Source organism: Balaenoptera musculus, chromosome 13 (genome assembly GCF_009873245.2).
Source record: "Balaenoptera musculus isolate JJ_BM4_2016_0621 chromosome 13, mBalMus1.pri.v3, whole genome shotgun sequence".
Taxonomy (NCBI): Eukaryota; Metazoa; Chordata; class Mammalia; order Artiodactyla; family Balaenopteridae; genus Balaenoptera; species Balaenoptera musculus.
The window spans coordinates 25,338,107-25,410,195 of record NC_045797.1 but is presented as its reverse complement, the minus strand read 5'-3'; the positions used below and the strand labels follow the sequence as shown (position 1 = coordinate 25,410,195).

General features: G+C 40.3%; 1 long non-coding RNA gene, 1 other non-coding gene and 1 pseudogene across 2 annotated transcripts; all 3 read left to right on the top strand.

Annotated features, from left to right (window-relative positions):
• The first annotated feature begins 20,099 nt into the window (after positions 1-20,099).
• TRNAG-GCC lies at positions 20,100-20,172 on the top strand. Its single transcript has one exon. It is a non-coding gene; the product is annotated as a tRNA-Gly (tRNA).
• A 4,309-nt stretch (positions 20,173-24,481) lies between these two features.
• LOC118905654 lies at positions 24,482-27,273 on the top strand. Its single transcript, XR_005022305.1, has 3 exons — positions 24,482-24,503; positions 25,882-25,957; positions 26,952-27,273. It is a non-coding gene; the product is annotated as an uncharacterized LOC118905654 (long non-coding RNA).
• Positions 27,274-70,561: 43,288 nt separating this feature from the next.
• LOC118906504 lies at positions 70,562-71,579 on the top strand (annotated as a pseudogene).
• Positions 71,580-72,089: the final 510 nt, after the last annotated feature.

Sequence of the window (72,089 nt, the reverse complement as noted above, 5' to 3'; positions counted from 1 at the left end):
GGCAGTCTACCTGAAAAAGAATTCAGAATAATGATAGTAGAGATGATCCAAAATCTTGGAAATAGAATAGACAAAATGCAAGAAACATTTAACAAGGACGTAGAAGAACTAAAGAGGAACCAAGCAACGATGAAAAACACAATAAATGAAATTAAAAATACTCTAGACGGGATCAATAGCAGAATAACTGAGGCAGAAGAACGGATAAGTGACCTGGAAGATAAAATGGTGGAAATAACTACTGCAGAACAGAATAAAGAAAAAAGAATGAAAAGAACTGAGGACAGTCTCAGAGACCTATGGGACAACATTAAACACACCAACATTCGAATTATAGGGGTCCCAGAAGAAGAAGAGAAAAAGAAAGGGACTGAGAAAATATTTGAAGAGATTATAGTTGAAAACTTCCCTAATATGGGAAAGGAAATAGTTAATCAAGTCCTGGAAGCACAGAGAGTCCCATACAGGATAAATCCAAGGAGGAACACGCCAAGACACATATTAATCAAACTATCAAAAATTAAATATAAAGAAAACATATTAAAAGCAGCAAGAGAAAAACAACAAATAACACACAAGGGAATCCCCATAAGGTTAACAGCTGATCTTTCAGCAGAAACTCTGCAAGCCAGAAGGGAGTGGCAGGATATACTTAAAGTGATGAAGGAGAAAAACCTACAACCAAGGTTACTCTACCCAGCAAGGATCTCATTCACATTTGATGGAGAAATTAAAACCTTTACAGACAAGCAAAAGCTGAGAGAGTTCAGCACTACCAAACCAGCTTTACAACAAATGCTAAAGGAACTTCTCTAGGCAAGAAACACAAGAGAAGGAAAACACCTACAATAACAAACCAAAAACATTTAAGAAAATGGGAATAGGAACATACATATCGATAATTACCTTAAATGTAAATGGATTAAATGCTCCCACCAAAAGACACAGAATGGCTGAATGGATACAAAAACAAGACCCTTATATATGCTGTCTACAAGAGACCCACTTCAGACCTAGAGACACATACAGACTGAAAGTGACGGGATAGAAAAAGATATTCCATGCAAATGGAAATCAAAAGAAAGCTGGAGTGGCAATTCTCATATCAAACAAAATAGACTTTAAAATAAAGACTATTACAAGAGATAAAGAAAGACACTATATAATGATCAAGGGATCGATCCAAGAGGAAGGTATAACAATTGTAAATATTTATGCACCCAACATAGGAGCACCTCAATACATAAGGCAAATACTAACAGCCATAAAAGGGGAAATCGACAGCAACACAATCATAGTAGGGGACTTTAACACCCCACTTTCACCAATGGGCAGATTATCCAAAATGAAAATAAATAAATAAACACAAGCTTTAAATGATACATTAAACAAGATGGACTTAATTGACATTTATAGGACATTCCACCCAAAAACAACAGAATACACATTTTTCTCAAGTGCTCATAGAACATCCTCCAGGATAGATCATATCTTGGGTCACAAATCAAGCCTTGGTAAATTTAAGAAAATTGAAATCGTATCAAGTATCTTCTCTGAGCAAAACGCTATGAGACTAGATATCAACTACAGGAAAAGATCTGTAAAAAATACAAACACATGGAGGCTCCACAATACACTACTTAATAACGAAGTGATCACTGAAGAAATCAAAGGGGAAATCAAAAAATAGCTAGAAACAAATGACAATGGAGACACGACGACCCAAAACCTATGAGACGCAGCAAAAGCAGTGCTAAGAGGGAAGTTTATAGCAATACAAGCCTACCTCAAGAAACAGGAAACATCTCGAATAAACAACCTAACCTTGCACCTAAATCAATTAGAGAAAGAAGAACAAAAAAAAAAAAAAACACAAATCTAGCAGAAGGAAAGAAATCATAAAGATCAGATCAGAAATAAATGAAAAAGAAATGAAGGAGACAATAGTGAAGATCAATAAAACTAAAAGCTGGTTCTTTGAGAAGATAAACAAAATTGATAAACCATTAGCCAGACTCATCAAGAGAAAAAGGGAGAAGACTCAAATCAATAGTATTAGAAATGAAAAAGGAGAAGTAACCACTGACACTGCAGAAATACAAACGATCATGAGAGATTACTACAAGCAACTCTATGCCAATAAAATGGACAACCTGGAAGAAATGGACAGATTCTTAGAAATGCACAACCTGTTGAGACTGAACCAGGAAGAAATAGAAAATATGAACAGACCAATCACAAGCACTGAAATTGAAACAGTGATTAAAAATCTTCCAACAAACAAAAGCCCAGGACCAGATGGCTTCACTGGCGAATTCTATCAAACATTTAGAGAAGAGCTAACACCTATCCTTCTCAAACTCTTCCAAAATATAGCACAGGGAGGAATACTCCCCAACTCATTCTACGAGGCCACCATCACCCTGATACCAAAACCAGACAAAGCTGTCACAAAGAAAGAAAACTACAGGCCAATATCACTGATGAACAGAGATGCAAAAATCCTCAACAAAATACTAGCAAACAGAATTCAACAGCACATGAAAAGGATCATACACCATGATCAGGTGGGGTTTATTCCAGGAATGCAAGGATTCTTCAATATACGCAAATCAATCAACGTGATACATCATATTAACAAACTGAAGGAGAAAAACCATATGATCATCTCAATAGTTGCAGAGAAAGCTTTTGACAAAATTCAACACCCATTTATGATAAAAGCCCTGCAGAAAGTAGGCATAGAGGGAAATTTCCTCAACATAATAAAGGCCATATATGACAAACCCACAGCCAACATTGTCCTCAATGGTGAAAAACTGAAACCATTTCCACTAAGATCAGGAACAAGACAAGGTTGCCCATTCTCACCACTATTATTCAACATAGTTTTGGAAGTGTTAGCCACAGCAATCAGAGAAGAAAAAGAAATAAAAGGAATCCAAATCAGAAAAGAAGAAGTAAAGCTGTCACTGTTTGCAGATGACATGATACTCTACATAGAGAATCCTAAAGATGCTACCAGAAAACTACTAGAGCTAATCAATGAATTTGGTAAAGTAGCAGGATACAAAGTTAATGCACAGAAATCTCTTGCATTTCTATACACTAATGATGAAAAATCTGAAAGTGAAATTAAGAAAACACTCCCATTTACCATTGCAACAAAAAGATTAAATATCTAGGAATAAACCTACCTAAGCAGACAAAAGACCTGTATGCAGAAAATTATAGGACACTGATGAAAGAAATTAAAGATGATACAAATAGATGGAGAGATATACCATGTTCTTGGATTGGAAGAATCAACATTGTGAAAATGACTCTACTACCCAAAGCAATCTACAGATTCAATGCAATCCCTATCAAACTACCACTGGCATTTTTCACAGAACTAGAACAAAAAGTTTCACAATTTGTATGGAAACACAAAAGACCCCGAATAGCCAAAGCAATCTTGAGAACGAAAAATGGAGCTGGAGCAATCAGGCTCCCTGACTTCAGATTATATTACAAAGCTACAGTAATCAAGACAGTTTGGTACTGGCACAAAAACAGAAATATAGATCAATGGAACAGGATATAAAGCCCAGAGATAAACCCACACACATATGGTCACCTTATCTTTGATAAAGGAGGCAAGCATATACAGTGTAGAAAAGACAGCCTCTTCAATAAGTGGTGCTGGGAAAATTGGACAGGTACATGTAAAAGTATGAAATTAGAACACTCCCTAACACCATACACAAAAAGAAACTCAAAATGGATTAAAGACCTAAGTGTAAGGCCAGACACTATCAAACTCTTAGAGGAAAACATAGGCAGAACACTCTATGACATAAATTACAGCAAGATCCTTTTTGACCCAGCTCCTAGAGAAATGGAAATAAAAACACAAATAAACAAATGGGACCTAATGAAACTTAAAAGCTTTTGCACAGCAAAGGAAACCATAAATAAGACCAAAAGAGAACCCTCAGAATGGGAGAAAATATTTGCAAATGAAGCAACTGACAAGGGATTAATCTCCAAGATTTACAAGCAGCTCATGCAGCTCAATAACAAAAAACAAACAACCCAATCCAAAAATGGGCAGAAGACCTAAATAAACATTTCTCCAAAGAAGATATACTGATTGCCAACAGACACATGAAAGAATGCTCAACATCATTAATCATTAGAGAAATGCAAATCAAAACTACAATGAGATATCATCTCACACCGGTCAGAATGGCCATCATCAAAAAATCTAAAAACAATAAATGCTGGAGAGGGTGTGGAGAAAAGGGAACCCTTTTGCATTGTTGGTGGGAATGTAAATTGATACAGCCACTATGGAGAACAGTATGAAGGTTCCTTAAAAAACTACAAATAGAACTACCATATGACCCAGCAATCCCTCTACTGGGCATATACCCTGAGAAAACCATAATTCAAAAAGAGTCATGTACCAAAATGTTCATTGCAGCTCTATTTCCAATAGCCAGGACATGGAAGCAACCTAAATGTCCATCATCGGATGAATGGATAAAGAAGATGTGGCACATATATACAATGGAATATTACTCAGCCATAAAAAGAAATGAAATGGAAGTATTTGTAGTGAGGTGGATGGAGTTAGAGTCTGTCATAGAGAGTGAAGTAAGTTCAGAAACAGAAAAAGAAGTACAGTATGCTAACACATATATATGGAATCTAAGGAAAGAAAAAAAAGGTCATGAAGGACCTAGTGGCAAGACGGGAATAAAGACACAGACCTACTAGAGAATGGACTTGAGGATATGGGGAGGGGGAGGGGTGAGATGTGACAGGGTGAGAGAGTGGCATGGACATATATACACTACCAAATGTAAAATTGATAGCTAGTGGGAAGCAGCCGCATAGCACAGGGAGATCAGCTCGGTGCTTTGTGACCACCTAGAGGGGTGGGATAGGGAGGGTGGGAGGGAGGGAAATGCAAGACGGAAGAGATATGGGAACATATGTATATGTATAACTGATTCACTTTGTTATAAAGCAGAAACTAACACACCATTGTAAAGCAACTGTACTCCAATAAAGATGATTAAAAAAAAAAAAGAATATAAGAGGGCATCCTTAATCTCATACAATGCATCTAATAAAAATCTACATCTAACATCAAATTTGATGAAAATATTTTTCAAAGTATCTATAGGAAGAATCAGTTTTTCCTACTTCCAATTCATTACAGACTGACACTTTTTTAAAATACTAATAAAAATTAACAGGTAACAAGTAAAGAAAAATAATAAACTAATTTTAAAAGGTAGTGAAAATAACTAGGAAAATGAAATTGAAAAGACATATAAGCCCAAAATACAAAACACAAGTCTAAGTATCTGATTTCTAGTTCTAAAAAACATCAAATTGCTATAAAAGTTTCTAAACACTTCTTAATTCTTGTACTTATCTCTTGACAGTAACAAGCAATTCATGGCCTGGCACCAATCCACAGACCACACTAGGTAGCAATGTTGAAATAATGTTGAGTTAAATACTAATGGTAAGCAGTTTTTAAACACATTTTCTTTTTAAATTTAGTATTAGTTAATAATGAAGAATATTCGGGGCTTCCCTGGTGGCACAGTGGTTAAGAATCTTACTGCCAATGCAGGGGACACGGGTTCGAGCCCTGGTCTGGGAAGATCCCACATGCCGCAGAGCGGCTGGGCCCGTGAGCCACAACTGCTGAGCCTGCGCATCTGGAGCCTGTGCTCCGCAACAAGAGAGGCCGCGATAGTGAGAGGCCCGCGCACCGCAATGAAGAGCGGCCCCCGCTCGCTGCAACTAGAGAAAGCCCTCGCACAGAAACAAAGACCCACAAATAAAATAAATAAAAAACAAACAAAAAGACACTTCTTTAAAAAAAAAAAGAATATTCGTCCTATCATGCTATTAAAGTATTCTTTTATTTTCATTTTAAATTAATTTGATTAGGAATGAGCACTAAATTTGATCAAACTACATTATAGTATCTTTTTGTCCCTGACTACATCTGATAAAATACTGCAATAAATTTCATCATATTGCAAAAACTTCACATTTCCTACTTGGTAGTGGTAGATTAGACCTTAATCATATTTGCTAGCACAGTCTTTAACATTTTCACTCATAAGATTAATCAGTATTGTAGAATGCTTCTTTTGTTTTCTAACCTTGTTCTATATTTTTTTAACACAAGGAAATTTGATTTTCCTTAAAAATATAAAAGATTTCATCAGTGAATCCATTAGATCCAGAAACCTTTTTGATAGCTGGTACTATCATAACATTCTTGATTTCTTCCTAGCTCTAATCCAACTCTATAAGCTTTGATAGGTTTGTGTTAAGTCTATTTCATTAAGGTTTTTTTTTTTTTTCTTGACTGGATTTACTAGGAATGTATATATTTTGTCTTGAATTTAACAATTCTATTTTCTAACTTAATTATTTCTGTTTTTCTCTTTGCCATGTTTCCTCTACTTGCAGTTTTTCATTATTTATATAAAATTTTTTGTTAAATAATGAATTCATTTGATTTACATTTATTTGTTTAAATAAAAAGATGAGACATTATATTGATGGCAATCAACATGCTTAGATATATAATGTACTGATTTTCATTATTTTGTAGTCGATTACTCTTCTTCCTTAACCAACTCAAATTTTTTTAAGAGAATATATATTTTTTTCATTCCCAAATGACCCACCCATAAAAATATGTTGTACTACAATTTAGAAAGATTTCACAATTTCAACAAGACTTTTTTCTTTAAAGGATTATTTCCAGTATTTAAAATTCACCAACCAAATGCTCTTACAGTAAATTAAAAAAAAAAAGATACACAACTATCCACTACCTAATATCAGTATATAATTAGATACAGAGAAAAATATTGGAGTGAATTTTCTAAAATATTAACACTACTCATCTATGGCTTATGGGATTATAGACCTTTGACATTCCAAAATATATCAATCCCATCTATGTCAGATAAATTAGTCAAATCCTTAACATCGAACATTGCTACTGGAAACATGTTTTCTACATTTTTATTACTTGAAAATAAAAGGAATACGAGAATGATTATTTTAATTTTTTTCTTTTGAGAGCACTCTATTCAATAGGGGATAGTGGGTCAAATGAATGGGTTTTAAAGCAAGGGAATTCCAGTCATCTTGTGACTCTCACTACGGCAAAATCTCGGGTCCCCAACTCATCTCTTAGCCCCTTTGATCAGGGTTTGAGCCTCATTCCATAGGCTCAAGCCTTTCCTCATTCCTTTATTCCTCACTACTGATGAGAGACGTATCCCTGTGTTCTCCTGCCCATCCTTTGACCTCCACAGATCACTTACTTAACTCTAGCTCCTCAACTGCAATAATTTTGTAACCTTATGAAGACAACTATCCTGTCACATTTACACTTTTCATAATTCCTTTCTTACCTGTATTTCCCTCTTTACCACTCTGAGAGTTCATAATCATCCTTATAATCACTACCTTGCAAGCATCTCTTCTTTCTTACCCTTTTCCCCCACTATCCTATTTGCCTGGCAAAATCTCAGATCTGGTTGAACCTTCTGCTTGTCTTAATCCAAGCAGCAGCACACTGCCGAAGAAAGCACACACCTACACTGGTTTTCCTTTAGACTGATGACATTAAACCTCAAGGGCACTCAGCCCTGCCTGGAAATTCTACTCTATTTTCCGGGTAAGTTGATTGGCTAAAAAGATTACTTTATACTTTCTCTCCTCAGAACTACTGAACCCTCCTTCCTCATTTTTCAACTGATGACCTCATTTCCTACTTTAGTAAGTGAAGAACAGGAGATGGACCTTCCTTATCTTCCTAGCACAAGATCTACAACCCCATTACCTAACCCAGATTTTCATCTTGTGACTTAAAAAAAGTCTTACTACCTATCAAAGAGTTTCCCATCCCATTCCATTTTTTTTCAATGATTTCTTTCCTGTATGTGATTCTCCCATTTTCCTTCATGCATTTTCCCTTTCTAATGAGTCATTCCTCTCTCCATGTAAACATGCTCTTATAATTTCCCCTCATAAAATAAAATTTTAAAAAATCTGTTGACCATTCTTTTCTTTCTGCTTATTTTGTTGCTATGATTCTGAGTGTTATACCTTTTTAACCCATATAAAAAGGGCCTCAAATCTCTAAGTATTTTTTGACAGATGTGAAGAGGGATAAAAAATAAACAACAGAATAAATACAAACAAATTTTGAGAGAGAAGTAAAGGTTGGAGATACAAACTTGGGATTTTTAAGTACACAGGCATATTTAAAGCCCTAGATCTAGATGAGAACCAAAACATTCCAACATTTCAAGCAGAAGTTAAAAACTCAAATGTGTATAGGTACAGGGAGGTAAAAGAAATGAGTAAACCTGCCTGATATTAGAGAGTAATGGGACCTGTGGCCAACTATGCACTGCATGCACACTTTAAAGTATTCTGTTTAAAAATTTTTAGAACACTGTGCCCCCCAATTTTTTTTCCTGCAAACCACATTTGAGCCATATGCAGGTCCACAGCTTGCAACCTCTGATTTTAAGGTTTAACAGGGGACGATAAAGCAGCAAAGGAAACTGAGAAAGAATAGTCAGAGGAGTAGAAAGAAAACCAGGAGAAGCCGAGAAAGGAAATAATTTTAAGAAGTTAAGCATTGGTTAAGAATATGAAATGCTATTTATTGCATCTAAGATGAGGACAGAAAAGTGCTTACTGTATTCAGCTACACAAATTTGTTGGTGACACTTGCTTTCACAGAAGTGAGGATAGAACACAAGAAGATCAAGTAGAAGAATAAGTAGATCCTAGCCAGTAGATAAGGCATATATGTCAAAAAGGAAAAAGGAAAAAAAAATACAATGGATATGATTGTCTATACATTAAAAAGTCCTAAAGAATCTACAAAAGAACTATACTAGAACTAGTAAATGAGATTAGCAAGGTCATAGGCTACAAGATCAATACAGAAAGTCAATTATATTCCTATATAATTGTGCTGAACAGTAGGAATTGAAATTTTCTTAACATTTCAGTAAGTCTAATACAAACATGTATTAAGTTTGGTACACTGAAGGCAACAAAACACTGATGAAGAAATTAGCGATCTAAGTAAAACTGTAAGAACTGTTGTGTCTGTGGGTTAGAGAACTCAATATTGTTAAGATGTCAATTCCCTTCAAATTGATTTATAGACTCAAGGCAATTTGAATCAAAATTCCAGCAGACTTTTTAAATAGAAATTGACAAACTGACTCTAAAATTTACATGGAAATTCAAAGAATCTAGCATAAACGAAACCATTTTTAAAAAGAAAAACAAAGTGGGAGAACTCACACTATCTGATTTCAGGACAGTACAGTAATTAAGAGCACAGTATTAACATGATGATACAGATATAAATCAATGGAATAGAGAGTCCAGAAATAGACCCACACAAAGATGCCAAGGGAAAAGGGAGTATTTTCAGCAAATGGTGTTGGAATAACAATTAGATATTCGTATGTAAGAAAATGAAGCTGGACCCCTACTTCACACCATAATCAAAAACCAACTCAAAACAGATTTAGATATAAATGTGAAACTTAAAACTATAAAACTTCAAAAACTCGTTCTCAACTGGGCAAGATTTTGACACCCTCCTCTCCCCCCAACCATGATACATTTGACAATGTTTGGAGATATTTTTGACGTTTACCAACATGTGGCAGTATTACTGATATCTAGTGGAAAGAGGCCAAGGGTGCTGCTAAACATCTTACAATACACAGGACAGTCCTGTAAAATAAAGAATTATCTAGCCCAAATATCAAAAGCACCAAGGCTGAGAAACCCTGTTCTAGAAAAAAATATAGGAGAAAATCTTTGTGATCTAGGATTAGGTCAAAATTTACCAGGTTAGACATAAGAAGTAAAAACCATAAAAAAAAAAAATCAATAAACCAACTTCAACTTCATTAAAATTAAAACTTCTACTCTTCAAAAAACAAATAGGACAATTCAAAGAAAAACCATAGACTGGGAGAAAATATTTGCAAAACACATAAAGGACTTACATCTAGAATATATAAAGAACTCTCAAAACTCAACAAATGGAACAAATTACCCATAAAAAATGGGGAAGAGATTTAAACCAACCCCTTCACTAAAGAAAAAACATGGATGACAAATAAGCACACAAAAAGATGCACATTATAGTTAGGAAAATGCATATTAAAACCACACTGAGACACCACAACATACCTAAAATGATTAAAAATTTTAAAACAAAAACAAAAAAATCCTGACAATACCAAGAGCTGGCAAGGATGCAAAACAACTAGAACACCTATACATTGTGGGGAATGCAAAATAGTACAGGCACTTCGGAAAACACTTTGGCACTTTCTTATAATGTTAAATGTACAGTTACCGTATCAGCCAGCAATCCCATTCCTAGGTATTTACCCAAGAGAAATGAAACCAGCTGTCTACCTAAAAACCTGTACATAAGTGGAATACTACTTAGAAATAAATTTTAAAGAGCTACTGATTTATTCAACAACATGGATGAACCTTAAAAGCATGTGCCAAGTGAAAGAAGCCAGATTCAAAAATCTACACATGGGACTTCCCTGGTGGTGCAGTGGTTAAGAATCCGCCTGCCACTTCAGTGGGCATGGGTTTGAGCTCTGGTCCGGGAATATCCCACATGTCACAGAGCAACAAAGCCCATGCACCACAACTACCGAGCCTGTGCTCTAGAGCCCGTGAGCCACAACTACTGAGCCTGCGTGCCACAACTACTGAAACCCGCACGACTACAGCCCGTGCTCTACAACAAGAGAAGCCACCACAAGCAGAAGCCCGAGCACCGCATAGAAGAGTAGCCCCCACTTGCCACAACTAGAGAAAGCCCGCGTGCAACAACAAAGACCCAATGCAGCCAAAAATAAATAAATTAATTAATTTTTTAAAAATCTACACCCTGCAATTCTGAAAGGCAAAACTATAGAGACAGAAATGAGATTAGCGGTTGCCAGGGACTAAGCATGGGGGCGATGACTGACTACAAAGGGGCACAAGGAAACTTTTTGGGGGTGATGGCAATTAAATGTGTACTAGTTATATAACTGTATGTACTTGTCAAAGCTCATCAAACTGTTCACCTAAAAGAGTTAATTTTGCTGTATTTAAATTATACCCCAATAAACCTGACTTTTTAAAAAATGAGGATAAGATATCAGAAAATAGAGACCAAAAGCTCTTGAAAATTTCACTTAACAGGGAGCAGAAATATCAAATGGGGCAGTAGCTGGAGGGAAGACAGGATGAGACATTTGTACTCAAGTTGCTGGAGCTGATAAGGTTTAGACTGTGACCACGGGGTAAGTAGGGATAGGAGAAGGTTGGGAGGAGTGAAGGAAAAATATCTCTGCACATTAGATCAAAGATCCAAGTGTTTCAGACACTGGATGGGTAATGTAAGCTGAAGTGAAAGAAACTAAAAGAAGACAGTGTAGCAAGAGCTATAGTTTTCAATGAATAAAAAAAAGTTAACTTGGATGACAGCAACAAGGATGAATGAGCAGAATAACCAGAAGGAGAAAAGAGGGGAGAGAATTACGAAGTGGTATAATCCTCCAGTTCTCCTGAGGAACCCAGGCATAAAGGCAGAAATGAAGAGCTGCAGGATCTATCCATGGTTTATATTTTATAAAACAAGGACCGAAAAAAGGGAAGATATCCATTTTTGGACTGTGCTCTACCATAAACATGCCCTCAGAGAATATTAAACTATTTAGGAATATACCTCTGTATTCGTTTCCTAAAGCTGCCATAATGAACTTACACAAAGCAGAGGGCTTAAAACAACAGAAATGTATTCTCTCACAGTTCTGGAGGCTAAAAGTCTGAAATCAAGGTGTTGGCAGGGCCCTGCTCCATCCAAAGCCTCTAGGGGAGGATCCTTCTTACCTCTTCCTCCTTCTCGCAGCCCCAGGCATTTCTTGGCTTATGGCAGCATAACTCCATCTCTGCCTCTGTCTTCACATGGCAGGCCTCTTCCTGTGTGTCCCTCTCTTACAAGGACACCAGTCATATTGGATTAAGGGCCCACCCTAAATCCAATATGATCTCTTCTTAACTTAAATAGTTCTATCTGCCATCACTATATTTCCAAGTAAGGTCACATTCTGAGGTATTGCAGATTGGGACTTCAACACATCATTTTGGGGGACACAATTCAACCCATAACAATCCCCCTTCCATTTAATGATCACAGAGTACCGTGCTTTTTCCGGTCAGGGTTTCTCTTAACCCTTTTCACTTGGCGACAGTAAATCTCCTTCCTCCATACCTTGCATTTAATGGATAATAAATGCAATTTAGGGGAAATTGAAGGTACTAGAAGAAATCTGATACCCAAGTTATTAGATAATCAACCTTAAATATTTAATCATTATGAGTAAGGATGCATTTTTTTCTCCAACAAACATATATGAGGCTTTTTCCTGTCTGCTCACAATTGTTTCCATTTCTTCTAAGTTTATTACTATGTTCTAGGTCAGTGGTTCCCAAAGTGTGGTCCAAAGATCCCTGGGGCTCACTGACACGCTTTCAGGGAAGTTAAGTGGGCCTTCCTTTTCTAACTACATACCTATGTAAGGTCAGATTTTCTTCACATAATTCAACCAAAACAATATATCCCAATGGACTAAATGCAGAAGCAGATCTGAGAATTCAGTTATGATGGTTAACTTTATGTGTCAACTTGGCTGTGCCATAGGGTGTCCAGATATTTGGTTAAACATCTGGGTGTGTCTGTGAGGGTGTGTCTGGATGAGATTAACATCTGTTCCACAGACTTAGTAAAGGAGACTGCCCTTCTTAAGGTGGGCAGGCCTCATCCAACCCATTAAAGGCCTGAATAGAACAAAAGGCTGGGCAAAAGATAATTCGCTCTCTCTGCCTGATGGTCTTCAAGCTGGGACATCAGTTTTCTGCTTCGGACTTGGACCTGAAGTGGAACTTACACCATCAGCTCCCCTGGTCCTCGGACCTCTAGGCTTGGGCTAGAACACACACCATCAGTCAGCTCCTGGTTCTCGGGCCTTCAGTTTCAGACTGGAACTATACTATCAGCTCTCCTGGATCCCCAGGTTACAGATCTTGGGAATTCTCAGCCTCCATAATCACATGAACCAATTCCTTATTTTACATACATATATATATATACCTATTTATGTATGTATATTTCCTATTGGTTCTATTTTTCTGGAGAACCCTGCCTAATACACCAACTGTCTTCTAGTAAGCCTGACATTAAAGAGATATGCAAAACTATAAAACAATGCCACCCTTTCAACTAATTTTTTTTTTGTTTTGGAAAATAGCCATTTTTCATTTTTAAATATATTTTTATGTAAATATGTAATGGGTTTGATATTTTTAAATAAATATTTTTAAAATGTTTTAATTTTTTTGTAAGCTAAATATTGATACAGATAACCCTTATAAACAAAAGCTCTTTAAAATACTTTTGAAGAATGTGAAGGAGTCCTGAGACCAAAAAAAAAAGTAAACTGCTGTTCTACATAATTAAGGCTGCCAAAGATCTATTAGAAAAATGGAATATTAACGTAATTCGCCTCTTTCCATTCTTCATAGGTAAATTAGAATTTCTCATGCTGCTTACCAAAAGATAGTTTGCCAGTTACACAAGACATACCTGATCATCTCCAGAACCCCACTGAGCTGTTTTTTCCAAAGAGACCACAGTAGTATCAGGAATCTGTGTTCCACCATTGTTTTGATATAATGGCTGTTGCCATACATAACAGGTCAATGGAACAACCTGATAATCAAAAGATTTAAATAGAATAATAACACAATCCTTATGATTAAACAATAATAAAGTCTAACATTTAGATTATGTTTCTCCGTTTATAAAGCCCTTTCACAAATATAGTAACATTTGGGCTTCACAACCACTGTCCAAATTATCTTCACTTAAAAATAAAGAAACAGGGATTAAAGGTTACCCAGTAAGGACTCAACATATTCCAACAAACCACAGCAGTTCTTTAACCTCCTATAGTTGTAGCAGTAAAAGAAGCAAGCAGAAACAAGCAAGTTATCTATTTTACAATTTTACTATTTGAGACACCTAAGAAATTAACTCTAATAATAGGAATTAAAATCATCTTATAGCATGGAAAGTGGGGACAAAGTTGGGTCATTTTGTGAAATCAGGAGTTGAAGCAGGGCTCTCTCATCTGTGAAAGAAGGCAATAAAAGCTGTGACTACTGCCCAAGGCTGAAGCAATACACATGGAAAAGATCAGAGGTAATCAAACAAAAGTGACCTCAGTCAAGTCACCTGCTGGTTCAGGGACTGGTTATTGAGATTTTCCCCAATATTCCTGGAGAGTAAGAACCCAAAGCTTCCAATATAAACCTTCCTTATAAAGAAGGAGCCACAAAGGGCAAGTCAGAGACAACCAAAAAAACACCAGGTAGAGAAGGATGCACCAAAAGACAAAACAAAATAACACTCCTGCTAAAAATGAGATTACAAACTATACTTTCAAAAGACTTTAAAATGAGAATATCTCAGACCCTTAAAGAGACTTTTTAAAAAGACACAATGTCCATAAAAAAAGAAGAGGTTATTAAAAGTAAAACAGGCAGTTATGAGTCAAGAAAAGATGAATGCTAACACAACCACAAATGTGAAAGAGCCTCTGAAGGAAACTCAAGGTCATAAGATTTTCTTCCCCCAGAATTAAAAGTTACTACACTAACAAAACATTTTTACAGAGCGCTTACAACAATGTGCTTTTGATCATAGAAAGGCAAGCTTAACTTAAAATCTATTCAATTACTAAAGAGATTTCTTTTTTTTTTAACATCTTTATTGGAGTATAATTGCTTTAAAATGGTGTGTTAGTTTCTGCTTTATAACAAAGTGAATCAGCTATACATATACATATGTTCCCATATCTCTTCCCTCTTGCCTCTCCCTTCCTCCCACCCTCCCTATCCCACCCCTCTAGGTGGTCACAAAGCACCGAGCTGATCTCTCTGTGCTATGCGGCTGCTTCCCACTAGTTATCTATTTTACGTTTGGTAGTGTATATATGTCCATGCCACTCTCTCACTTTGTCACATCTTACCCTTCCCCCTCCCCATATTCTCAAGTCCATTCTCTAGTAGGTCTGTGTCTTTACTCCCGTCTTACCACTAGGTTCTTCATGACCTTTTTTTTTTTTTCCTTAGATTCCATATATATGTGTTAGCATACTGTATTTGTTTTTCTCTTTCTGACTTACTTCACTCTGTATGACACACTCTCACTCCATCCACCTCACTACAAATAACTCAGACTCTTAGAGGAAAACATAGGCAGAACACTGTATGACATAAATCACGGCAAGATCCTTTTTGACTCAGCTACTAGAGAAATGGAAATAAAAGCAAAAATAAACAAATGGGACCTAATGAAACTTAAAAGCTTTTGCACAGCAAAGGAAACCATAAACAAGACCAAAAGACAACCCTCAGAATGGGAGAAAATATTTGCAAATGAAGCAACTGACAAAAGATTAATCTCCAAAATTTACAAGCAGCTCATGCAGCTCAATAACAACAAAAAAAAACAAACAGCCCAATCCAAAAATGGGCAGAAGACCTAAATAGATATCTCTCCAAAGAAGGTATACAGATTGCCAACAAACACATGAAAGAATGCTCAACATCATTAATCATTAGAGAAATGCAAATCAAAACTACAATGAGAAAAAACAAACAAACAAAAAAGAAACTACAATGAGATATCATCTCACACCAGTCAGAATGGCCATGATCAAAAAATCTAGAAACAATAAATGCTGGAGAGGGTGTGGAGAAAAGGGAACACTCTTGCACTGTTGGTGGGAATGTAAATTGGTACAGCCACTATGGAGAACAGTATGGAGGTTCCTTAAAAAACTAAAAATAGAACTACCATATGACCCAGCAATCCCACTACTGGGCATATATCCTGAGAAAACCATAATTCAAAAAGAGTCATGTACCAATATGTTCATTGCAACTCTATTTCCAATAGCCAGGACATGGAAGCAACCTAAGTGTCCATCATCGGATGAATGGATAAAGAAGATGTGGCATATATATACAATGGAATATTACTCAACCATATAAAGAGATTTCTATGGTATCAACTCTTCCAAGAGGTTTTTCTGAAAAGGTAGAACACCATGGGGCACACCCACCTTGCTTCAATGGCATTTTTTAAGGGATAAAGAATAAAAAGCAAAGAAAGGAATTTTGCATATTCATTTTGGCAATTTGAAATCCCTAAATAAATAACAATACAGCCAATGTTTTGGCACAGTTAGTCTTATTTGAGCCCTCGAGGAAAGAATGCCAAAATGAATGTTCAAAATGGCTATTCACTGCAACTAAATAATGCTGGGTGTAGAGCACAGGGTGTTGCCTTTGAAAATAGCCGATTGCCATTAGCTTACAAAAAGAGAGTTTGATTCATTAGGATATTTGTAGAACACTAATGATACAATATTAAGAAACCAGCACTTTGACAACTAACCCAACGTGTGAGAAAAAAGAACTCTGTCTCTCTCTCTCACTTTTATCAGCTAAAAAAAAAACCCCAAAAGTTAAAATTAAATATGAAAAATTCTTATTAAAAAATACATTTCCCAGAACTGACTTTTATTACCTCCTTGATGGTTTATAGACTTCATTAAGGAAATTAATTTCTAATAATTCCCATATGTTTGATCAGTTTTCCCACACTTGCCTCTGGATAGTGGTATAACCCAAATACTTGAAAGAGAATTCTTAAGATGAATTCTTCAAAACTAAGCAGGTGTCATCAGCAACTCTCTGATCTGAGATTAAATGTCTTTTGGTATAAATAAACAGTTTCAGATTCTTTCCTTGAGTCATTTTTTAATATTAAAAGTTAGCAGTCTGGGTCTTCCCTGGTGGCCCAGTGGCTAAGACTCTGCGCTCCCAATGCAGGGGGCCCAGGTTCGATCCCTGGTCGGGGATATAGATCCCGCATGCATGCCACAACTAAAGACCCCACGTGCCACAACGAAAATCCTGTGTGCCACAACTAAGACCCAGTGCAGCCAAAATAAATAAATAAATATTTTTAAAAAATTAATGGTCTTTAGTGGTCTTCCAACTACATGTTGTCCATCAAAGAAACATTTTAGATGTAAGGATACATATCGATTCCAAGTAAAAGGATGAAAAAAGAGATTTCATGCAAATAGTAACCAAAAGAGCACAGGAGTGGCTATATTAATTTCAGACAAAATAGACTTTAAGTCAAAAACCGTTACAAGAGACAAAGAAATACATCACATAATGATAAAAGGGTCAATTCAGGGCTTCCCTGGTGGCACAGTGGTTAAGAATCTGCCTGCCAATGCAGGGGACACAGGTTCGAGCCCTGATCTGGGAAGATCCCACATGCTACGGAGCAACTAAGCCCATGAGCCACAACTACTGAGCCTGCACTCTAGAGCCTACGAGCCACAACTACTGAAGCCCACATACCACAACTACTGAAGCCCACGTGCCTAGAGCCCGTGCTCTGTAACAATAGAAGCAACTGCAATGAGAAACCCGCAACTAGAGAAAACCCACACAAAGCAACGAAGACCCAATGCAGCCATAAATAAACAAATAAATAAATAAATTTTATTTTTAAAAAAAGGGGTCAATTCACCAAGAATATTTATAAGTATTTATGCACCAAACCTCAGAGCTCCTAAATTAATGAGGCAGATGTTGAAAGAACTGAAGGGAGAAATACACAGCAACATAATAATATTAAGAGGCTTCAACACCCACTTTCAATAATGAACAGAACAACCATACAGAAGAATAAAGAAATTCAGAAATTGAACAACACTATAGACCAATCAGACATAACCGATATATATACAGAACACTCCACCCAACAACAGCACAACACATTTTCTCAAGTACACATGCAACATTCTTCAGGATAGAACACATGTCTAGCCACAAAGCAAGTCTAAATAAATTCAAGAAGACTGAAACCATAATACACAGTATCTTTTCCAATCACAATGGAATGAAACTAGAAACAAATAGCACAAGAAAAACTGAAAACTTTACAATATGTGGAAATTAAACACTACACTCTTACAAAACCAATGGGTCAAACAAGAAGTCACAAAGGAAATTAGAAAATACCTGGACACAAATGAAAACACAAAATGCCAAAAAACTTATGGACGCAGCGAAAGAAGTACTAAGAAGGAAGTTTATAGCCGTAAATGCATATATTAAAAAAGGCAAGATCTCAAGTAAACAATCTAACTTTTACCTCAAGGAACTAAAAGAAGAACTAAACCTAAAGCAGGCAGAAGGAAGGAAATAATAAAGATTAGAGCACAGATAAATGAAATAGTCAGCAGGAAAAAAAAATCATGAAACTAAAAGTGTTTTTTTCAGAAGATCAACAAAATTGACAACCTCTTAGCCAGACTAACTAAGGAGCCAGACTGACTAAAAAGAAGACTCAAATAATAAAATCAGAAATGAAAGAGGGACTATCACAACCAATGCCACAGAAATAAGGATTATAAGAGAATAAATACTATGAACAACTGTATACCAACAAATTGGATAGCCAAGAAGACAAACATAAATTCTGAGAAAGACACAACCTACCAAGACTGAATCATGAAAAAATAGAAAATCTGAACAAACATATAACTAGCAAGGAGATTCAATCAGTAATCAAAAACCTGCCAACACAGAAAAGCCAAGGACCAGATGGCTTTGATCATCCTCAACAAAATACTAGCACACAGAATTCACAACACATTAAAAGAAGTATGTATACACCATGATCAAGTGGGATTTAACCATGGAATGTAAGGATGATTCAACACATAAAAATCTACCAATATAATACTTCACATTAACAGAATGAAGGACAAAACCACACGATTATCTTGACTGATACAGAAAAAGCAGCTGACAATACTCAACACTCTTTCATGAAAAAGCACTCAACAAATCAGGAATGGAAAGAAACTAATCAATATAATAAAGGCCATTTATGAGGGCCCACAACTAACTCACACCACACTCAACAGTGTAAAACTGAAAGCTTTTCCTCTAAGACCAGGAACAAGGCAAGAATGCCCACTCTTGCCAATTCTCTTCAACACATTATTGGAAGTCCCAGCTAGAGCAAAGAGACCCCAGGAAAAAACTCTCACATACATGGTCAAATGATTTTCAGCAAAGGTATCAAGACCATTCAATGGGAAAAGGATAGTCTTTTCAACAAATGTTGCTCGAAAAACTGGATATCCACATGTGAAAGAAGGAAGTTACACTCTCACCTAGCAACATATACAAAACTCAACTCTAAATGGACCAAAGATTTAAATGTTAAGACCTAAAACTATAAAACTCTTAGAAGAAAACTCAGAGCAAAAGTTGCACAACAGTAGATTTGGCAATGATTTCCTGGATATGATACCAAAGGCACAAGCAACAAAAGAAACAACAGACAAACTGGACTTCATGAAAATTTTAAAATTCTGTATATCAGAAGACACCATCAACAGAGTAAAAAGGAAACCTGCTGTATAGCACAGGGAACTCTACTCAATGCTCTGTGGTGACCTAACTGGGAAGGAAATCCAAAAAAGAGGGGATATATGTATACATATAGCTGATTCACTTCACCGTACAGCAGAAACTAACACAACATTGTAAAGCAACTACACCCCAATTAAAAAAACAGAAGTGTAAAGAGGCAACCCACAGAATGGGGGAAAATATTTGCAAATCACATATCTGATATGGGATTAATATCCATAATATATAAAGAACCCAAACGCGAAAACAAAAACAGAACAAAACACCCAATTAGCCAATTATCAAATGGGCAAAGAACTTGCAGAGCCGTTTCTCCAAACATATATGAATGGCCAATAAGCACATGAAAAGATGCTCAACATCACTAATCATTAGAAAAATGTAAATCAGAACTACAATGAGGGACTTCCCTGGTGGTCCAGTGGTTAAGACTCTGTGCTGCCAATGCAGGGGGCCCAGGTTCAATCCCTGCTGAGGGAACTAGATCCCACATGCCTCAACTAAGAGTTCACAAGCCACAAATAAAGGATCCTGCATGCTGCAACTAAGACCCAGTGTAGCCAAATAAATAAATAAATATTTTAAAAATAAATTAATAAAATAAAATAGATAACCAACAAGGACCTACTGTAGAAACAATTAAAAAAAAAACTACAATGAGACATCACCTCACACTCATCAGGATGGCTGCTATCAAAAACAAAAAAAAAAAGAGAGAGAATATAAAAAATGGTGAAGATGTGGAGAAACTGAGACCCTTGTGTCGTGTTGGTGGGAATATACAATGGTGCAACCATTGTGGAAAACAAGAGGGAGTTACATTTCTCTTCCTCTTTCTATTTTTTTTTTTTTATTATAGGCATTGTTTCTAGGATAAGCCTTGATCTTGCATTCTTCCCCTCATGGATGTTACTTCCTGTCAACTTCCAGCAGCAGGAGTCTTCTTTTCAGTGCTTGATGCTTCACAAAATAGACTCAGCCCATTGGAAGCAAATACCAGAGAGCTAGGAGACAGAGCTGGTTGCAAACCTTTCCTTTTCCAGCCTTTGGATGCAATTCTTTTGCCCATAATTTGCTACCTCTAGTTCCTTGGGCCACACAGGTATCCTGTCATCCAGCTCTTTTTATATGTGAGAGACATTCTGCATACTGTCCCTTTTTCTTTGCACAGAAGTATATACAGTGTGGCAGTTACTGTAATCTCCTCCCCCTTGCAAACAGCCACTCTAGAATCTTGGACCTCTAGGGTTCTCTGTCTTGCATGCTTGGGTGCAAGGCCAAGCAAAATGAAGGGGAGAATAATTAGAGAAAGAAGAGGACATTCGTGGAGAATTGGGAGCAGGTAAGGTGAAAGGGCACAGGAGAAAAGAGATTCATGTAGATTTTTTGGTTTCTGTGGGAAACAAGTTGACACACTTGGGCCTCATTTTGTATTACCAGAACAGACAGTTATACATTTAGATATATTTAAGTAGCTAGATAGTGCAGCAACTGCCATGAATTCTGTACACTAAAGAGAACAGTCTTACATATATTTTTCATTTTGTTTTATGTCATATTACCTTAATTATAGCATTCACTGGTATGCTTGTAGAATACAGATGTTTTAAAATGCTCTGGTTTTGTCTACATGGTTATTTCCTTGTCCTATTTGTAAGGAATCCAACATTGTAAGACATATTGCATGTTTTTCTCTTGACGATTGTTTACCTTGAAGCATCATGAATTAACTTGAGCTGTTGGATTTTGTGGAGAAACTTTAAAAAGGGTCTGTGAAAAAGGCATTGTGGTGAGTCGCATTATGCACCCAAGCGTAAGGAGCAGATATCTGCCATCAGCCCAACTTGGCCTGGATTGCCTCTGTTTTAGTTCCCCTGGTTAGTGCTTTTCTCCCTAACCACTCTTGTGACTGCGATAATGTGAGTAAGGGCTGAGTTGCTAATGATTTATATGTGAGGTAAGCTGGTTTGAGGGAGGAAATCTATGGACCTAGTCATTTTCCTTGGTGGTAAGGTTTCAGGGGTGCAAAGACTGATCTTCCTGGGGACTTTTCCAGTACCAGGAAGATATCGCCTAGATGGGACCTCCAAAGACACACATTTAATTTTTAGGCCTGTTTCTCCTATCATGAGATATGAGTTTTTTCACTAATGGGGATGATGCTTAGCTGAGAAGAAATTGTGAAAGGTAGTGTAGTATAGAGGTGTGGCTTAAGCTTTTAAGTTTCCTTCAAGGTTTTTCCCCTAAGCTTCATACTTCAGACGGCCTACTTACATGATACTAGTATGTGATGTGAGGCTAACAACTTCCTAAATACCTGCAAGCCAGATCAGTGTCTCTTTTCTCTGTATTTCCATGGAAATCAAGGGACCCATAGCTACTGCAGGTTAGGGTGGGTGGTGTGAGATTGGGGGAAGTGTGGTAAGACAAATTTTGGCATCAGTAAAATGTTTACGTATTAAAATATTCAGTTCCAACATTCAATTCTATTTAGGCAAACCCTTAGTTAGGCTTTTCCTGGTTCCGAGCCTATGTAACTTATTTTCTCTCCCTAGTTCCAGCCATTTAACTTCAGCTTGCAGGCTCAGTATCATCTTAACCTCTAGAAGTATCTTACATGTAGGAGGAAGAAACTAAAGAGCTCTATTTCAACACTTAGGAACACCAAGCCCTACCCTGACCTCAACCTTTATTCTTATAGTTAGGGTATTGTCTTGTCCCGTATACCCACTTCCTGCATTTTGAACCCATCAGGTTAACTGAGACATGTCTTGCTGTAACATACCCAGTTCCTCTACCCCTGAGGCTCTCCTTAATTCTTCCCATTGTCACATTTTGATTTAATTCAATACTGGAATCCCTGAAACCCTTGCATGGTACCTGAGGCCCTATCAGATACTGGTAGATTTTGTTAGTGTCAAATGCTTAGCTATCTGATTCTCCAAATATCCCTTGCTCCTATATTTTCCATCCCAGCATACTACATACCCATTAAGGCATTGTTTTAGCTCATGTTGGACCCACTCCCATCCAGAGGCCTACTCTTTGCTAGTTGCCATACTTTCTGGAAACCCTGTTATGGCCAGGTCTGGATTTTTTTGTGTTCCCACCCAAAGCCTGTATCTTTTAGCCAGCTGGAACTATAAGACCAACATAGATTTTCTACTTTCTGGTAGATTTATGTCACCATTTGTACACTGTCATGTCTATAGATATTTGTATCATTTGTACTTTTTGGCCATTCCATGCCTATTGGATATTTTTCATAAATTGCAAAAGAGTATTTTATGATTTAGCACCAAATTGAATGTGCCTAATTTAAGTTTGTAAACTATGTTGTGCTAACTTGTACCTTTTCTTTATCCAAATAGTGATTTACTAATATTGTCCCATTTTTAATTATGTGGAAGTTTTCAGAATTGTAAATAAATGCTTGTGGATTTAAACTTGGTTAGACTATGACTGTCCCAGATACATTAAAGCTAGTGATCTTTTTACTCATTCATTCATTCAAAAATTCTGACCTTCCTGACTCAGTTTACCCAGCTCAAATGGTTGTGAAGATTACTAACAGTGTATATGTATGTAAGCTACTTTCAGAAATTAGAAACTAAAAAGTAAAACTAACAAAAAACATTTGTTAGTATAAATAACAATGGAATTTAGTATGCTATTATACCCTCAGACCTACTGTAGGACATGCTGTTCTTTGCTGTCCACTTGTGGCAGGATTCATAGTTTTTCTAACAGATACAGATCCCTATGCCTGATACTGTGAGGAAATGTTATACTTGAGCTCCACTCTTATCTCTCTCAGGCATTTTTTGGTATTGTCTAAAATGTAAATACATACAGTCAAGCTCCAGCATGATACCAGGCACATAATAGAAACCCAATAAATGTGTCACTGTGAGTGGAGGATAAGTTGATAGAATATTTGTGAAGGTTGATTAGGCAGATTAGATTGATTGAAAATCTTTCAATATTTTAAGTTTGCATCTCTTTCATTCCAGAAATTCTGTGTCTAGAAATTTATATATAGCTCTATACGTGTATAAAGAGGTTCACATTGCAGCCTATCTGTAACACAGGACAAAAACAAAAAACAAACAAAAAACCCCCAAATTGAAAACAACTAAAAGTGCATCAATATTGGACTGGTCATGTAAATTATGTAATGTTACGCAGCTATTAAAGAGCATAGAATGGATGTACACAAAAATTGACTGGGAAAATCACTATCCAAGACAGATTGTAGACTATGTATATAGTATGCTGCTCTTCTATAAAATACAGGATATCCATTAGGTACAAATACTTCCATACAAGATACAGTAAGTGTGAATGTAAGCACTTGGGAAATATCTGAAAGAACCACACAAGAAACTGGGAGAGTGGGACAACTTTCCGTGTCCTGTACTATTGGAATCCTGAAGGTTACACCCACGAACTAATGGACCTCTGCTAGCCGCCTTCGGCTAAGGAGGGAATTGCAGGCATGAGAGTCCTCCTTACTAATCAAGCGTCTGAGTCGGCCGGCGTGATGACGTCATGTGGACGGGTGGTGGCGCATGCGCAGTAAAAGGAGGTCCGCGAGCTGCGTGGGCTCGTGCCTAGGCGCCTGTGGTTCGGGGCCTTGTGCTGGCACCGGGGGCGCCGGGTTGGCGACTTTGGCACTCTTGGCGTTGGGTGGGCGGCAGGTTGGGGGTCACATGAGCCAGTGGCAGCATGGCCGCAGGCGCTGGGGTCAGGGTCGCGGCTTTTCCAGACGTTCGTCGGCCAAGAGGGGGCGGAAAGCACAACCCGGAAAGGTAATACACCTTGGCCCCTGGGCCTGGGCTTCGTCTCTTGTGCTGTCTCCTGTCCCTGTTGCCCCCGCGCGCTGGCCGGTCCGCGCTGTGCCAGGGGGTATTGGTCATCTCGCGGCTCAGTTCACAGTAGCTGAAAGGGACAGTGTGTGATGTTCAGATTTCTCCCCATCGTTTTCAAAGGGAAGCTCTGGCCATTGCTCCTCGGGTAGCATGCAGAGGGAGTGCTTTTTAAGATGCGACTGTCAGTGTTGGGGACACTCCTTAATTACCAAAATGGAATCCCCTTCAATTCCTCAAGCTGTGTTGTTTTGGCACAGAAAATGTGAGTAATAGGAACTGGAACTAAGTTTGAGTGAAAAAACGCACCGGTCCCGCTGAATTTTCCATCGAAACAGTTGATTTGTGTTGTCTCTAGGAATTCTAAAGGGCATACTGTTGCTTCCTAACCGGTGTCATTTGAGAGATCTACCTCTGTACGTTCAAATGATTAATTTTGAGACTTTGCTCATGTGTGCAGTAAACCCTTTAATTCCCTAAGACCTTCCTTTCCTCCATCTCATACCCTATTAAGCCCGCTTCAGTTTATCTCCAGAATTTATTTGGAATCTGTCAGCTCTTCCTCAACATCCTAATCCTGAACTTGCCTGTCTGTTGCGATTAGGTCCTAACTAGTGTCCATGTATCTTGTTTCCTTCCAATCCATTTTTCACACAAGACACCTTAAAAGCAAGTTGGAACATTGCTCATAAACATCGCTCACAAACATTGTTTTGAGAATAGAAAACACACTGTTGGCCTTTAAGACTCTGCGTGGTCTAGAATCCTCTCTGCTTCTCTAGCCCCATCTTGTGCCACTTTTGCCCTCACTTTCTATGCTTCAGATACACTGAATTAACCTTAGTTCTAACTCATGTGACAGAAGTCAGTTCAGATATTATTTTTCACTGTGATTCCTAGCATTAAGGAATTTTATTATCAGGTTTTGTATGAGGACTAAAAATAAACTGTGAAGTGGAAGAATTGAGTTTAAACTATTTCAGTCAACACGCATGTATTAAGGATACCTTAGTATTCAACACCGGGCTAGGTTTTATCAGGGATACAGAAGTTCTGGCCATCTCTGGTTTTGGATATCCCTTATTTGTTGGGACCTTTGCGTTGTTTGGTTGCCTTTTATCTGTTTTCATGATGGGAAAACAGGAACAAGGGAAGTATAGGTTATTACTAGGTGGGGTTGAATAAGTGGAGCAGCAAAATGCAAAGCAGAAAGAAGTGGGACCTACTATAGAGGGATATGATTTCCATTTTCACAGCGCCTTCATCCTATGCAGGGAGACAGCCTAACATAAAATTTGCCTAACAAAAAAGATATTAATAGGTGGAAAGATTATCTCCCAGTTGGACAGCGGATGCCTGGGACTCGTTTCATTGCTTTCAAAGTTCCTTTAATACAGGTAAGCGAAAGTTAATACCGTATTCTTCCAGAAATCTGAATTCACCATATAGAGCCCTGGCTCTCAAACCCGTCGTACTCCATTTTCCCTTTATATAGCAAATACTTTTTAAATCTTCCTTTACTATCCAGAAATGGAATTCATAGATAAATACAACCTACTTTTGTACTTAATTTAAAACAAAAAAAAAAACACAAAACAATGTAATGCCCTAACTATAAATAAAGAATAAAGTAATTTGTAAGAAAGTAATATATATCTCAGTATGTAGATGTTTGGGGATGACTGTACTAGAAATAAAGAAATAGTCAGTTACTTGTACCATGAATGCAATAAACTATGGACTTTGATTGATAATAATGTGTCAGTGTTGGTTCATGAATTCTCACAAATGAAGCACACTGGTATGGCATGTTGATAGTGGGGAAGGCTGTGTGGGATGAAGGAGAGAGGGTATAAGTGGGAACTGTGTACTTTTTGCTCAGTTTTGCTGTGAATCTAAAACTGCTCTAAAACTAGTCTACTAATTTAAAAAAAAAAAGTGTGTTGCTGGCAGTTGAATAACCAAACAGATCAATGGAACAGAGTACATAAATAAGCCAAATACATAAAAGAATATTTAGCAGTGAAAGCCATCCTTCATATATGTAGATATTCAAGAAGTATTTATTTATGTGTCTATTTACAGGCACTCTGCTTGGAGCTGGCAATACAGTGGTAGGCAAAATTGATGTGGTCCCTGCCTTCTGGGAGTTTACAGTCTCTTTAGGAGACCAACATGAAATAAACAAACATAGAAATAAATATATAGAAGTGAGCTTATTTTCTTCCGTCTAATCTCTCTGGAAGAAAGGATTGGAATATCGCTTGTAAATTCCAGAGGAGGAAACTTTACTTTGAATCTCATATGTTAGCATCACAGGGTTTGAATAAATGGATAATATCATAAAGGATTTTAAACACATGTTCTTTCTTATTTTATTCTCTCCGACAGAGTTTTGAAAAGAATCTTGCTCCAGAAGAATGGTTTTCCCCCTTGGATCTTTTTTAACAAAATCCAAGACCAGAATGAAGAACTTGGGCTGATTATTGACTTAACATATACTCGCCGCTCTTATAAGCCAGAGGTAAATGGAACCGGTAATTGAAAATGACCTTCTTTCTGATACTGTAATAATTCATAGTAATTCAGTAGTTATCATCTTATGCTAAGGTGAATCCTTGCCTTCTTTCATGGATTCAAAAAGGGAAGCTAGTGGTTTCCTTAAATACACATTTCTAATTGCTGTTTCAAAATGAGATTAAAGATATGAATTGAACTACAGTATTTGGCAGTAGGTTCTAGATATGCTTAAGAAATTCTGTAAGCTTCCATGTTCTATATTTTTAAAATGAAGTAAACTTTTAGTAAGAATAGTAGTAGCCTAAAAGGAAAGAAAGATATGACCATTATGTCTTGAGCACTTATTTTAAGCAGTTGCCTGAGCATGTTTAAGCATCACGGTAAAAGACAATTGTTCTCTAAGTTTTATGCCTTCTTTTTCTAATACCTTCTGATACAATACAGAAACCCATATATTCTCTTGGCCCATGTAGGACATACCAGTGCAAAAGAATTATCCTTCTTCTGACCTGTTCCATGGCCTTGGGAGACAGTAACACCAAATGTTTGTTAATATTTGTATAGCAGTTTGCCATTTAGAAAGTTCTTTCCTATCCATTGACTTAGTTAAACTTCACAACAGTCCTTTGCTGTTGAAGTGGAAGTAGTACTGATCTCTCCTACTGAGTGCTTACTCTGCACTTAGCTCAGAGGATAGACAACTACAATTACTAATTTTACAGACGATGAAACTGACTCTCGGAAAAGGAAGAATTGAAATTTCAACTCAGTTATTCCTCTTTTTTTTTATTGTGGTAAAATATACATAAATAATATTTATTTTAACCATTTATAACTATGCCGTTCAGTGGCATTCAATACAGCCACAGTGTTGTATAACCATCACCACTGTGTATAACCAAAACTTTTTCATCATCCTCAACGAAAACTCTGTAACCATCAAACAGTAACAACCCCATTTTCCCTCCCAGCAGCCCTTAGTAACCTCTATTCTATTTTCTGTCTCTATGAATTTGCCTATTCTAGGTACCTCGTGTGAGTGGAATCTACAATATTTGTCCTTCTATGTCTGGCTTATTTCAGTAAACAATGTTTTCAAGGTTCATCCATGTTATAGCATGTAACAAAATGCCATTCCTTCTTTGGCTTAATAAATCCCATTGTGTGTATATGCCATATTTTGTTATTCATCGGTTGATTGACACTTGGGTTGTTTCCACTTGTAGCTATTGTGAATCATGCTGCTATGATCATTGGTGTACAGATATTTGATCAAATCCCTGCTTTCAGTTCTTTTAGATGTGCAGTGTAGGTAGTAGCAGAGTTGTTGGATCATATGTTAGCTCTACGTTTAACCTTTGAGAAACTGCCAAACTGTTTTCTACAGTGTCGTCTTGTTTTTAAACAATTATCACAAATTTTAAACATATACAAAAGCATACAAAATACTGTGAGTGTTCCTTGTATACACATGAACTCATTCAGCTTTAATATTTACCAACTGATGGCTGTCATGTTTTATCTATACCCCCACGTGTTTCACCCTATTCCATATTATCTTGAAGCAGCTCTGAGACAACATGTAATTACATGTATACAATTTTGGTGTGTATATTTAAAATATAGGACTTTTATTCCTTAATATCATTTTTTAACATTAAGTACCCAGTGAGTGCTCAAATTTGCAGTTGATACATAATCTTATGGATGCAATACATGGACATTCCTATGAGGCTGCCTGGCAGTGTCGTGTTCCCTTTAGGTCTTGGCGCCTTTGGGACTCTTCATGCAAGGCACTGCAAGCACCCTATCGTTCTCAGGAAAACGCCAATTTCCTAACAGGGGCATTCCAGCACGTAAGACTGACAGCAGCCCTGTATTTCCGGCAGCTTTGAGGCTGAGGCTGTCCTTCTTTATTGCTGAGAAGTGCAACTATTCACATAGATTCCGAATCCGAAACTTCAAAACTGCCCTAGTACGTTTAGTTTCCAGTGAGCGAAAGGAGACCGAAGGAGCACTCTGGCACCTTCCTGGATTAATTTTGAACCAGGGAGTTGTGCAATGTGTGAATAGTCTAAGGGACTTAAGACATTAGGTAGGTTATGTGTCCTCGCACCCTCTCTAAGCGTAGTAGGTTTCAGGGTAAACTATACATTTTCAAGACTGCATGTAATGTCTAGATTCTGCGTGGTGTAGAGAAAGGTCAGGTAAGTAAGTGTACCCAGAACGGACTCTAAGAAAAGAGTGTTTTCATTGCAACTCACGCTCTGCCCTGAGAGCCACTGGCATTACACGTAAGACCTGCTAGAGCTGTGTTCCGGAGGTCTCTTGAATGCTTTGGCCATCTAGCTATCTGGAGAAGAAAGCAGAAGGTTACCTTTCACTCTGCTTTCAAAGAGGTGATCCGGAGGCCTTAGAGAGCCTAATGCTGTGCAGTCGCCAAGAAGATTGATCCTGTACGAAGTGTTCTTCTATGGTACACGGTGAGGATGTAGTGGCCTTAGGAAAAGCATACTAGAGTTCCTGCACTACCTGCCCCAAAGTAAATGGAAATCCTCTGCACTCCTCAATTCGTGGATGGAATATCTGAAGGATACTTTGAAACTTGTGGAGAGATCTCGCTTTCCCTTTGGCAATGAGGGTTCTGGCATGCCTCCTGCAGTGCACAGGACACATTCTGTTTCTCTAGGTACTCTCTCTTTTCTCCACAAAGGCATTCCAGAAGTGAAGACAACACAGGCAGCAACACTGTTCCGCAGGAAACTTTGACGCTTCCAGTGTCCTGCTCTCCAGTGGGGAAAACAGTGCTTCTCTCACTAGGTCACCAATATCAAAGTTGCACACTGCATATTACGTGTAGTTTCTGACAAAGGCAAAGAGTCTCAAGCAGCACCCTGCCCTTCCCAGTTAAAACTTCGTACCAAGGCAATTCTACATGGAGCGAGTAGCGTGACGAACTTACTGCCTTGGGATAGACCTCGCCGTCCGTACACCTTATCAAAGGCTAGTGGGTGTTTCAGGGGAAAACTGTGCCTTTGTCAGGCTGCTTCGGAAGTCCACTGTCTGCTTGGCATAGAGAGACAGCAAGTAAGGGTTCCCATTCTCAACCCTACAGAGAGTGTTTCTTCATTGCAGCCCAGGTTCAGTGCTGGGAACCACTGGCGGTACACCTAAAGGACATGCTGGAGTTCTGTTCGGGCGGCCTTTAGAAAGCTCGAACAAGTAGCTATCCAACGAAGAAAGCAGTGTGTCGCCTTTCTCTCCGCATTAAGAGATATGATCCGGAGGCCCAAGGTCCCTGAATGTTGTGAAGTCGCCCAGGAAGAGACATTCGGGATGCAGTGTTCTTCCACGGGAGGAGCTGAGGACGCAGGTGTCCTAGGAGTCCTCACAAGCTCACTAGCGTGAAGGAACTACATGGACTACGTTTTCATGGGCAATGCTGCATGCCTAATCTTGTGCATGCATTACATGGACCTTACTATGAGCTTGCCTGGCAGAGTCGTGTTCCCTTTAGTATTGGCGCCTTTGGGATGCCTCATGCAAGGAACTGCAAGCACCCTAGTGCTCCCAGGAAAGCACCCTTTTCCTAACAGGGGCATTCCAGCACGTAAGACTGACAGCAGCACTGTATTTCCGGCATCTTTGAGGCTGCAGCTGTCCTTCTTTACAGCTGGGAAGTGCAACTATTCGCATAGATTCCGAATCCGAAAGTTGAACCCTGCCCAAGTACTTTTAGTTTTCAGAGAGCAAAAAGAGACTGATGGACCACTCTGGCACGTTCCCGGATTAATTTTGAACTAGGGAGTTGTGCAATGTCTGAATGGTCTACGGGACTTAAGACTTTAGGGAGGTTACGGGTCCTCGCACCTTCGCTAAGTGTACTAGAGTTCAGGGGAAATTATACATTTTCAAGACTGCATATAATGTCTAGTCTGCGCGTGGCCTAGAGAAATGTCAGGTAAGTAAGTGTACCCAGAACGGACACCAAGAATAGAGTGTTTTCATTGCAGCTCACACTCTGCACTGAGAGCCACTGGCATTACACCTAACACCTGCTAGAGCTGTGTTCCGGAGGTCTCTTGAATGCTTTGGCCATCTAGCTATCTGGAGAAGAAAGAAGAAGGTTACCTTTCACTCTGCTTTCAAAGTGGTGATCCGGAGGCCTTAGAGAGCCTAATGCTGTGCAGTCGCCAAGAAGATTGATCCTGTACGAAGTGTTCTTCTATGGGACACGTTGAGGATGCAGTGGCCGTAGGAAAAGCATACTAGAGTTCCTGCACTACCTGCCCAAATGTAAATGGAAATCCTCTGCACTCCTCAATTCGTGGATGGAATATCTGAAGGATACTTTGAACCTTGTGGAGAGATCTGGCTTTCCCTTTGGCAATGAGGGCTCTGGGATGCCTCCTGCAGTGCGCAGGGCACATTCTGTTTCTCTAGGAACTCTCTCTTTTCTCCACAAAGGCATTCCAGAAGTGAAGACAACACAGGCAGCAACACTGTTCCACAGAAAACTTCGACGCTTCCAGTATCCTGCTGTCCGGTGGGGAAAACAGTGCTTCTCACACTAGGTCACCAATATCAAAGCTGCACACTGCATATTACGTGTACCCGGTACGTGCCTCTGACAAAGGCAAAGAGTCTCAAGCAGCACCCTGCCCTTCCCAGTTAAAACTTCGTACCAAGGCAATTCTACATGGAGCGAGTAGCGTGACGAACTTACTGCCTTGGGATAGACCTCGCCGTCCGTACACCTTATCAAAGGCTAGTGGGTGTTTCAGGGGAAAACTGTGCCTTTGTCAGGCTGCTTCGGAAGTCAACTGTCTGCTTGGCATAGAGAGACAGCAAGTAAGGGTTCCCATTCTCAACCCTACAGAGAGTGTTTCTTCATTGCAGCCCAGGTTCAGTGCTGGGAACCACTGGCAGTACACCTAAAAGACCTGCTGGGCCTGTGTTCGGGTGGCCTTTAGAAAGCTCGGACATCTAGCTATCCAACGAAGAAAGCAGTGTGTCGCCTTTCTCTCCACTCTAAGAGATATGATCCTGAGGCCCAAGGTCCCTGAATGTTGTGAAGTCTCCTAGGAAGAGACATTCGGGATGCAGTGTTCTTCCACGGGAGGTGCTGAGGACGCCGGAGTCCTAGGAGTCCTGACAAGCTCACTAGCGTGAAGGCACTACATGGACTACGTTTTCATGGGAAATTCTACATGCCTAATCTTGTGCATGCAATACATGGACCTTACTATGAGCCTGCCTGGCAGAGTCGTGTTCCCTTTAGTATTGGCGTCTTTGGGATGCCTCATGCAAGGAACTGCAAGCACCCTAGTGCTCCCAGGAAAGCACCCTTTTCCTAACAGGGGCATTCCAGCACGTAAGACTGACAGCAACACTGTATTTCCGGCATCTTTGAGGCTGCAGCTGTCCTTCTTTACAGCTGGGAAGTGCAACTATTCGCATAGATTCCGAATCCGAAAGTTGAACCCTGCCCAAGTACTTTTAGTTTTCAGAAAGCAAAAAGAGACTGAAGGACCACTCTGGCACCTTCCCGGATTAATTTTGAACTAGGGAGTTGTGCAATGTCTGAATGGTCTACGGGACTTAAGACTTTAGGGAGGTTACGGGTCCTCGCACCTTCGCTAAGTGTAGTAGAGTTCAGGGGAAAGTATACATTTTCAAGACTGCATGTAATGTCTAGTCTCCACGTGGCCTAGAGAAAGGTCAGGTAAGTAAGTGTACCCAGAACGGACACCAAGAATAGAGTGTTTTCATTGCAGCTCACACTCTGCACTGAGAGCCACTGGCATTACACCTAACACCTGCTAGAGCTGTGTTCCGGAGGTCTCTTGAATGCTTTGGCCATCTAGCTATCTGGAGAAGAAAGCAGAAGGTTACCTTTCACTCTGCTTTCAAAGTGGAGATCCGGAGGCCTTAGAGAGCCCAATGCTGTGCAGTCGCCAAGAAGATTGATCCTGTACGTAGTGTTCTTCTATGGTACACGGTGAGGATGTAGTGGCCTTAGGAAAAGCATACTAGAGTTCCTGCACTACCTGCCCCAAAGTAAATGGAAATCCTCTGCACTCCTCAATTCGTGGATGGAATATCTGAAGGATACTTTGAAACTTGTGGAGAGATCTCGCTTTCCCTTTGGCAATGAGGGCTCTGGCATGCTCCTGCAGTGCACAGGACACATTCTGTTTCTCTAGGTACTCTCTCTTTGCTCCACAAAGGCATTCCAGAAGTGAAGACAACACAGGCAGCAACACTGTTCCGCAGGAAACTTTGACGCTTCCAGTGTCCTGCTCTCCAGTGGGGAAAACAGTGCTTTTCTCACTAGGTCACCAATATCAAAGTTGCACACTGCATATTACGTGTAGTTTCTGACAAAGGCAAAGAGTCTCAAGCAGCACCCTGCCCTTCCCAGTTAAAACTTCGTACCAAGGCAATTCTACATGGATCGAGTAGCGTGACGAACTTACTGCCTTGGGATAGACCTCGCCGTCCGTACACCTTATCAAAGGCTAGTGGGTGTTTCAGGGGAAAACTGTGCCTTTGTCAGGCTGCTTCGGAAGTCCACTGTCTGCTTGGCATAGAGAGACAGCAAGTAAGGGTTCCCATTCTCAACCCTACAGAGAGTGTTTCTTCATTGCAGCCCAGGTTCAGTGCTGGGAACCACTGGCGGTACACCTAAAAGACCTGCTGGAGCTGTGTTCGGGCGGCCTTTAGAAAGCTCGAACAAGTAGCTATCCAACGAAGAAAGCAGTGTGTCGCCTTTCTCTCCGCATTAAGAGATATGATCCGGAGGCCCAAGGTCCCTGAATATTGTGAAGTCACCCAGGAAGAGACATTCGGGATGCAGTGTTCTTCTACGGGAGGAGCTGAGGACGCAGGTGTCCTAGGAGTCCTGACAAGCTCACTAGCGTGAAGGCACTACATGGACTACGTTTTCATGGGAAATGCTGCATGCCTAATCTTGTGCATGCATTACATGGACCTTACTATGAGCTTGCCTGGCAGAGTCGTGTTCCCTTTAGTATTGGCGCCTTTGGGATGCCTCATGCAAGGAACTGCAAGCACCCTAGTGCTCACAGGAAAGCGCCCTTTTCCTAACAGGGGCATTCCAGCACGTAAGACTGACAGCAGCACTGTATTTCCGGCATCTTTGAGGCTGCAGCTGTCCTTCTTTACAGCTGGGAAGTGCAACTATTCGCATAGATTCCGAATCCGAAAGTTGAACCCTGGCCAAGTACTTTTAGTTTTCAGAGAGCAAAAAGAGACTGATGGACCACTCTGGCACGTTCCCGGATTAATTTTGAACTAGGGAGTTGTGCAATGTCTGAATGGTCTACGGGACTTAAGACTTTAGGGAGGTTACGGGTCCTCGCACCTTCGCTAAGTGTACTAGAGTTCAGGGGAAAGTATACATTTTCAAGACTGCATGTAATGTCTAGTCTGCGCGTGGCCTAGAGAAAGGTCAGGTAAGTAAGTGTACCCAGAACGGACACCAAGAATAGAGTGTTTTCATTGCAGCTCACACTCTGCACTGAGAGCCACTGGCATTACACCTAACACCTGCTAGAGCTGTGTTCCGGAGGTCTCTTGAATGCTTTGGCCATCTAGCTATCTGGAGAAGAAAGCAGAAGGTTACCTTTCACTCTGCTTTCAAAGTGGAGATCCGGAGGCCTTAGAGAGCCTAATGCTGTGCAGTCGCCAAGAAGATTGATCCTGTACGTAGTGTTCTTCTATGGTACACGGTGAGGATGTAGTGGCCTTAGGAAAAGCATACTAGAGTTCCTGCACTACCTGCCCCAAAGTAAATGGAAATCCTCTGCACTCCTCAATTCGTGGATGGAATATCTGAAAGATACTTTGAAACTTGTGGAGAGATCTCGCTTTCCCTTTGGCAATGAGGGTTCTGGCATGCCTCCTGCAGTGCACAGGACACATTCTGTTTCTCTAGGTACTCTCTCTTTTCTCCACAAAGGCATTCCAGAAGTGAAGACAACACAGGCAGCAACACTGTTCCGCAGGAAACTTTGACGCTTCCAGTGTCCTGCTCTCCAGTGGGGAAAACAGTGCTTCTCTCACTAGGTCACCAATATCAAAGTTGCACACTGCATATTACGTGTAGTTTCTGACAAAGGCAAAGAGTCGCAAGCAGCACCCTGCCCTTCCCAGTTAAAACTTCGTACCAAGGCAATTCTACATGGAGCGAGTAGCGTGACGAACTTACTGCCTTGGGATAGACCTCGCCGTCCGTACACCTTATCAAAGGCTAGTGGGTGTTTCAGGGGAAAACTGTGCCTTTGTCAGGCTGCTTCGGAAGTCCACTGTCTGCTTGGCATAGAGAGACAGCAAGTAAGGGTTCCCATTCTCAACCCTACAGAGAGTGTTTCTTCATTGCAGCCCAGGTTCAGTGCTGGGAACCACTGGCGGTACACCTAAAAGACCTGCTGGAGCTGTGTTCGGGCGGCCTTTAGAAAGCTCGAACAAGTAGCTATCCAACGAAGAAAGCAGTGTGTCGCCTTTCTCTCCGCATTAAGAGATATGATCCGGAGGCCCAAGGTCCCTGAATATTGTGAAGTCACCCAGGAAGAGACATTCGGGATGCAGTGTTCTTCCACGGGAGGAGCTGAGGATGCAGGAGTCCTAGGAGTCCTGAAAGGGTCACTAGCGTGAAGGCACTACATGGACTACGTTTCCATGGGAAATGCTGCATGCCTAATCTTGTGCATGCAATACATGGACCTTACTATGAGCCTGCCTGGCAGAGTCGTGTTCCCTTTAGTATTGGCGTCTTTGGGATGCCTCATGCAAGGAACTGCAAGCACCCTAGTGCTCCCAGGAAACCGCCCTTTTCCTAACAGGGGCATTCCAGCACGTAAGACTGACAGCAGCACTGTATTTCCGGCATCTTTGAGGCTGCAGCTGTCCTTCTTTACAGCTGGGAAGTGCAACTATTCGCATAGATTCCGAATCCGAAAGTTGAACCCTGCCCAAGTACTTTTAGTTTTCAGAGAGCAAAAAGAGACTGAAGGACCACTCTGGCACCTTCCCGGATTAATTTTGAACCAGGGAGTTGTGCAATGTCTGAATGGTCTACGGGACTTAAGACTTTAGGGAGGTTACGGGTCCTCGCACCTTCGCTAAGTGTAGTAGAGTTCAGGGGAAAGTATACATTTTCAAGACTGCATGTAATGTCTAGTCTGCGCGTGGCCTAGAGAAAGGTCAGGTAAGTAAGTGTACCCAGAACGGACACCAAGAATAGAGTGTTTTCATTGCAGCTCACACTCTGCACTGAGAGCCACTGGCATTACACCTAACACCTGCTAGAGCTGTGTTCCGGAGGTCTCTTGAATGCTTTGGCCATCTAGCTATCTGGAGAAGAAAGCAGAAGGTTACCTTTCACTCTGCTTTCAAAGTGGAGATCCGGAGGCCTTAGAGAGCCCAATGCTGTGCAGTCGCCAAGAAGATTGATCCTGTACGTAGTGTTCTTCTATGGGACACGGTGAGGACGCAGTGGCCTTAGGAAAAGCATACTAGAGTTCCTGCACTACCTGCCCCAAAGTAAATGGAAATCCTCTGCACTCCTCAATTCGTGGATGGAATATCTGAAGGATACTTTGAAACTTGTGGAGAGATCTCGCTTTCCCTTTGGCAATGAGGGTTCTGGCATGCCTCCTGCAGTGCACAGGACACATTCTTTTTCTCTAGGTACTCTCTCTTTTCTCCACAAAGGCATTCCAGAAGTGAAGACAACACAGGCAGCAACACTGTTCCGCACAAACTTTGACGCTTCCAGTATCCTGTTGTCCGGTGGGGAAAACAGTGCTTCTCACACTAGGTCACCAATATCAAAGTTGCACACTGCATATTACGTGTAGTTTCTGACAAAGGCAAAGAGTCTCAAGCAGCACCCTGTCTTTCACAGTTAAAACTTGGTTCCAAGGCAGTTCTGCATGGGGCGAGTAGCGTGACGTACTTACTGCCTTGGGATACATCTCGCCATCCATACACCTTAACAAAGGCTAGTGGGTGTTTCAGGGGAAAACTCTCCATTTGTCAGGCTGCATTGAAAGTCAAGTGTCTGCTTGGCATAGAGAGACAGCAAGTAAGGGTTCCCATTCTCAACCCTACAGAGAGTGTTTCTTCATTGCAGCCCAGGTTCAGTGCTGGGAACCACTGGCGGTACACCTAAAAGACCTGCTGGAGCTGTTCGGGCGGCCTTTAGAAAGCTCGAACAAGTAGCTATCCAACGAAGAAAGCAGTGTGTCGCCTTTCTCTCCGCATTAAGAGATATGATCCGGAGGCCCAAGGTCCCTGAATATTGTGAAGTCGCCCAGGAAGAGACATTCGGGATGCAGTGTTCTTCTACGGGAGGAGCTGAGGACGCAGGTGTCCTAGGAGTCCTGACAAGCTCACTAGCGTGAAGGCACTACATGGACTACGTTTTCATGGGAAATGCTGCATGCCTAATCTTGTGCATGCATTACATGGACCTTACTATGAGCTTGCCTGGCAGAGTCGTGTTCCCTTTAGTATTGGCGCCTTTGGGATGCCTCATGCAAGGAACTGCAAGCACCCTAGTGCTCACAGGAAAGCGCCCTTTTCCTAACAGGGGCATTCCAGCACGTAAGACTGACAGCAGCACTGTATTTCCGGCATCTTTGAGGCTGCAGCTGTCCTTCTTTACAGCTGGGAAGTGCAACTATTCGCATAGATTCCAAATCCGAAAGTTGAACCCTGCCCAAGTACTTTTAGTTTTCAGAAAGCAAAAAGAGACTGAAGGACCACTCTGGCACCTTCCCGGATTAATTTTGAACCAGGGAGTTGTGCAATGTCTGAATGGTCTATGGGACTTAAGACTTTAGGTAGGTTACGGGTCCTCGCACCTTTGCTAAGTGTAGTAGAGTTCAGGGGAAAGTATACATTTTCAAGACTGCATGTAATGTCTAGTCTCCACGTGGCGTAGAGAAAGGTCAGGTAAGTAAGTGTACCCAGAACGGACACTAGGCAAAGAGTGTTTTCATTGCAGCTCATTCTCAGCACTGAGAGCATCAGTCATTACACCTAAGACCGGCTAGAGCTGTGTTTGAGAGGTCTCTTGAATGCTTTGGCCATCTAGCTATCTGGAGAAGAAAGCAGAAGGTCACCTTTCACTCTGCTTTCAAAGTGGAGATCCGGAGGCCTTAGAGAGCCTAATGCTGTGCAGTCGCCAAGAAGATTGATCCTGTACGTAGTGTTCTTCTATGGTACACGGTGAGGATGTAGTGGCCTTAGGAAAAGCATACTAGAGTTCCTGCACTACCTGCCCCAAAGTAAATGGAAATCCTCTGCACTCCTCAATTCGTGGATGGAATATCTGAAGGATACTTTGAAACTTGTGGAGAGATCTCGCTTTCCCTTTGGCAATGAGGGCTCTGGCATGCTTCCTGCAGTGCACAGGACACATTCTGTTTCTCTAGGTACTCTCTCTTTTCTCCACAAAGGCATTCCAGAAGTGAAGACAACACAGGCAGCAACACTGTTCCGCAGGAAACTTTGACGCTTCCAGTGTCCTGCTCTCCAGTGGGGAAAACAGTGCTTCTCTCACTAGGTCACCAATATCAAAGTTGCACACTGCATATTACGTGTAGTTTCTGACAAAGGCAAAGAGTCTCAAGCAGCACCCTGCCCTTCCCAGTTAAAACTTCGTACCAAGGCAATTCTACATGGAGCGAGTAGCGTGACGAACTTACTGCCTTGGGATAGACCTCGCCGTCCGTACACCTTATCAAAGGCTAGTGGGTGTTTCAGGGGAAAACTGTGCCTTTGTCAGGCTGCTTCGGAAGTCGACTGTCTGCTTGGCATAGAGAGACAGCAAGTAAGGGTTCCCATTCTCAACCCTACAGAGAGTGTTTCTTCATTGCAGCGCTGGTTCACTGCTGGGAGCCACAGGCGGTACACCTAAAGACCTGCTGGAGTCTGTTCGGGCGGCCTTTAGAAAGCTCGAACAAGTAGCTATGCAATGAAGAAAGCAGTGCGTCACCTTTCACTCCTCATTAAGAGAGACGATCCGAAGAGGCCCAGGATCCCTGAATGTTTTTAGGTAGCCCAGGAAGAGACATTCTGGACGCAGTGTTCTTCCATGGGAAGTGGTGAGGACGTGGGAGTCCTAGGATTCCTGAAAAGCACACTAGCATGAAGGCACTACTTTGACTAAGTTTTCATGGAAAATGCTGTATGCCTAACCTTGTGGAAGCAATACCTGGACCTTATTTTAGCCTGGAGGGCAGTGTCGTTCTCCCTTTAAGGGTTCTCTGGGGTGCTTCATGCAAGGAAGTGTAAACACCCTATTTCTCTCAGGAAAACTCACCTTTCCTACAAGAGGCATTCCAGCACGCAAGAGAAGAGTGACAACAACACTGTATTTAAGGCAGCTGTGAGGCTGCAACAATCCTTCTTTCCATTTGGGAAGTATGTCTTTTCTCATAAGGTCCTAATTGAAAGTTGAGCACTGCCCAAGTACGTGTAGTTTCCAACGAATGAAAAGAGACCCAAGGAGCACTCTGGCACATTCCCAGAATAATTTTGTACCCAGGGAGTTCTGCATTGTGTGAATGGCCTATGCAACATAATGCACTACATAGGTCTACGTGTCCTTGCACCTTCCTAAAGCCTAGTAGTGTTCAGGGGAAAACTGTACATTTTTGAGGCTGCATCTAATGTGAGTTTCTCCTTGGCATAGAGCGACGTGCAGCAGGTGGTTAATGGTTGGAGATATCTACGAATTATCTGGATCCACGGAGGTCCATACAACTCTGCTCTGCTCTGTGTTCCATAGTAAAAGTGATCTTAATGTCTTTCAGAGTGTTGGGACAGGCTTGTTCACACTGAGCGGACTTTTGTGCTCTTCCGTGTTTTAGTGTACTCGGGAATACCTAGAGAGACCCAGAAAGTAGGCGTTCCCTGGATCAGGTGAACTGAAAAATGTTCCACCTTATTGGCTCTAATACTTAGTGTCTTAAGGAAAGTTCCTGTCTCCCAAGGGTTTCTGTGGCTGAACTTGTAATTGTGCTCCACACAGCACTATTCGACAAGAGAATGGTAGCAAAGGCCTTTTGCTTGTTGCCGAGTGAAGAGTTTCTAGGACTATGAAAGAATCCTCAGAAACTGCCCTAGTGATGAAACACTCACAGTGCCATCCTGGCCTTCTCGGGAATGAGGACTACACTTGATGCAATGACTGTAGCGACTGCTGTGCTAAACTCCTATTGATGGGCTGTTGGTAAGTGCTCCTGTCAATGTGATGCCAGGTCCACTTGCTAAAGACAAGGGGGAATCACAGACTCTTAGATGGTAATTTGGATCTTTGGAGGCCTATATGAGAAGGACAAGAGGCTTGATCCCTAGGGCGAGGATATGAACAGCATAGTGTGTTTTTCAAAGGGGAAAGACATTTCTGAGAATGGTTATTGACTTATTCCAGGAACGTGGAACACTAGCATAAGAGGAATGGCCTCAGAAATTGAAAAGTCTAAGTTTCAAACTAGGCACAGGAAGGACACAGGAGGCACAGTGTTGGTTAAGAGTGCATATTTCGGGCCCATGGTAGGCCACTGTAAACTGTATGAGGGACTTCTACTACTGCCATCACCACACCTCAGAGTTTAGCTGCCTTAAGCAATGTGTTCCAAGGGTACTTTGCAGTGAAAGCCATACAGAAGGGCAGGGGAAGGCAGGTGTCTCATTAGTAGCAGTAGGTGTCTCTTTCAAGCGACACCATTGCAATGTCATGGACAGTGATTTTTCTACCTTGGAATCTCATGGAGAAACGTGCAGCAGGCAGTGAATGGTGGAGACAGCTTCAGGATTTCTGACTTCATGGAGGTACGCACAACTGTGATCAGCTCTGTGTTCCAAAGTGAAAGTGGTCTGTCTCAATGTCTCTCAGTGTGTTGGGACAGGCTTGTTCACACTAAGTGGAATTTTGTGATCTTTCATGTTTTAGTGTACTCGTGAATACCTAGATAGGCACCAAAAAGTGGGGATTCTCTGCATCATGTCAAACCAAAAAGTGTTCCACCTTCTTTGCTCTACTCCTTAGTGTCTTAAGGAAAGGTCCTGTCTCCAGAGGGTACCCCTGGATGAACTTGTATTTCTGCTCCACACAGCAGGATTTGACAAGAGAATGTTAGACAAGACCTTTTAGTTGCTGCTGAGTGAAGAGATTCAAGGACTATACAAGGGTCGTCAGAAACCGCACTCGTGAAGAAACATACACAGTGCCATCATGGACTTCTCGGGTAGGAGGTCTACACTTGCTGCAGCGACTGTAGTGACTGTTGTCCTAAACATCTATTGATGGTCTGTTGATAATTGCTCCAGTGAAGGTGGGGCCACGCCCACTTGCTAAATACAAGGGGGAATCACAGGCTCTTAGACAGTAATTTGGAGCCTCGAAGAGTATATGGGAAGGACATGAGGCTTGAACCTTAGGGCGAGTGTATGCTCAACAATATGTGCTTTTCATAGGGAAAGACATTCCTGACTTCTGAGACCTGTTATTGACTTTTTCAAGAAACGTGGAACACTAGCATAAGAGGAATGGCCTCGAGAGAGGAAAAGTCCACGTTTCACTAGGCACAGGGAGGACACTGGAGAAACAGTGTTGGTTCTGAGTACATAGTCTTGGGCCCAAGGTATGGCTGCTGGTAAATTGTTTGAGGGACTTCTACTACTGGAGTCTCCACACTTCAGACTTTAGGTGCCTTAAGCACTTTCTTCAAAGGGTACCTTGCATTGAAAGGCTTTCAGAAAGGCATGGGAAGGCAGGTGTCTCATTAGTAACACTAGGTGTCTCTTGCAACTAACACCAGGGAAATGCCATGCACAGGGATTTTTCTCCGTGGGAATCTCATGGAGAACCGTGCTGCAGGTGGAGAATTGTTGGAGACAGCTGCAAGATTTCTGGATCCAAGGAGGTAAGCAGAACTCTACTCAGCTCTGTGTTCCAAAGTAAACGTGTTCTCGATGTTTTTCAGAGTATTGGGACAGGCTTGTTCACAATAAGTGAACTTTTGTGCTCTTTCATGTTTTTGTATATCGGGAATACCTAGAGAGGCACTAGAATATAGGGGTTCCCTGACGCAAGTCAAACTGAAAAAAAGTTCTACCCTTTGCCTCTAGTGCATAGTGTTTTGTTTTGTTTTGTTTTGTTTTGTTTTTATGGCTGTGTTGGGTCTCCGTTTCTGTGTGAGAGCTCTCTCTAGTTGTGGCAAGCAGGGGCCACTCTTCATCGCCGTGCGCGGGCCTCTCACTATCGCGGCCTCTCCTGTTGTGGAGCACAGGCTCCAGACGCGCAGGCTCAGTAATTGTGGCTCATGGGCCCAGTTGCTCCATGGCATGTGGGATCTTCCCAGACCAGGGCTCGAACCCGTCTGCCCTGCATTGGCAGGCAGATTCTCAACCACTGCGCCACCAGGGAAGCCCTAGTGCGTAGTGTTTTAAGGAAAGGTCCAGTCACCCGAGATTTCCCCTTGGTGAACTTGTGGTTCTGCTCCACACAGCAGGATTTGATGAGAGAATGGTAGCCAAGAACTTTTACTTGCTGCCGATTGAAGAGATTCCAGGACAAGAGTCCTCAGAAACCGCCCTTGCGAAGAAACACACATGGTGCCATTCCAGCCTTCTCGTGAAGGAGAAGTACACTTGCTGTGGCAGTAGTGACTGTTGTCCTAAAATCCTATGGATGGGCTGTTGGTATTTGCTCCCGTGAATGTGATGCCAGACCCACCTGCTAAAGACATGGGGTAATCACAGGTCTTCGACAGTAATTTGGAACCTGGGAGGCCTCTATGGGAAGGATATGAGGCTTTCCCCTAAGGCAAGTGTACGATCAGCAAAGTGTGCTTTTCAAAGGAGAAACACATTCCTGACTTCCAAGACGTTTTATTGACCTTTTACAGAAACGTGGAACACTAGCCTAATGGAATGGCTTCTGGAGAGGAAAAGTCCAAGTTTCTCACTAGGAACAGGAAGGACACTGGAGACACATTGTTGGTTCCAGGTACCTAGTTTTGGGCCCAAGGTATGGCTGCTGGTAAATTGTTTGAGGGATTGTATTACTGCCATCTCCACACCTCATACTTTGGCTGCATAAAGCACTTTGTTCCAAGGGCACTTTGCAGTGAAAGCCGTACAGAAGGGCATGGGAAGGCAGGTGTCTAATTAGTAACAGTAGGTGTCTCTTTCAACCGAAACCAGGGCAATGCCATGCACAGTGATTTTTCTCCATGGGAATCTCATGGAGAAATGTGCAGCAGGCGAAGAATGTTTGGAGACAGCTGCAAGTTTTCTAGATCCACAGATATATACACAACTGTGCTCAGCTCTGTGTCTAAAAATAAAAGTGTACTCAATATCTTTCAGAGTGTTGGGGCAGGCATGTTCACACTAAGCAGACTTTTGTACTCTTACATGTTTTATTGTACTAGGGAATAGCTAGAGAGGCACCAGAAAGTAGGGGTTCCCTGCAGCAGGTGGAACCAAAAGAAGTTTGACCCTCTTGCTTCTAGTGCTTGGCGTCTTAAGGAAAGTTCCTGTCTCCCAAGGTTCCCCTGGGTGAACTCTTTGTTCTGCTGCACTCAGCAGGATTCGAGGAGAGAATGGTAGCCAAGACATTTTACCAAATACCGAGTGAAGGGATTCTAGGACTATACTAGAGTCATCAGAAACCGCCCTCTTGAAGAAACCCACGCAGTGCCATCCCGGTCTACTCGGGAAGGAGGACGTCACTTACTGTGGCTACGGATGTGATGGTTGACCAAAACTTCTATTGATGGACTCTGGAAATTGCTCCTGTGGATGTGATGCCAGGCCCACTTGCTAAAGACAAGGGGCAATCATAGGCTCTAAGATGGTAATTGGGAGCCTGGGTGCCCTAAATGGGAAGGACATGATTCTTGATCCCTAGGAGGAGGGTACGCTGAGCCAAGTGTCCTCTTCAAACGGGAAAGACATTCCTGGCTTCAGAGACCTGTTATTAACTCTTTCCAGAAACGTGGACCACTAGCATAAGAGGAATGGCCTCAGAAGAGGAAAAGTCCACGTTTCTCACTAGGCACAAGAAGGAGACTGGAGACTCAGTGTTGGTTCTGAGTCTATAGTTTCAGACCCAAGTTACAGCTGCTGGTACATTGTTTGAGGGATTGTACTACTGCCATCTCCACACATCAGAATTTAGCTACCTTATGCACTTTTGTTTCAAGAGCACCTTGCAGTGAAAGCCATTCAGAAGGGCATGGGAAGGCAGGTGTCTCATTAGTACCATTTGCTGTCTCTTAGAACCGACACCAGGGCTGTGTCATGCACAGTGATTTTTCTCCCTGAAATCTCATGGAGAAATGTGCAGCAGGTGGAGAATGTTTGGAGACAGCTGCAAGATTTCTGGATCCACGGAGATATACACAACTGTGCTCAGCTCTTTGTCCCAAAGTAAAAGTGTACTCAATGTCCTTCAGAGTGTCGGGACAGGCATGTTCACACTAAGTGGACTTTTGTACTCTTACATGTTTTATTGTACTCGGGAATATCTAGAGAGGCACCAGAAAGTAGGTGTTCCCTGCAGCGGGTGGAACCAAAAAAAGTTTGACCCTCTTGCTTCTAGTGCTTAGCGTCTTAAGGAAAGTCCCTGTCTCCTGAGGGTTCCCCTGGTGAACTCTTGGTTCTGCTGCACTCAGCAGGATTCGACAAGAGAATGATAGCCAAGATAGTTTATCTACTACCGAGTGAAGAGATTCTAGGACTATACTAGTGTCATCAGAAACCGCCCTCTTGAAGAAACCCACGGAGTGCCATCCTGGTCTACTCGGGAAGGTGGACGGCACTTCCTGTGGCTACGGTAGTGATGGTTGACCTAAACGTCTATTGATGGGCTGTTGATAATAGCTCCTGTGGATGTGATGCAAGGCCCACTTGCTAAAGACAAGGGGCAATCACAGGCTTTAAGATGGTAATTTGGAACCTGGGTGGCCTAAAGGGGAAAGACATGATTCTTGATCCCTAGGGGGAGGGTACACTCAGCAAAATGTCTTTTCAAGTGGGAAAGACATTCCTGACTCCTGAGACCTGTTATTGACTCTTTAGAAACGTGGACCACTAGCATAAGAGGAATGGCTTCAGGAGAGGGAAAGTCCCCATTTCTCACTAGGCACAGGAAGGAGACTGGAAACACGGTGTTGGTTCCTCATTTGTAGTTTTGGACCCAAGTTACGGCTGCTGGTAAACTGTTTGAGGGACCTGTACTACTGCCATCACCACACCTTAGAGTTTAGGTGCCTTAGGCACTTTGTTGCAAGGGCACCTTGCACAGAAAGCCGTTCAGAAGGGCATGGGAATGCAGGTGTCACATTAGTACCAGTAGCTGTCTCTTTCATCTGACACAAGGGCAATGTCATGCACAGTGATTTTTCTCCCTGGGAATCTCATGGAGAAACGTGTAGCAGGCATTGAATGGTTGAAGACATCTGGAAGTTTTCTGGATCCACATACTTACGCACAACTGTGCTCAGCTCTGTGTCCCAAAGTAAAAGTGCACTCAATGTCTTTCAGACTATCGGGATAGGCATGTTTACACTAATCAGACTTTTGTACTCTTAAATGTTTTATTGTACTCGTGAATACCTAGAGAGGCACCAGAAAGTGGGTGTTCCCTGCAGCAGGTGGAACCAAAAAAAGTTTGACCCTCTTGCTTCTAGTGCTTAGCGTCTTAAGGAAAGTTCTTGTCTCCCGAGGGTTCCCCTGGGTGAACTCTTGGTTCTGCTGCACTCAGCAGCGTTTGACAAGAGAATGGTAGCCAAGACATTTTACCTACTACCGAGTGAAGAGATTGTAGGACTAAACTAGAGTCATTAGAAACTGCACTGTTGTAGAAACCCACTCAGTGCCATCCCGGTCTACTCGGGAAGGAGGACGTCACTTTCCATGGCTACGGTAGTGACGGTTGACCTAAACTTCTATTGAAGGGTTGTTGGTAATTGCACCGTGAGAGCGATGCCAGGCCCACTTACTAAAGCCAAGGTGCAATCAGAGGCTCTAAGATGGTAATTTGGAGCCTGGGTGGCCTATATGGGAAGGACATGATTCTTGATCCCTAGGGGGAGGGTACACTCAGCAAAGTGTCCTTTTCAAATGGAGATACATTCCTAACTCCTGAGACCTGTTATTTACCCTTTCCAGAAATGTGGAACACTAGCTTAAGAGGAATGGCCTCAGAAGAGGAAAAGTCAACGTTTCTCACTAGGCACAGGAAGGAGACGGGAGACTCAGTGTTGGTTCCGCATCTGTAGTTTCGGGCATGAGTTACGGCTGCTTTTAAACTGTTTGAAGGACTTGTACTACAGCCATTTCTACACCTTAGAGTTTAGATGCCTTAAGCACTTTGTTCAAAGGGCACCTTGCAGAGAAAGCCATTGAGAAGGGCATTGGCATGCAGGTGTCGCATTAGTACCATTAGCTGTCTCTTTCATCCAACACAAGGACAATGTCATGCGCAGTGGTTTTTTTTCCCTGGGAATCTCATTGAGAAACGTGCAACAGGCATTGAATGGTTGAAGACATCTGCAAGATTTCAGGATCCACGTTGTTACACACAACTGAGCTCATCTCTGTGTTGGAAAGTTAATGTATACTCAGTGTCTTTCAGATTGTTGGGATAGGCATGTTCACACTAGCAGAGTTTTGTACTCATATGTTTTACTGTACTAGGGAATACCAAGAGAGGCACCAGAAAGGAGGTGTTCCCTGCAGCAGGTGGAACCAAAAAAAGTTCAACCCTCTTGCTTCTAGTGCTTAGCATCTTAAGGAAAGGTCCTCTCTCCCGAGGGTTCCCCTGGGTGAACTCTTGGTTCTGCTGCCCTCAGCAGGATTCGACAAGAGAATGGTAGCCAAGACATTTTACCTACTACCGAGTGAAGAGATTCTAGGACTAAACTGGAGTCATCAGAAACCGCACTGTTGAAGAAACCCATGCAGTGCCATCCCAGTCTACTCGGGAAGGAGGACATCACTTACCATGGCTACCATAGCGATGGTTGACCTAAATTTCTATTATGGGCTGTTGGTAATTGCTCTGTGGAAGTGATGCCAGGCCTACTTGCTAAAGACAAGGGGCAATCAGAGGCTCTAAGATGGTAATTTGGAGCCTGGGTGGCCTATATGGGAAGGACATGATTCTTGATCCCTAGGGGGAGGGTATACTCAGCAAAGTGTCCTTTTCAAATGGAAATACATTCCTGACTCCTGACACCTGTTATTGACTCTTTCCAGAAATGTGGAACACTAGCATAAGAGGAATGGCCTCAGAAGAAGGAAGTCCACAGTTCTCACTAGGCACAGGAAGGAGACGGGAGACTCAGTGTTGGTTACGTGTCTGTAGTTTCGGGCATGAATTACGGCTGTTTTTAAACTGTTTGAAGGACTTGTACTACAGCCATCTCCACACCTTAGGGTTTAGGTGCGTTAAACGCTTTGTCAAAGGGCAGCTTGCAGACAAAGCTGTTCAGAAGGGCATGGGAATGCAGGTGTTGCATTAGTACCAGTAGCTGTGTCTTTATGTGACACAAGGACAATGTCATGCACAGTGGTTTTTCTCCCTGGGAATCTCATGGGAAACGTGCAGCAGGCATTGAATGGTTGAAGACAACTGCAAGATTTCAGGATCCACATAGTTACGCACAACTGAGCTCAGCTCTGTGTTCCAAAGTAAAAGTGTTCTCAATATATTTCAAGATGTCTGGACAGGCTTGTTTGCACTAAACGGACATTTGTGCTCATTCAGGTTTTAGTGTACTTGGAATACCTAGAGAGACAACAAAAAATATGACCCTTTCCCCATACCTTGCCCCATGTATCTCTTCCATCTGGCTGTTCCTGAGTTATATCCTTTTATAATAAACCAGTAATCTAGAGACTGCGAGAAGATGGCAGAAGAGTAAGATGTGGAGATCACCTTCCTCCCCACAGATACATCAGAAATACATCTACACGTGGAACTGTTCCTATAGAACACCCACTGAACGCTGGCAGAATACATCAGACCTCCCAAAAGGAAGAAACTCCCCACATACCTGAGTAGGGCAAAAGAAAAAAGAAATAACAGAGACAAAAGAATAGGGATGGAACCTGCACCAGTGGGAGGGAGCTGTGAAGGAGGAAAGGTTTCCACACACTAGGAAGCCCCTTCATGGGTGGAGACTGTGGGTGGCGGAGGGGGGAAGCTTCAGAGCCACGGAGGAGAGCGCAGTAACGGGGGTGTGGAGGGCAAAGAGGAGAGATTCCCGCACAGAGGATCGGTGCCGACAAGAACTCACCAGCCCAAGAGGCTTGTCTGCTCACCTGCCGGGGCGGATGGGGGCTGGGAGCTGAGGCTCGGGCTTCGGTCGGATCGCAGGGAGAGGACTGGGGTTGGCAGCGTGAACACAGCCTGAAGGGGTTAGTGCACCACAGCTAGCCGGGAGGGAGTCTGGGAAAAGGTCTGGAGTTGCCGAACAGGCAAAAGACTCTTTCATGCCTCTTTGTTTCCTGGTGCGCGAGGAGAGGGGTTCAGAGTGCCACCTAAATGAGCTCCAGAGATGGGCGCGAGCCGTGGCTATCAGTGCAGACCCCAGAGACGGGCATGAGACGCTAAGGCTGCTGCTGCTGCCACCAAGAAGCCTGTGTGCAAGCACAGGTCACTATCCACACTGACCCTCCAGGGAGCCTGTGCAGCTGGCCAGTGCCAGGGTCCCGTGATCCAGGGACAACTTCCCCAGGGAGAAAGCATGGCACGCCTTAGGCTGCTGCAATGTCATGCCGGCCTCTGCCGCTGCAGGCTCACCCCACATCTGTACCCTTCCTTCCCCCTGGCCTGAGTGAGCCAGAGCTCCCAAAGCAGCTGCTCCTTTAACCCCGTCCTGTGTGAGCGAAGAACTGACGCCCTCAGGTGACCTACAAACAGAGGCGGGTCCAAATCCAAAGCTAAACCCCTGGAGCTGTGCGAACAAAGAAGAGAAAGGGAAATTTCTCCCAGCAGCCTCAGAAGCAGTGGATTAAAGCTCCACAAATAATTTGATGTACCTGCATCTGTGAAATACCTGAATAGACAACGAATCATCCCAAATTGAGGAGGAGGACGTTGAAACAATATATATTATTTTTTGCCCTTTTCCTCTTTTTGTGAGTGTGTATGTGTATGCTTCTGTGTGAGATTTTGTCTGTATAGCTTGGCATTCACCATTTGTCCTAGGGTTCTGTCCATCCGTTTTTTGTTTTTTTTTTACTTAAATTTTCTTTTTCTTAATAATTATTTTTTACTTTGTATTTTAATAACTTTCTTTTATTTTATTGTTCTTTATTTTATCCTCTTTCTTTCTTTCTTTCCGTTTTTACTCCCTTTTATTCTGAGCCATGTGGATGAAAGGCTCTTGGTGCTCCAGCCAGGCATCAGGGCTGTGCCTCTGAGGTGGGAGAGCCAATTTCAGGACACTGGTCCACAAGAGACCTCCCAACTCCACGTACAACCACACGGCAAAAATGTCCCAGAGATCACCATCTCAACCCAAGACCCAGCTTCAGTCAATGACCAGCAAGTTACAGTGCTGGCAACCCTATGCCAAACAACTAGCAAGACAGGAACACAGCCCCATCCATTAGCAGAGAGGCTGCCTAAAATCATAATAAGGCCTCAGACACCCCAAAACACACCACCAAACGTGGACCAGCCCACCAGAAAGACAAGATCCAGCCTCATCCACCAGAACACAGGCACTAGTCCCCTCCACCAGGAAGCCTACACAACCCACTGAACCAACCTTAGCCACAGGGGACAGATCCAAAAACAACAGGAACTATGAACCTGCAGCCTGTGAAAAGGAGACCCCAAACACAGTAAGATAAGCAAAATGAGAAGACAAAAAACACACAGCAGGTGAAGGAGCAAGGTAAAAACACAGCAGACCTAACAAATGAAGAAGAAATAGGGAGTCTACCTGAAAAAGAATTCAGAATAATGATAGTAAGGATGATCCAAAATCTTGGAAATAGAATAGAGAAAATGCAAGGAATATTTAACAAGGACCTAGAAGAACTAAAGAGGAAACAAGCAATGATGAACAACACAATAAATGAAATTAAAAATACTCTAGAAGGGATCAATAGCAGAATAACTGAGGCAGAAGAACGGATAAGTGACCTGGAAGATAAAATAGTGCAAATAACTGCTGCAGAGCAGAATAAATAAAAAAGAATGAGAAGAACTGAGGACAGTCTCAAAGACCTCTGGGACAACATTAAATGCACCAACATTCGAATTACAGGGGTCCCAGAAGAAGAAGAGAAAAAGAAAGGGACTGAAAATATTTGAAGAGATTATAGTTGAAAATTTCCCTAAAATGGGAAAGGAAATAGTTAATCAAGTCCTGGAAGCACAGAGAGTCCCATACAGGATAAATCCAAGAAGAAACACGCCAAGACACATATTAATAAACTATCAAAAATTAAATGTAAAGAAAACATTAAAAGCAGCAAGGGAAAAGCAACAAATAACACACAAGGGAATCCCCATAAGGTTAACAGCTGATCTTTCAGCAGAAACTCTACAAGCCAGAAGGGAGTGGCAGGTCATATTTAAAGTGATGAAGGAGAAAAACCTACAACCAAGATTACTCTACCCAGCAAGGATCTCATTCAGATTTGATGGAGAAATTAAAACCTTTACAGACAAGGAAAAGCTGAGAGAGTTCACCACCACCAAACCAGCTTTACAACAAATGCTAAAGGAACTTCTCTAGGCAAGAAACACAAGAGAAGGAAAACACCTACAATAACAAATCCAGAACAGTTTAAGAAAATGGGAATAGGAACATACATATCGATAATTACCTTGAATGTAAATGGATTAAATGCTCCCACCAAAAGACACAGGCTGGCTGAATGGATACAAAACCAAGACCCATATATATGCTGTCTACAAGAGACCCACTTCAGACCTAGAGACATATACAGACTGAAAGTGAGGGGATGGAAAAAGATATTCCATGCAAATGGAAATCAAAAGAAACCTGGAGTAGCAATTCTCATATCAGACAAAATAGACTTTAAATTAAAGACTATTACAAGAGACAAAGAAGGACACTATATAATGATCAAGGGAACTATCCAAGAGGAAGGTATAACAAATGTAAATATTTATGCACCCAACATAGGAGCACCTCAGTACATAAGGCAAATACTAGCAGCCATAAACGGGGAAATTGACAGCAACACAATCATAGTAGGGGACTTTAACACCCCACTTTCACCAATGGACAGATCATCCAAAATGAAATTAAATAAGGAAACAAGCTTTAAATGATACATTAAACAAGATGGACTTAATTGATATTTATAGGACATTCCACCCAAAAACAACAGAATACACATTTTTCTCAAGTGCTCATGGAACATTCTCCAGGATAGATCATATCTTGTGTCACAAATCAAGCCTTGGTAAATTTAAGAAAATTGAAATCGTATCAAGTATCTTCTCCGACAAAAATGCTATGAGACTAGATATCAATTACAGGAAAAGATCTGTAAAAAATACAAACACATGGAAGCTACACAATACACTACTTAATAACGAAGTGATCACTGAAGAAATCAAAGGGGAAATCAAAAAATACCTAGAAACAAAGGACAGTGGAGACACGACGAACCAAAACCTATGGGATGCAGCAAAAGCAGTGCTAAGAGGGAAGTTTATAGCAATACAAGCCTACCTCAAGAAACAGGAAACATCTCGAATAAACAACCTAACCTTGCACCTGAAGCAATTAGATAAAGAAGAACAAAAAAACCCCAAAGCTAGCAGAAGGGAAGAAATCATAAAGATCAGATCAGAAATAAATGAAAAAGAAATGAAGGAGACAATAGCGAAGATCAATAAAACTAAAAGCTGGTTCTTTGAGAAGATAAACAAAATTGATAAACCATTAGCCAAACTCCTCAAGAAAAAATGGGAGAAGACTCAAATCAATAGAATTAGAAATGAAAAAGGAGAAGTAACAACGGGCACTGCAGAAATACAAACGATCATGACAGATTACTACAAGCAACTCCATGCCAATAAAATGGACAACCTGGAAGAAATGGACAAATCCTTAAAAACGCACAACCTGCTGAGACTGAACCAGGAAGAAATAGAAAATATGAACACACCAGTCACAAGCACTGAAATTGAGACTGTGATTAAAAATCTTCACACAAACAAAACCCCAGGAACAGATGGCTTCAAGGGTGAATTCTATCAAACATTTAGAGAAGAGCTAACACCTATCCTTCTCAAACTTTTCCAAAACATAGCAGAGGGAGGAACACTCCCAAACTCATTCTTCGGGGCCACCATCATCCTGATACCAAAACCAGACAAAGATATCACAAAGAAAGAAAACTACAGGCCAATATCACTGATGAACAGAGATCCAAAAATCCTCAACAAAATACTAGCAAACAGAATCCAACAGCACATTAAAAGGATCATACACCATGATCAAGTGGGGTTTATTGCAGAAATGCAAGGATTCTTCAATATACGCCAATCAGTCAACGTGATACATCATATTAAAAAATTGAAGGAGAAAAACCATATGATCACCTCAATAGATGCAGAGAAAGCTTTCAACAAAATTCAACACCCATTTATGATAAAAGCCCTGCAGAAAGTAGGCATAGAAAGAACTTTCCTCAACATAATAAAGGCCATATATGACAAACCCACAGCCAACATTGTCCTCAATGGTGAAAAACTGAAACCATTTCCACTAAGATCAGGAACGAGACAAGGTTGCCCACTCTCACCACTATTATTCAACATAGTTTTGGAAGTCCTAGCCACAGCAATCAGAGAAGAAAAAGAAATAAAAGGAATCCAAATCAGAAAAGAAGACGTAAAGCTGTCACTGTTTGCAGATGACATGATACTCTACATAGAGAATCCTAAAGATGCTACCAGAAAACTACTAGAGCTAATCAATGAATTTGGTAAAGTAGCAGGATACAAAATTAATGCACAGAAATCTCTGGCTATACTAGATGAAACTAAAGATACACTAAAGATGAAAAATCTGAAAGTGAAATTAAGAAAACACTCCCATTTACCATTGCAAGAAAAAGAATAAAATATCTAGGAATAAACCTACCGAAGCAGACAAAAGACCTGTATGCAGAAAATTATAGGACACTGATGAAAGAAATTAAAGATGATACAAATAGATGGAGAGATATACCATGTTCTTGGATTGGAAGAATCAACATTGTGAAAATGACTCTACTACCCAAAGCAATCTACAGATTCAATGCAATCCCTATCAAACTACCACTGGCATTTTTCAGAGAAGTAGAACAAAAAATTTCACAATTTGTATGGAAACACAAAAGACTCCGAATAGCCAAAGCAATCCTGAGATCGAAAAATGGAGCTGGAGGAATCAGGCTCCCTGACTTCAGAGTATACTACAAAGCTACAGTAATCAAGACAGTATGGCACTGGCACAAGAACAGAAACATAGATCAATGGAACAGGATAGAAAGCCCAGAGATAAACCCACGCACATATGGTCACCTTATCTTTGATAAAAGAGGCAAGCATATACAGTGGAGAAAAGACAGCCTCTTCAATAAGTGGTGCTGGGAAAATTGGACAGGTACATGTAAAAGTATGAAATTAGAACACTCCCTAACACCATACACAAAAATAAACTCAAAATGGATTAAAGACCTAAATGTAAGGCCAGACACTATCAAAATCTTAGAGGAAAACATAGGGAGAACACTCTATAACATAAATCACAGCAAGATCCTTTTTGACCCACCTCCTAGAAAAATGGAAATAAAATCAAAAATAAACAAATGGAACCTAAAGAACCTTAAAAGCTTTTGCACAGCAAAGGAAACCATAAACAAGACCAAAAGACAACCCTCAGAATGGGGGAAAATATTTGCAAATGAAGCAACTGACAAAGGATTAATCTGCAAGGTTTACAAGCAGCTCATGCAGCTCAATAACAAAAGAACAAAACAACCCAATCCAAAAATGGGCAGAAGACCTAAACAGGCATTTCTCCAAAGAAGATATACAGATTGCCAAGAAACACATGAAAGAATGCTCAATTTCATTAATCGTTAGAGAAATGCAAATCAAAACTACAATGAGATATCATCTCACACCTGTCACAATGGCCATCATCAAAAAATCTGGCAACAATAAATGCTGGAGAGGGTGTGGAGAAAAGGGAACACTCTTGAACTGTTGGTGGTAATGTAAATTGATACAGCCACTATGGAGAACAATATGGAGGTTCCTTACAAAACTAAAAGTAGAACTACCATACGACCCAGCAATCCCACTACTGGGCATATACCCTGAGAAAACCATAATTCAGAAAGAGTCATGTACCAAAATGTTCATTGCAGCTCTATTTCCAATAGCCAGGACATGGAAGCAACCTAAGTGTCCATCATCGGATGAATGGATAGAGAAGATGTGGCACATATATACAATGGAATATTACTCAGCCATAAAAAGAAACGAAATTGAGATATTTGTAGTGAGGTGGATGGACCTAGAGTCTGTCATACAGAGTGAAGTAAGTCAGAAAGAGAAAAACAAATACCATATGCAAACACATATATATGGAATCTAAGGAAAAAGAAAAAAGGTCATGAATAACCTAGGGGTAAGACAGGAATAAAGACACAGACCTACTAGAGAATGGACTTGAGGATATGGGGAGGGAGAAGGGTAAGCTGTGACAAAGTGAGAGAGTGGCATGGACATATATACACTACCAAATGTAAAATAGATAGCTAGTGGCAAGCAACCATATAGCAGAGGGACATCAGCTCGGTGCTTTGTGACCACCTAGAGGGGTGGGATAGGTAGGGTGGGAGGGAAGGAGATCCAAGAGGGAAGAAATATGGGAACATATGTATATGTATAACTGATTCACTTTGTTATAAAGCAGAAACTAACACACCATTGTAAAGTAATTATACTCCAATAAAGATGTTAAAAAAAGTAACATAATAATATATATATATATATATATATATATATATATATATATATACACACACACATTCATTTTTCTAGCCCAGTCATGTTTTTCTTGGAAAGATGACCACAAAGCAGTATTATGGTTCACAGTAATATTACTATAACAAATGTTTAAGCACAAATTTATTATTTCTATATAATTTTTAGCAAAAGTAGAGTTAGGGCTGTGAGACAAGGTCCATCGCTAATGACTTTTCTGCTCTTTGTGGAGTGATAAACCTGGGCAATTTGTTACTGGCCAATAAAGTAATCAGCTCATCTGAAAAAAAAAAAAAAAAGAGACCTGGAAGATAAAACAGTGGAAATAACTACCACAGAGCAGAATAAAGAAAAAAGAATGAAAAGAATTGAGGGCAGGCTGAGAGACTTCTGAGACAACATTAAATACACCAGCATTCAAATTATAAGGGTTGCAGAAGAAGAAGAAGAAAAAAAAAGGGACTGAGAAAATATTTGAAGAGATTATAATTGACAACTTCCGTAATATGTGAAAGGAAATAGTCAATCAAGTCCAGGAAGCGCAGAGTCCCAAAGAGGATAAATCCAAGGAGAAACACGCCAAGACATATATTAATCAGATTACAAAAATTAAATACAAAGAAAAAATATTAAAAGCAGCAAGGGAAAAGCAAGAAATACCATACAAGGGAATCCCCATAAGGTTAACAGCTGATCTTTCAGCAGAAACTCGGCAAGCTGGAAGGGCATGGAAGGACATATTTAAAGTGATGAAAGAGAAAAACCTACAACCAAGATTACTCAACAAGGATTCATTCAGATTCAATGGAGAAATCAGATCATTTACACAGAAGCAAAAGCTAAGAGAATTCAGTACCACCAAACCAGCTTTACAACAAGTGGTAAAGGAACTTCTCTAGGCAGGAAACACAACAGAAGGAAAACACCTACAGTAACAAACCAAAAACAGTTAAGAAAATGGTAATAGGAACATACATATTGATAACTATCTTAAACGTAAGTGAATTAAATGCTCCCACCAAAGACATAGACTGGCTGAATGGATACAAAAACAAGACCTGTATATATGCTGTCTACAAGAGACCCACTTCAGACCTAGGGACACATACAGACTGAAAATGAGGGGATGGAAAAAGATATTCCAAACAAATGGAAATCAAAAGAAAGCTGGAGTAGCAATTCTCATATCAGACAAAATAGACTTTAAAATAAGGACTATTACAGGAGACAAAGAAGGACACTACATAATGATCAAGTGATCTATCCAAGAAGAAGATATAACAATTGTAAATATTTATGCACCCAACATAGGAGCACATCAATACATAAGGCAAATGCTAACAGCCATAAAAGGGGAAATTGACAGTAACACAGTCATAGTAGGGGACTTTAACAACCCACTTTCACCAATGGACAGATCATCCAAAATGAAAATAAATAAAGAAACACAAGCTTTAAATGATACATTAAACAAGATGGACTTAATTGATATTTGTGGGACATTCCACCCCAAAACAACAGAATACACATTTTTCTCAAGTGCTCATGGAACATTCTGCAGGATAGATCATATCTTGGGTCACAAATCAAGCCTTGGTAAATCTAAGAAAATTGAAATCATATCAAGTATCTTTTCCGACCACAACACTATGAGACTAGATATCAGTTACAGGAAAAGATCTGTAAAAAATACAAACACATGGAGGCTAAACAATACACTACTTAGTAACCAAGAGATCACTGATGAAATCAAAAGGGAAATCAAAAACTATCTAGAAACAAATGACAATGGAGACACGATGTCCCGAAACTTCTTGGATGCAGCAAAAGCAGTTTTAAGAGGGAAGTTTATAGCAATAAAATCCTACCTCAAGAAACACAAATCATCTCAAACAACCTAAACTTACACCTAAAGCAATAAGAGAAAGAAGAACAAAAAACTCCAAAGTTAGCAGAAGGAAAGAAATCATAAATATCAGATCAGAAATAAATGAAAAAGAAATGAAGGAAAAACAGCTAAGATCAATAAAACTAAAAACTGGTTCTTAGAGAAGATATACATAATTGAAACCACTAGCCAGACTCAGCCAGAAAAAAAGGGAGAAGACTCAAATCAATAGAATTAGAAATGAAAAAGAAGTAACAACTGACACTGCAGAAATACAAAGGGTAATGAGAGGTTACTACAAGCAACTATATGCAAAAAAAAAAAGGACAACCTGGAAGAAATGGACAAGTTCTTAAAAAAGCAAAACCTTCCGAGACTGAACCAGGGAGAAATAAAAAATACAAACAGACCAATCACAAGCACTGAAATTGAGACTGTGATTAAAAATCTTCCAATAAACAAAAGCCCAGGAACAGATGGCTTCACAGATGAATTCTATCAAACATTTAGAGAAGAGATAACACTTATCCTTCTCAAACTCTTACAAAATATAGCAGAGGGAGGAACACTCCCAAACTCATTCTATGAGGCCATCACCCTGATACTAAAACGACACATAGATGTCACAAAAAAAGAAAACTGCAGACCAATATCACCGATGAACATATATGCAGAAATCCTCAACAAACTATTAGCAAACAGAATTCAACAGCACATTAAAAGGATCATACACCATGATCAAATGGGTTTTATCCCAGGAATGCAAGGATTCTTCAATATATACAAATCAATCATTGTGACACATCATATTAACAAATTGAAGTAGAAAAACCATATGATCATCTCAATAGATGCAGAAAAATCTTTTGACAAATTTCAACAGCCATTTATGATAAAAACTCTCCAGAAAGTAGGCATAGAGGGAGCTTACCTCAACGTAATAAAGGCCATATATGAGAAACCCACAGTCAACATCATTCTCAATGGTGAAAAACTGAAAACATTTCCACGAAGATCAGGAACAAGACAAGGTTGCCCACGCTCACCACTATTATTTAACAAAGCTTTGGAAGTTTTAGCCACAGCAATCAGAGAAGAAAAAGAAATAAAAAGAATCCAAATCAGAAAAGAAGAAGTAAAATTGTCACTTTTTGCAGATGACATGATACTATATGTAGAGAAGCCTAAAGATGCTACCAGAAAACTACTAGAACTAATCAATGAATTTGGTAAAGTAGCAGGATACAAAATTAATGGACAGAAATCTCTTGCATTCCTATACACAAATGATGAAAAATCTGAAGGAGAATTTAAGGAAACACTCCCCTTTACCATTGCAACAAAAAGAATAAAATACCTAGGAATAAACCTAGCTAAGTAGACAAAAGACCTGTATGTAGAAAACTATAAGAAACTGATGAATGAAATTAAAGATGATACAAGCAGTTGGAGAGATATACCATGTTCTTGGATTGGAAGAATCAACATTGTGAAAATGACTATACTACCCAAAGCAACCTACAGATTCGATTCAATCCCTATCAAAGTACCAATGGCATTTTTCACAGAACTAGAACAAAACATTTCACAATTTGTATAGAAACCCAAAAGACCCTGAATAGCAAAAGCAATCCTGATATAGAAAAATGGAGCTGGTGGAATCAGGCTCCCTGTGTTCAGAATATACCACAAAGCTACAGTACTCAAGACATATGGTACTGGCACAAAAACAGAAATATAGGTCAATGGAACAGGTTAGAAAGCCCAGAGATAAACCCACGCACATATGGTCACCTTATCTTTGATAAAGAAGGCATGAATATACAAGGAAGAAAAAATAGCCCCTTCAATAAGTGGTGCTGGGTAAACTGGACAGCTACATGTAAAAGAATGAAAATAGAGCACTCCCTAACACCATACACAAAAATAAAATGGATTAAAGACCTAAATGTAAGGCCAGATACTATAAAACTGTTAGAGGAAAACAGGCAGAACACTCTATGACATACACCACAGCAAGATCCTTTTTGACCCACCTCCTAGAAAAATGGAAATATAAACAGTAATAAACAAATGGGTCCAAATGAAACTTAAAAGCTTTTGCACAGCAAAGGAAACCATAAAGAAGGTGAAACGACAACCCTCAGAAAGGGAGAAAATATTTGCCAAAGAAGCAACTGATAAAGGATTAATTTCCAAAATATACAGGCACCTCATGCAGCTCAATATCTAAAAACAAACAACCCAATCCAAAAATGGCAGAAGACCTAAATAGACATTTCTCCAAAGAAGATATACAGATTGCCAACAAACACATGAAAAGATGCTCAACATCACTAATCATTAGAGAAATGAAAATCAAAACTACAATGAGATATCATCTCACGCCAGTCAGAATGGCCATCATCAAAAAATCTACAAGCAATAAATGCTGGAGAGGGTGTCGAGAAAAGGGTACCCTCTTCCACTGCTGGTGGGAATGTAAATTGATACAGTCACTATGGAGAAAAGTATGGAGGTTCCTCAAAAAACTAAAAATAGAAGTACCATATGACCCAGCAATCCCACTACTGGGCATATACCCTGAGAAAACCATAATTCAGAAACAGTCATGTACCACAATGTTCACTGCAGCACTATTTACAATATCCAGGACATGGAAGTAACCTAAGTGTCCATTGACAGATGAATGCATAAAGATGTGGCACATATATACAATGGAATATTACTCAGCCATAAAAAGAAATGAAATTGAGTTATTTGTAGTGAGGTGGATGGACCTAGAGTCTGTCATACAGAGTGATGTAAGTCAGAAAGAGAAAAACAAATACTGTATTCTAACACATATATATGGAATCTAAATAAATAAATAAACGTTCTGAAGAACCTAAGGGCAGGACAAGAATAAAGGTGCAGACGTAGAGAATAGACTTGAGGACACGGGGAAGAGGAAGGGTAAGCTGGGACGAAGTGAGAACGTGGCATTGACATATATACACTACCAAATGTAAAATAGATAGCTATTGGGAAGCAGCGACATAGCACAGGGAGATCAGCTCAGTGCTTTGTGACCACCTAGAGTGGTGCGTTAGGGATGGTGGGAGGTAGACACAAGAGGGAGGATATATGGGGATATATGTATATGCATAGCTGATTCACTTTGTTATACAGCAGAAACTAACACAGGATTTTAAAACAATTATACTCCAATAAAGATGTTTAAAAAATAGCAAAAAAATAAAAAATAAAGAGAAGGATGTAATCACCCTTTGTTATCACTAGGAAGACTGTTAAAAAAAACGCAGTAATCTAGCTCCCTTAATTTCACATAGGTAGATACGTATTCTCACAACACCGCATTGGTCTGTGAGTTTAATGCCATCACCATGAAAACAAGCTTATTTTCTTTTTTGTAAGAAATCTTACAGAATCATTGAGTACATTTCAATAGCTATACATCCATCCCTGAATGTCCTTGACAATTTCATGTCTTTCACCTTTGCCCATATCTTTGAACCATATCTTTACCAGTATAAAATCTCTTGTTTAGTTTTTTAATGGCACCTTTGGACAGTAACAATTGGCTTTTGGATTATGAGGTGCTATGGCCCCTTTTGTTTCTTCATGTAATGATATTTTATAGAGGACCATATTTGCTGGGCACTGCCCTACTTTATGGGGACAGAGTTCTGTTTTAAAAAAAATCATCATTTCTTTTAGGGTGCTTCGAGATATCTGAGATTATCTATGTGTAAATAAATAAATTTAATTAAATGGGTATGTGCTGTAATAAAGATGTTTACTGATGCCATAAGAATCGTATCTTTCTCCCTGGTGGGACTTCTCTACCTTTCCCATCCTAAGAACTTGTCATTATTATGTGTTAGAACTGTATTTAAAGTTTCTCAATAAAGCTAACCAGAATTACTTCTAAGGATGTAGGGATTTTTAAAAGCTAGAGGACTATGTTTTCAGCTAAATAATCTTTAACTTCTTTTGGGGGTTAGGGGCGGTTAGAGAATATTTATAAGTAATAAATACTTACTAACTTAATTTTTTTTTTTTTTTTGGCTATGTTTGGTCTTCATTGCTGTGCGTGTGCTTTATCTTGTTGTGGCAAGCGGGGGCTACTCTTCATTGTGGTGTGCGGGCTTCTCATTGTGTTGGCTTCTCTTGTTGCAGAGCTCGGGCTCTAAGCGCACAGGCTTCAGTTGTTGCAGCATGTGGACTCAGTAGTTGTGGCACTCAGGCTCAGTAGTTGTGGTGCACATGCTTAGTTGCTCTGCCACATGTGGGATCTTCCTGGACCAGGGATCAAACCCGTGTCCCCTGCATTGGCAGGTGGATTCTTAACCACTGCACCACCAAGGAAGTTCTTTACTTACTTATTTTTTTAAAAAATAAGAGTCCTTTAAAGATATAATAAAATGCTTTGGTTCTGTGAGCCAGGTTCTAGACCCTATTTCTGTTCTGTAACTAATACAGTATGTGAAAACTGCTTAGTTTTTCCCCCTTCCTTTGATTTAAATTGTCCCATACTCTAAAATGTCTTACATTAACAACTGCAGAACATTAAAAATATTTTTAAATGTTTAAAAACTGAAAAGTGGTAGAAGCAAAATATTAACCCCATCTCACTTTGATGCCCAAAACTCGGCCTCTGTGCACTGGTGCCGAATCAAATCTCAGAGACAGATTTTTGGGTGAAGTAGAAAGTATAACTTTATTGCTTTGCCAAGCAAAGGGGGACACAGTGGGCACATGCCCTCAACACTGTGTGTCCCAACCTGGGGGGATTTGGTGAGAACTTTTATCACAATGATTCAAGGGCAGAGTTGCTGATAAGGATCAGGGTGTGTGCAGGGCCTTCACTCTTTTAATCTGGCCTCAGGTGGTCTCTCATTCTCCTCCAGCTTGGCTGATATGGACATTATGTCAGGTGACACAGAGAATGTGACAACTAGCGGTTCTGCTTCCTTGGTCACATTGGCACAGTTGATTTGGAGAAGTAGGCCATGCCCATGCAGTATTGTCAGTGGAACTGACAACCTCAGCAGTGGAACAGGGAAGAGGGCAATGACTCTAGTAGCTTGAGGTTGTAGTTGAGATAAACATAATATTGGCTGAGACTGCATACCTCCATGTCAAGACCAGAGAGATCCCAAGCCGTCCCTCCACATAGTCCTGGCCAACACTGAGACTGAGTATACAACAGAAGAGATGTAAAAAGAGCCCAGGGAAAAGAAAACTCTGGAAAAGAGTCGAAGACAGCTTGAACTTTGAATGTGGTTCCCTCCCCACACAAAGATCCATCAACAGAGAACAGAAACCTTAGTGGTTTAAGTTGTTGGAGTGCAACCTCTGTGCAGTCACTAGAGGACCACCAAGCTGTACAGAAAGAAGGGTGAGCTTTAGCAAGTGAGGCTTTAAAAATAAAAACAGCAGTAATAGTATAAAAAAGGAGCAGAGATATAAGCAGCCATCAGGGAGACTAATTCAATAAATTTAACAGAGGCAAGTTACTGAACAAAGCAACAAAAACAAATGTCAGGGGAAAAAATCATGACCCCGAGTTGTTACAATGTTATAAAATGTCTAGTTTCCAATGAAAAATTATGAGATATACAAGGAAATAGGAAAGTATAATCCATATTTGAGGGGACAAAAAGCAGTTAATAGAAACTGTCTCTGAATATCTGAGATGCATTCTTAGCCCTCCTCTTCTTTTTCCAGTTGCCCCCTGCAAACTCAGGTTTTCTTGCTAAGTGGCTTCAGTCAGGTTCCACTAGGAGTATGCACCTGTAGGAGGTAGTGGAACAGAAGAAGAGGAGATGCTTCCATTCTCCTCTGCTTTAGGCTGTGTCTCTGTCTACCTCTCCTACTAGGCTCTAGTCTCCGTGGGAAGCCCTAACTGATACTGTCATCTTTCTCTTTGTCCGTTTAGCCATGCAGATGATAGTAGCTGCTGCTGTTGCTTATCTCTGGGTTTCCCTACCATCCCAAATGCGTATGTCTAAGCAGCCAGAAGAAGCATTATTGTTTCAAGCTAGAGTATCTTCTCTAAAAATTAATTTTTCTTTAAAAAATAATTAAAAGAGTTTCAAAATATAAAGGACTTTTCAGCTGATTCTCTTTGAGGGAAAAAAGTCGTATATTTGTGCATATATTGCATATATACAAAGCATCCAGTGGATCCTCCAAGAAAACTTATTTCCCAATAATTTCCCCCCCCCCAAATGATGTCTTAGATCTGAGCACACGTGTGCAAAAATGTCATTTTATCACCTGCACTCAATTTCCTTCCATTAGGCAAAGTGAGAATGAAAATTAGATGGCAAAAGAGGGCACGGTTGTCTCATGATCTGCCCAGACCAGGGCAGCAGCTCTGTTGCTATTACCACACAGGAGAATAGGAGAGGCAAATAGCTGGCCATTCTGATTGCATGGAGTGAAAAGGAAAAAGAGAGTTATTCCTACAGTAATGATGTTAATGCCTTGGAAGTGCTACCCCCTGGCCTAGTCAAATGCTTTCAAACCCCACTGTCCAGAAGTGGATGTCCCCCCATTGGGGTTGAGTGAAAGGAGGGAATGGCCATTTTCTTGAATAATCCATAGTAGGGGAAGTGAAGAGAGGAGTGGGGAAAGACCAATAGAAAATTTTTTGAAAGAAGCAGCCTATGTGAGGCATTTCATAGTTTTGGCACTGTGTAATGAGGGTCCTTTGTCACATTACCTGGTCTGTAGCCTTAGCTGGTTAATGTCACTGACCCTCATTTGAGATAGAAAAATATTGAGTGAATCCTTACCGAATGTCAGACATTGGGTGAAGGTAAGTCACACCTTCTATTGACTGATTCTTTTTTTAATGTAGACAGTGATTCTAAAGACTTTGAGCTACTGAAGTTCTCATGTTATTCATCCCAGGAGGATATGAAGAAGCAGAGAAAAGAATAAGGAAGCAGCCACACAAGCCAGCAGGATATCCCTGCTTCTCTATTGATGTCCCTACACAGGGATATAGCTACAACCTTGGGAACAATAGTATTCCCTGTGAAGTATTTGGGGTTAAGTAGAGAAAGAACAAAAAACAGGAGAAATGTTGGCCTCTATGGGCAAGTCTTGGAAGGGATATTTGAGCCCACCTCCCTCTTTACACCACTCTGAGGATAAGTCCTAAATTAAAGGTTTAATTCAGAGGCCTTTGCAATCATAATTCTAGTGAGAGGAGCTTTTAAAGACGTTAAAAAGTCAACTGTTGTAAACATCTGTTTATTTTTGTTCTTGTAGTCTACACTTAATTTTTTCACAGTATAGAATGCTAGTTTTCTTTCAATATTTAAGATATGTTGAAGAAAATTCAATTAACTATCAAGTTAAGAAGAAAAAAGGGAATTTTATTCAAGCCAAACAGAGGGTTATAACCTGGGAAACAGATTTTCAGAAAGCTCTGAAAACTGTTCCACCTGTTAGAAGTCAAATGTATAGTCATATACATTTTTGAGACAAAGGATCATACATCAAATTGGCATACTGACATTTTACATAAAGTTCACCAAGGATACATAGTCCAGGTAAACAGGTACAAAGAGAACAGCAAGCCACCATGACCCACTATGGAGCTGGGAAGGAGCACTGTTCTTTTAAGGAGTTACATTGTTAACATCAGAAGAAATAAAAAAAAATTGATCTTTACAGTTGAGCAGGCACTCCCATCTTTGAGGAGTTCTGGTTAGGGAGGGAGAAGACCCAAACAACATGGAGAGAGAATTTTATGTTTAATTTTTTCTTGTCTTGCCTTAAAATATAAATTTTATTTCATCAGATATTATTTTTTATTTTCTATGCCTCAGAAGCTAGGCAATGCACTCAAATGGATTTTTTTTTTTTATTTTATCTGGTTCTTCTTGTTTTCTTGGCAGAAGCATCACAGCTTATAAGCCAAAGGATTTACTCTTAGTTATTGGAAATTTATATTGTTCAATAACTAGTATTATGGGTTCTCTACCTCAGGACTAGTTTTAAAATTTTATAAGCTATGATTATTTATTTATCCACACAAACTTTAGAGTCTCAGTGCCATGTGCCATCCCCACCCCATATTACTAATTTCACTCAATGTATGAATTTACTTGAAGATGACCTTTATAGTATTGAGTATTATTTATCCAGAAACAGATCTTTCTTATAAATTGCCTGTTTTTGGGGGGTTTTTTGTTGTTTTTTTTGCTTATTACTTTCAGAACAATTATCTAGGAAAACGTAAATTCCTAAATTTGACTTAAGAAAACCAAAAACATAAATGTAAGAACTAAAACTATAAAACTCAGAAGAAAACATAGGAGTAAATTGCTGTGGCATGCAAAACATCAAATAAAACAGCAAATTAAATTTTTTAAAACTCCAAGGGTCAAATGAGGAAAAAACATATAATCATCTCACTAGAAAAAAATTACTTGAAATGTTCAAGAGAAAATGATAGGCAAGAATTTGGAGACAGCAAGTGGAAACTGTTGTCAAACAGTTAGGTTGTTCAAGGAAAAACAGATGGTCTAATAGTTGAAAGATGATACAGGATCAAGGACAAATGTGTGTGTGTGTGTGTGTGTGTGTGTGTGTGTGTGTGTGTGTGTGATATTTCTGAATGATGGGATGCCCTGAACACGTTCATAGGTTTTTTGGAAGGAGCCAGTAGATAGACAAAGGTTAAATATACAAGAGAGAAGAGGAGCTATTGAAGAAGTAAGATTCTAAAGAAATGGAAGGGAATAGTATCAAGAATGGAGCCAAAAAGAAGAGATGAGTTCACATCGTAAGAAGAAATTAAGAATGAGTGATTTCAGAATAGTAAATCGAGAAGTTCAAGATTGTTCACATATGTTTTCCCTGTTGACATAGGATACGAAATCAGATGTTAAAGAGATCAAATAAGAAGCTGAAGAGTTTAGAGGTTGAATTTAGCCACTAGGAATTCAATGGTGACCTTTGAGATGAACTGCCATAGAGTGATGGTGGCCCAAAATTCAGTGAGTGAAGGAATGTGGAAACAAGTACAGATTTTTCTTTCAAAGATCAAGACAAAAAGAATAGAGAAATAGATTGGCAGCTACATTTCGGAAGAAAACCCTTCAATTTTAAAACAATTTTACAGTATTCAAGAATCACCATAGCTAATGGGGAGAATATGTCATTAGATGACTTGAAGCAGTTTGTTGTCTTGTTTATTAAGGAGACATCAGGCTCTACATTGTAAATACACAATGAACTACAAATTACCTACCTTATCCAAAGGAAAGAAAAATTGACATCAAAACACCAGGAAGTACAAAAATGTAAAAGCTGTTTCTGAGATTTCCATTCAAATCAATATTTTTTTCTAAAAACAAAAGTACTCATAATTACCACTTCCATTTAGCTCTGTTACAAAAATCATAAAATGGGCTTGTCTGAATAAACAAACATTGGTGGCGGGGGAAATTCAAAGAAAATAAAACAGGCTTTTGAAAGTTATGACTAGATGTCTCAATTTAGCAAAGCATATGGCTACTGGCCTGTTTCAACTTAGCACTTAAAAGTCCATGAGGACACAGGGGGAAAAGACAAAATTTTATCAACTAGGATTGAAAATCAATATATCGCAAAGATCATAGAGAAGTAGAATCTGATGAGGCAACCTATGCAAGCTTTGTTACAAGAAATAGAATAAACCTGCTGACAACATTAAAAATGTGGGGTGTGGGAAGAAGGGAATGTGGCCTCTCTTTCCCATTGTACCTTGATTGCAATGGTCCAGGTGAGTATCAAAAAAAAATCCAAGCTGTTGGGGATGATTTTTGAGTCACCTGTAATGTTGTGTTCTCCACAATTACAACTCCACCTATCCTTAAACAGTATCTCTCCATTTAGAGTCCAGAATTTCCTGAAAAACAACAGGCTAAATGTATGACAAGGACTAATTATGGTGCAGAAATCCTGAAAGATAGGTACATAAAAGCCAACTGATATGTTATTGAAACACCAAACAGTATAGAGTTACAAGACTATACCCTAATCCCACAGAGACACACTAGGTGAATTAATGCAAGAAGCTTAAAATGCTCTCCAGCTGGAGCTGTTAAAAGGGGTTACTTCTATCATGCAAACTGAGATGAGGGGCAACTACATCAGAATGCCAGGATTCTGAAATCTCCTTGCTTCATTATACAGTGCTATAGGAAGAAGTGCCTTGGAAGACCTGAAGCTTACAAAGAAAGGCTTGTTGTGCTGTGATACGCACAGCACAACAAGGGTTGCATAAAGAGGAATTGTGGGGAAAGGGTGGACAGAGACCTTAAGATGGTACTTCTGCCTGTGCAAGAAGAAGCTGTCTGGGGTAAAGTGGATGGGAACCTGAATGGAAAACTCCAGATCTGAAATTGAAAATGTATGCATAAGACTTAATTTGTGTCCTCAGTTGGTATGTGTGGTCCCTACCATATCTAGAGACCTTGGTCAATTGTTGTAGAGGTCTCAGTAATATTAATAGGATATACTGATGGTATTGTTTATCTTGGAAAACAAAGCAGCTTAGCAGACTAGGCAGTGAGTCCAGTCAAGGCTATGACCGAGTTGTGCTCACCGGCTCAGGAGCAGCCCACTCATGAAAGCAGGTGGAGGGAGGTGCTCCCTATCTTCCTTGAGTCAATGTAAGTGTGAGTGCTGCCAGGTGAAGCCATCTGTCTCTTCCACTGCAGATAGCAACTTCTTAGTCAGCCATTTGTATCATAGGTACAAATGAAACAGGATGATTGCAGCCCTAACTCTTTTTCTAATTTAAGATTATATTTTAACTACAAATATGTGGTATGCTAAATACTAAAACTTAGTAAGCACAGAGACACAAAAAGTTGTGTCTCTGGGAAGCCCCACCCATCTTTCTATTTGCCACACCAGTGCTTGCCTTTACACCTCCTATCATATTTGCTTCCCAGTATTGTTCCTCTATGGTGCTAAAAGGACTCATAGCGAAGAACTCCCTTTGTATTCCACAATATGCTTTCACCTCTAGTTTTAATCTTTCCAAATTAATGGGCCTCTGATAATCTGCTCTAATTTCTTAAGTAAGAAATTCAAGGAAGGATCCTTGCTATCTTTCATTAACCTCGGTTGTCTATACTATAGATGGGAGAAATTCTTTTACTAGTTAGTAATACACTACCATGCAAAGGAATGTGGTCTGTATCATGTCAGCCAGGGAAAGTAGATAAGTGAAGCAGTCTGTGTATTAGTCAATAAGGGAGAGTGGAGAAAGTGGCAAATTGAAGACTTCTTTCTAAAGGGAGTACAGGATACTCAGCTCTGAGTGTCACAAAAATAAATGCATGCCAGTGTTGCCCTATCACATATCCTTATGAATATATCATGGTTTATTGAAACACCCCTGTGGAAATTAAGGTTGTTCCAAATTCTACACCATTATAAATAATGCCATGATGACCATCCTTGTGCATAAACCATTTTCTATAACTCTAATATTTCTCTAGGGTACATATCTCAATATAGAATTAACAAACCAAACAGTACTGAGATGTCTTTAAAATTCATAAGCAGAATGTGCAAGTGGACCACACAGTTTAGGAACACAGTGTCCAGTATATGAATCACTCAAAGCACACTTTCTTCTCTAAGCATGCCTTTGAAGAAAAATGACATTCCTTGAGCAAAAATTTTTAAAAATCGGCTGTTACTCAACCAAAAATTAAATGGATAAAATTTCTGAGTTTTAATTTTTGTATCCAATAAATATTTCTTAATCTTAGGAACCTGCCTCTGCTTGCTAATAATCAGTCCTAGTAAGTATCAAATTAATTAAGAAATTGGAATTCATGGTAGAGATAAGAAATGTATTTCCATTAAATAAGTAAATACACACACATAAACACACACATTTTTGGCTCATAACCTGAAATTTATTAAGTCTAAGGTATTCTAAAAAGAGCATCATGACTTCCAGGTGATCCTGACTTTGGAACAAATTAGAAATTACACATATAAATATTCTGATTTGGCATCCATTTCCATGACTTCATGGTACACACATCCACGCAGGGCTACTCACCAGGAAGAAGCCAATACAATAAACAGACCATTGGGAAGATTGACACAAGGTAAAGAGTTTACTGCAGTGGCTGATAATGGGGCAATCAAATGTCAATGTTGCCATCATGTGATCAGCAGCAAATGCTGCAAGTGAGTGAAAGTAAATGGCATTTTTAGTATGTATTTGGTCGCGAATGCAATTTTGTAAGTTATAAGCAGAATTACTCATTTAAAAGTGAGCTAGAATTATGCATTACATATAGGAAAGGTAGTTGTTTTTGAAACTTTTTTCCATATATATGATGTATATTCACATTATGTGAATATACATACACACCAAAACACACATACGTATATAATGACAAGATAAAACATTTTTCCCTTAATGTTTCAAAGCAACAAATGTAGAAGAGATGCATTATAAGTCATGCATTACAAATGCATTATAAATCGAAACTCTCCAAGGAGACACCAAGATAGAATTAGACTTGTAGGAGATTTATCGGTGAAAACAATGTCAAGGAGCAAGAAAGAGGGAGCAGAATGCAGAAAGAGAATTCAGACTGTGATCTGACACCCCAAAAAGAGAGAGAGCAGGAAGGTGGATTGAATAGAAAGAGCTTCAGATTATAGTACAGCTTCGAGATAGTCTTGCCTAGGCTTATGGGGATGCCAGATAAAATTTTGTAGTTTAGAGCACTCCTGTGTTGGGCAAGATTCGTCCAGCAAAAATTATCCCTGCACACTTGTTGAACATAACCTTGACATAAAAGCAATGCCTAGATTCTGAAATTCAGCTTTCAAAGCTCTCCACCAACTATGCTTCTTGCAGCAGGTTCTCCTGAAGGGAGATCCTTAGCTCTCATGTGGAGGTCAAATGTCTCCTCCATATGTTAGATCCATTCTGTGGCATTTATATGTATTACATATAGGAGTCTGTGTTCTGAAGAGAGACTCCTTGGGTTCAAATCCCAACTCCAAGGCTAAGACTCAAGTGAGACAAGCCAGGCCACTATAAGGCAAAAAGTTCAAGGAGGGCCTTATTCCTGAGAGTGAGTGCTTCCTTAAATATTATGCCCTGGGACCTCACCCTAGTCCAAGCCTTGCCCAGGAGATAATTTAGTAGCTATGTGACCTTAAACCAGTTTCTTACTTTCTGTTTCCTCATCCTGAGAATAATGCATTCTACTCACAGGACTGTCATGAATATTATATGAGTTAATGAGCACAGCTGGCAGTTGGCCAATTCCAGTGCCAGATCCAGCCTCCTAGAGGAACCATGCTCCTGCAGCTTTGGGTGTCACCTGTTGTGCCAGGAGCACACCGCTGCACAAGAGGAGATGCCATTTGAATTCTCTGTGAATGTTCAGAGGAGGAATGCCAGAGCTACTGGCTAAAATCTATCCAAACAAAAGAAATATCCCCAGGATGGACTTTCTGGTTCTCTTCTTGTTCTACCTGGTTTGGTGCTGATTGGTATTGTTACAATCTGCATCTGCTGGAAAACCCATTGCTTGAAAGGCCTGGTCAGAAGAGGAGCACAGATATTTTTGTATATAGTTCGAGAGTGCCTTCATAGAGCCATGCTAAGATTGCTTCATTACCTCTTCCATACATGAAACCACACCTTCAGTATCCTGCATTTCATATTGCAAGGAATGGTTTATACTGAATACACCTAGGAAATATTTGTCCTCTGTCAAGAGCTGGAGTTCTTGTATTACCTTTTTCTGCCTTATCTGCTGCTGATTATAAACCTGGTTTTTTTCACCCTAAGTTGTGTAACCAACCCTGGTACCATAACAAAAGCAAACATGTTACTGTTTCTTCAAGTTTATGAACTTGATGAAGTGATGTTCCCAAAGAATGTGAGGTGCTCTACTTGCAATTTAAGGAAACCAGTATGATCCAAGCACTACAATGTGTGTAATCGTTGTATGCACTGGTTTGACCATCACTATGTGTGGGTGAACAACTGCATAGGGCCTGGAACACCAGGTACTTCCTCTTCTACCTCTTGACATTGATGGCCTCGTCAAGAGGTGTGTTTTCTGTGTTTCTGGTCCAGTTGGTAGTGGTGTCAGACTTGTACCTGAAGACTTACATCAATGACCTTGGGCATTTGCAGGTTGTTGACATTGTCTTTCTTATTCAGTACCTGTTCCTGAGCTTCATGAGGATTGTCTTCCTGTTGGGCTTTGTTGTGGTGCTGAGCTTACTCCTGTGGAGCTCCCCGTGCTTTTGTCTCTACCTGGCTACCACCAACCAGAACACTAATGAGTGGTACAGAGTTCACCAAGACTGGTGCCAGCACTGCCCCCACATGGCCTAGTCCTCATCAGCAGAGCCCTAGGTTTACCAGAACATTCACTCACATGGGCTTTGGAGCAAACTTTGAAAACTCTTTCTACCTGCTACTGCACATTATGAGAGAAAGAAGAAGTAAGAATGGGAAGAGTGTTACTGCCTTTTAAATATAGCATACTTTTATTTATACATATGGATAAAAAAATGAGTTAGTGAATAAGAACATTTTGGACAACGCTTGCAGTAATGTGTTGACTGCTCATATTATCCCCAGTATTACATTTACATTTAAAATTCAGATTTTCAGGCTCCATCCCCTTACCCAAACAATTTTGATTCAGCAGTTTTAGGGTGGGGTGGAAGAGTATCTTTGTAATATACTCACTTACTTATTCTCATGTGCACCCAGGTCTGAGAACCACTGACCAACTCCTTTCTTACTACTCAGCCATTTGCTTCTCATTTATCTCAATATTGTTCCAAGTACCAGAACTTGAGCAATGAAATCAGACTGTGTCAGGTGTGCTTTCAGCCCAAAGAAATCTGTGGCGGAAGAACTCAAGAGATGCAGGGTCCAGTCTCATTGACCCTGACCTTGACCAGGTTAAAGTCACTTCATATTTAGCCATTAGAAGTAGAGGACTTAAAT